The sequence below is a fragment of the Miscanthus floridulus genome, chromosome 2 (assembly GCF_019320115.1).
Source record: "Miscanthus floridulus cultivar M001 chromosome 2, ASM1932011v1, whole genome shotgun sequence".
Lineage (NCBI taxonomy): Eukaryota > Viridiplantae > Streptophyta > Magnoliopsida > Poales > Poaceae > Miscanthus > Miscanthus floridulus.
In genome coordinates this window covers 124,669,348-124,741,436 of record NC_089581.1, presented here as the reverse complement: position 1 = coordinate 124,741,436, position 72,089 = coordinate 124,669,348, and the positions used below count along the sequence as shown (strand labels likewise).

Here is a 72,089-nt window from a genome sequence, read left to right as displayed (position 1 = left end):
AGAAAGTAAAGCGTTGAGTAAGATGATTACACCACCGAGTAGAGGAGTGAACCAATCACAAGATGAATACCAATTCAATCATCGGGAGAATTTCAATCACACAACAGACAAGATTTTTCTTTCAAGGTTCACGTGCTTACCAACATGCTAGTCCTCGTTGTGTTGACCAACACTTGGTGATTCGACGGCTAAGAGGTGTTGCATGAACCTCGTCCAACAAATGGACACCGCAAGAACCTACACTAAGTGAGGTAACTCAATGACATGAGCAATTTAATAGAGCTACCTTATGGCTCTTCGCCGGGGAAGGAGCAAGACCCCTCACAATCATAGGAGTCGGCCACAAACAACCACCAACACATGCTAAAGCTCCTCTGTTGCTCCAAGCCATCTAGGTGGTGGCAACCATCAAGAGAAACAAGAAATCCATAGCCAAAACAATCCCAACGTGCCACTAGATGCAATCACTCAAGCAAATGCACTTAGAATCACTCCCAATCTCACTATGATGATAAATCAATGATGGAGATGAGTGGAAGGTGTTTGCTTAGGATCACAAGGATGTCAAGTATGTCAAAGTGCCAAGAGAGTGAGCCCCAAGCTGGCCAAACACTATTTATAGATGGCCTCATGAAATAGAGTCATTGGCTCTGCACAGACGTGACCGGACACACTAACCGGACATTGCCCTTGTGTTTGGTCAACCGATGGACGCCATGCGTCCCTCCTTTGAACCACAGCTACTCATCTCCAATGGTAAAAAATGATTCACTCGCGTAGTTAAAGAATGACCAGACACGCAGCTCACGCGACCAAACGCACGAACACACAACATCTGATCATTTCTAGTAAGGGTCTAGAGTGTAATTTTGATGATCGGACACGCCCAGTCGAAGGTCACCTGACGCACCGTAGCATCTGGTCCTCATAACCTCATTCACCAAGCCAACGTCAGCATTGACCTGACGCGCCCCTTGCGTGTCCGGTCGTGCCACGCCGCCTGCGTCCGATCACACGCCAAGCGTTGTGCCTCCACTGTTGTGCATGATTGGACACAACCCCGTGTTAGGTCCAGCATCTGATCATGTCCCCTGTGCTCTCGGCGAACACAATGCCTTCTCGCTATAATTGACCAGACGTGCAGGTCCACCCCGACTGCTGCGTCCGGTCGTAGACTATCTCTTCCTTTACTTTTTCTAAGTCCACAACCACTTCGCCCTTACTTCCAACTTGCTAACCACAAAGTGTAGAACTTGTGTGCACGTGTGTTAGCATTTTCCAAAGTATTTTACAAGGGTCAAAGTTAGCACACTAGGTTCCTAAATGCATATGCAAGAATCATGTCACCTAGTGGCACTCGATAACCGCTTAGCCAAAGATTTCCCCTCTTTATAGTATGGCTATCGATCCTAAATCACTCACACCCTCTATGGTGTCTTGGGTGCAAACTAAAAATGGCTCCTATCATTATACCTTTGCCTTGAGCCCATTTTTGTTTTTCTCTTTCTTCCTTTCCAAATGTGAAGCACTTGATCATCTTTTGGTCATCACCATCCACCATGATCGTCCTCTTGCTCCACCACTTGGCTTGGGACCATCCTTTCATGTCTACACACTTAGTACAAGGATTAGTCCCTAGGTTTCATCAATTATCCAAAACCAAACTAGGGCTTTCAATCTCTCCCTTTTTGATAATTGATGACAACCTTTCACAAAGATATTCAATGAAATCTTTTTGGATTCATGTTGCTTGCCTAAGCATGTTACCATGTGTAAAGGTTATGGACAAGTTTCATCAAGCCAAATTGGTAGTATTAGATCCCCTACATATGTGCTAAGAGTTTGGATTTGAAAGCTTGCACATATGCATGGATTGGAAGTTTGGGAGAGTAATAGCTATCAAATGATGCTAAGGTGTAAAGAATAGATCTTTGAAGAATGATACCAATCGGAATTGCCATTTGAACACCATCCTTAGCACCATGGTTTGCTAGATATCACTTGAAAAGTAAAGACAAACTAGATACCTCATGAGATCAACATTAGAAGCATGGTTCTAATACCATTTGTAAAAGTTGAAGGAATATCTAGCTATCCTATGCATGCTAGTTTTCATTTCATCAATCATTTTCTACAATCTAGCATACACCATAGAAGCATGGATAGGGAATTTAAGAACTTGTGACATGCAAGCAAACACATGTAATGCACATACAAATGCAACATACAAGTTTATGAGCTTGCTCTCCCTACTTGTGTGCTTCAAATTTTAATTGATCCCCTTACAAAGTCATTTCATTTTAATTGATCCCCTTACAATGTCATTTCATTTGTTTGCTCCCCCTATCTCTTACTATCTTTGTGAATTTATTTTCATTTCATTTGTTTGCTCCTCTATCTCTTACTATCTTTGTGAATTTCTCTCCTCCTTTGTCAACAATTTGCACAAAAGGTGAGCTCAACTTTTAGATAGGTTGGGGTGAAACCATGGTAAGTTAGGATCATTTTCCCAATTTGGTTCAATCTAGATCACTTGCAAAAGATATTTAACTCAGTTGGATCCAAGGACAAGATTCTTCACACCTCATTACAAGGGTTATCTTGACCATGTTGAGTAAAACACTTATAGCTCATTTTCTAGATCAAACACTAGGTTCACAAGGCCACAAACATGTTATATGCTACCACTATATCATTTCAAATATATAAGCAATAGTGGTACCATACAAGCATCAAATTCATTTGATTTTCATGAATGAGCCTAAGACATGATAGGAATGACTAGATGCACTAAATAAGTCCTTAGCAATGGATGAATGACATATCAATCAACTTTACCTTGCTTTGCTCAAAGGGGAGGCATGTCATATAAGTGGGGGTGCATCAACACATATTTGAGAAGTCAAGTATGTTCAATTCATTCCTTAGCTTGCAAAACCTCTTCTCATCAAGTGGCTTGGTGAATATATCGGCAAGTTAATCATCGGTGCCCACACTCTCAATGCAAATGTTCCCTTTTTATTGGTGATCTCTTATGAAATGATGGCAGACATCTATGTGCTTTGTTCTTGAATGTTGAACTAGGTTGTTGTGAGCTTCACGGCACTCTCATTGTCACATAGCAATGGCACTTGTTTGAATTTGATTCCAAAGTCACTCAAAGTAGCCTTCATCCAAAGTAATTGAGCACAATAACTACCGACCGAAATGTACTCTTCTTTGGTAGTTGAAAGCGCTACACTATTTTGCTTCTTTGATGACCAAGACACAAATGATCTTGCCAATAATTGGCATGTGTCCGATATGCTCTTTCTCTCAACTTTACATCTCGTATAATCAGAGTCCGAATATCCAATCAACTCAAATCTTGCTCCTTTGGGATACCACAATCCAACATTTTGTTGCCTTCAAATGACTTTTTCTTGGCGAGGCTTGAAATCTAGCACACATGCATACACTAAACATCACATCCGGCCTTGATGTGGCCACATAAAGTAGTCTAGAGTAGGCTTCCAATCATAGACCGATACATCTTTTAATCCACTATGTTGCCACTAGCATCATTATCCAAGTTTCTATTTATCCCTATTGGTGTACTAATAGTTTTAGCATCATCCATTCCAAACTTCTTGAGCATGTCTTCAATGTACTTTCCTTGACTCACAAATGTGCCATTCTTTATTTGCTCGATTTGAAGACCAAGGAATTAACTAAGCTCTCCAATAATGAACATCTCAGACTCACTTTCTATTATCTTTCCAAACTCCTCACAAACATCTTGATTGGTTGGTTGAAATATGATATCATCAACATAGATTTATAACACAAACAAGTCATTGCCAATCTTCTTGGTGAAGAGAGTGGTGTAAACCTTTCCCGTAATAAATCCCTTAGAGAGTAGAAAATCCCTCAATCTCTCATACCATGCTCTTGGTGCTTGCTTCAAGCCATACAAAGCCTTCTTCAACTTATAAACATGGTTGGGCTTCTTCTCATCTTCAAAATCGGGAGGTTGCTCAACATACACAAGCTCATTGATGTACCCATTGAGAAATACACTCTTCACATCCATTTGGTATAACTTGATGTTGTGGGCACAAGCATAGGCTAACAAGATCCTAATTGCTTCTAATCTTGTAACCGGGGCATATGTTTCTCTAAAGTTAAGACCTTCAACTTGAGTGTAACCTTGAGCCACTAATCTTGCTTTGTTCCTTACAACTATCCCATCTTGATCTTGCTTGTTCCAAAAGACCTATTTGGTTCCAATCTGTTGGCACAAATTTTGGCCTACCTAAATACATGTGAATATTTATGCCATGAGAGATAAAATAATAAATAATTCAGATGGTTATATGCCATATACAGAAATCATAAAATAAAACATAATTGAAAAGAATGAAATTAATATATCTAAAAGAGACGCATGACAAAGATGAAAGCCTATGCAAATATATACCCGTCGTATATATTTGTATACCATATATTGTTCATTCACAAAAGGAGGAGAGATGTATATTGTTTATCTACATTCCAAGGAAATAAAAACATATATATAGAAGCAAATGCGTTTGGACACGCACACACGTTGGGTTAATTAAATTATGGCCATGAGCGTACGTGTGTATATACGATACGTATCTGTACACAATTGACAAGCTAGCTAGCCAGCACATATACGTAACACACGTACGTGCATGCGGCCCAGCCCACACAAGAAGATGTCGACTGTACGTTCTCCATAATTACTTTGATTAAAGAATAAATAAACGGCCCAAAAAACCAGTTGTCAGGCAAGGGGTTCAAGAGTTCACAGTTGCGCGCCTTACACGTTCAAACAGGGCTGCGTCTGGTCGACACCGCTCGCGCACGACTGCACGATCTCCGCTCCCGTTGATTCAAACTTTGGCGCCGGCACCGGTTAATCAAAGGAAAGAGCGCCAAAACACCACGGAACTGCTCTTGCTTTAGGCCTATAAATACATGGCCAGTAGTAGAGAGAAGCCCGGCTCCATCTGCATATCGCCTCCAGGCTGCCCCCGCTCCATCTGCATATCGCCTCCAGGCTGCCTCGCTGCATCACTCAACACATAGTGCCGTCAGGCTGCGCTAACCGCCCGCCGGAAGTTCACCGTCGTGCTGCTGCCCTCCGGCGTCGTCGAAGCACACATCAGCGGCCCCTTCGCAAGGAGCTGCTACGTCCGTCCGTCGGCCCCTCGCAAGAAGCCGCTGCGTCGTCCGTCCGCCGGCATCCCGAAGAAGGTGAGCGGCGTTTCATGGCGTTCTGCTGATCCTCTTCCACGTCTTCATCTTCACGGCTCCACGGCGGCGTCCGGCAACAACTTCATCAACACCATGATCAAGACCTCGTGCGCAACCTTGCTCTCTTGAGCAAGTTGCCATGAGATGATCCAAGGCCCCAAGCCAGATTTGTTATGCAAACTGGATAGGGAAGAGCCTTGTTCTCGTGAACAAGAGCTATCGTCTCCAAGATCAAGACCTCAGATGCGGCTTGGCTCCATCGGGCAAGTTGCTATGAGATGTCTCAAGACCCCATGCCGGATTTGTCGTGCAAACCGGACAGGGAAGAGCATTGTTCTCTAGAACAAGAGCTAAAACCTCAAACATGCAAAGATCTTCATCTTCTGCAGTCAATCTGTGCATGGGTTCAAATCAACAGGAACCTTTGCTCAGAAAGACACAGAGATAGATGCAAACTCCATGCAAAGCGCTGCCCATATGCAGTATATGTGTATATGCAGTCCTCTAGACAGTTGTCTTCTTTGCATTGCATAAGTAGCTAACCAGCGTCTACATGTACATGTGATGTATATTAGAACAGCCATACTTTGTGAACTAACTAGCTTGCATGTGCCTGGAGTGCGTCATCGATTGACTAGCCAGCATATATATATATGTGCACATATACCTATATATCGATCCAGCCATGCATTGCATATTTAGTCCATACATCTGCACGCCGCTAGCAAGTCTCGGCATCAAACCATAGCACAAGCCACATGAACAGAAAAGTGCCAAGCTGATTCATATACCTGATAAATTTGTAAAGATAAAATAAATTAAAATCAAATGATCGTCATCCTAATAGTCGCCGTACTATCCAAAGTTAATAAATGAATTAATATCCCCTTATGTGCTTAGGTGGTCTTCATCCTTGAACCTAGATCCTGCTGTGTCACAAAAATGAATCAAATAAAATTAGTCCTTCCATGCCAAATCCCATGCGTCCATGCCACGTCCATCACCCAGATGCTAATTAACTGGCTGCGGCGTTCTGGCTAAAATAAATAATATTGGTCATAGTTTCCCGAAACCAGTCATACATGCCAAGCATAGACTCTCTATAAATACCGTGCACCATATGGGCACGTCAAATATTGCATCTCAGTTAGACAACATTCATATATGATTGTGCCTAATTAGCTGATAAATCAAAAACCAAACCAAATCAAATTTAAATAAATGAGATTGCACGTGCTGATCCACGGTCAAACACCATGCTATTAGTACGCACGCTGACCTTGATGAAATAATATATATAATTACATAGACCCTGGCCGAGGCCGGTGACGCAACCTCGGCCATAGTAAAATAAACGTCGTCCTAGCTTAAGCCCAAATGAAATATCGCACCATATATATGATGAGTGCATCGTATATGTCAAAATATGTTAATCCATGGTCTCGCACGAGACTATATCAAATTTAGTCTCTAAGATAAATCACGTCCATGTATACGTGATATAATAATGAACCAAGTAAATTAATGTCCCTCCGTCGACATTAGCATATGTCAAAATGCATGCAAGGCATCTATGTCCAATCAACTAAGCAGAAATCATATGCCGGGTTAGTAATTAAGACCTAGCCTTATGTCATGGTCCAAATAAATAACATGATATACACTCAAAATACGCATGAGTTAAATACATGCGTACTCAACTAAAAGACCCAAACAAGCTATCCGCCACTCATATATTTAAAAAAGTGAAGTAGCTCATCGAGAAATTCATATTCATCCATCGGCAACTACAAGACTGAAGAATTTGTTTTCTTTTGTAGTTTGTAATAGGAAGCCATATGATGTAATCTTTATTCATCATGTAATCATGTTGGAACTCTTAATCAGGGGTTTTCTCTTCGGAGATGTAATTAACATAATTTTTATGAAAATATAAGAATTATGGAAGTATGGACTCGCATTACCTGTTCTTTTATATTTGTCCCGTCTAAATTCACCAAAATTAAATTTGTCTCTACTGACGTGGAGGCGGGTCGTTAGCCGCCCGTTTTCCCGCCATCAGATTCTGGCACGCCCGGTGGGACCTACTTCTCACCTCATCTTTGAGTTCCATCATGTTTGCATCATATGGCTTTGACCTAAAATGTCAAATGAAGTTTTATGCATAGATATTTGCATTCAAGAAGACTCATATATGGTTTTCTTATATATGAAGGTATGGCTGGACGTGTGCAAGAGTTCGTCACCATCCGCATTGGCTCCCTTTGGGTCGATGTGCCCATGGGTCCTGCTGTCTCCAACAACGCAAGTTCGCTCGACACCACAGCTGCCTCTCCAGCTGTGGTTGCTCAAGACCAAGAAGTTGACTCCAAGCCCGAGGAGGGCTTCACTCCTGTAACGTCCAAAGCTGCTAAGCGACGGGCAAGGAGAGTTGCTGCCAAGGCAAGGATGGCCTCTAATGAACGTGCCACCAACTGGCGCAAGGCCGCACCTGTCAACAAGGCTGCACCTACCAATGTTGTGGCTGCTAGCTCATCCAAACCCTCAAGCTCCAAGGTGGCGCGGAGCTTCCGCCCCGCCACACTTGGGGAGTGGCCTGTCTGCACCAAGAGGGCGTCGCCTGCCAAGTCGACTTCACTGATGGCATCCTCCTCATCAACTGCAAAAGCAAAAGGGGGAATGACAACACCAACGCCACCAACTATTAACAAGTTGGGGGCTTGTCCACCCAAGCTTGCTCCAGGCATACTGGGGGCAGCTCCAACAAAGATCGCACCTACCACAAATATTCCACCTCCAAGTAGGGGGATAGTGCTGCGGGATTCTCCTCAAAACCCACAGCCTAGCAACAAGGAAAAGGCTTCTATTAGCAAAGGAAAGGCCGGGGTAATAAAAAATAATTTGTCATCCAATCTTGACAACAACCCCTCTCACTCCATGGACCAAGAAAAGATGTTCATGGTTGGTGGTAATGAAATCCTGGTCACGGTCACATCCTCAACCACAACGGTGGAGCACTTCCTGCGAGATGTCCGTAGTAAGGAGTCTAAGGCCCTCATAGTTGGCTTAGATACCGAGTGGTTTGAGTGGGACCGCAAGAAAATAGCCCTTATTCAGATATGTGTTGGCAAGAAGTGTCTTCTTTTCAAGGTCGGCCACGCCGGCATCATCCCCGATGATCTCAAAAGTTTCCTTGCGGACGAAAACCATGTTTTCGTTGGCGTTGCAATCGCTAATGACCTGGATCGGCTACGGGAAGGTCACCAAGTTGAACTTTCTAACAAGATAGAGCTGCAAGCCATGGTGCCATTTATAATACCAGGCAAGCATTGGGACAATGTGCCAAGCCTTGCGACTCTCGCACAAGTGTTGTTGGGCGTGTCTGTGGAAGGAAAGGGTACTGCACTCCGTTATAAAGAGTGGGACAATGAGCTTCTGACAGACGACCAAATCAAATATGCATCCACCGATGTTGTCGTGCCATACATGATCGGAGAGATGTTGCAGAATGAGTATGGTTGTAATCTTCATTTCGTGCAGTCTCCTAACCCTAGCTCTGACTCTTCGGGTGACATTGAAGACATAGAAGATCAACACGTACAGTTGTGTTTTATCGAGAATCAACAGACAAAAAGAATCCACACTTGCCCAGCTTGCCCAGCTTGCCCAGGTGTTGCAAAGCGAAAGAACTGGATGTGGAATGAAGCCTTTTCTCATGCTATGAGTCAAGCTTTCTCTGAAAAGGAAGGTACCGAAGAAAAGCAAAAACTCCATAAGCAGTTGCTACGCAACCATGGTTTCCATGCTAGTACAAGTGATGACGATAGAAGCAATCCTAAAGATAGGGTGGAAATAATGATGGTAGAGTCTACATCATCATCCGAGAGTGACTCATCGACCAAGAGCCGACTCCGGGCCGAGGCCCCGGAATTCATTCCCACCATGGTCTGCAATCCCAGCTATGATCAGCCAAAGCATGAGCTTCGGTGGCAGGGGATTCACCTCTCCCTTAATGATATAAAGAGAGGATATGTGGATCCTGCTGCAACACTCTCTGATCCCATATCATCAGAGGTGGCGCTATCACGACCTTCTGCACAAGCTTCTGTGTCCCCAAAGCGACACCGCCAAGAGCAACACAACATCCTTAAATCATGGGATGACTTCTCCAATGAACTTGACTCAATGACCGATGCACAAAGGGCTCACGTTTGTGATTCACTCCTAGCCCAACAAAAAAGGGAGTATCACAGGATCCGAAATGCTGCAAGGCAAGCTTTCCAAGCGTCCATAGAAAGAACTATATGCCAAGATTTAAGGAAATTGTTACCTGGAGTATCTGCATCCTCGGATAATATTGAGGGTGAGATCATGCGTCGTGCTGAGACTCTAGCCAAATCACCTGAGTACCAAGAGTTCATAAAGAAGGACTCACGGCGAAAGAAATATGCAAAGCAAGCTGCAAATGTACGTGCAAAGCGTGCTAGCTTAAAAGAAAGAGAGCTAGCAATCCCGACAAACTCTACCTCTAGCAGGGTGCAAGGGGAAACATCTTCAACACCCACTGGCGACACCCAAAATGAGATCAGGATAATCGCTCCGAGATTGAGGAGTGCGACAACAACGCCTTATCAACCCCCTCATAAAAGGGTTGTGAGTAATCGTTTCGAGGTATTTTCGTCTATGCCGGTGGGTGTTGAGGAAGAGGATTGCAACACAAGCGATGCTTCTTCAGCTTCAACCCACTTTAAAAGGAAGAAGCCTCGCAACCAAATTCCATTGGGTCATCGTCCGGTGACTCGAAGCCAAACAAGTTCTGGTAATTTACAAAATCATGCGATCTATGTAGGGTCTTATAATCCCCTATTTAATGATCATTCTAATATTGAAAATGAATTATTGGATACTGCAGGCTCAACTGATCCAAACCCACCAAACGGGGAAGATCCACAAGCCCCAAGTGATATCGGTTCACACTCTTCGCATAATGAGAGTGAGCCTAGCGAGGCTGAACAAGTCCTTGCCACCAATGATGGACAATCCGTGCAAGAGCAAATGAATCAAATGATGGCTGCATTGCAGCAAAAAGAAGAAGAGTTGGCCGCACTCCGCGAGCAGGTGACCAACGCCAGAAATAATACAAATGGGGCCAATGCATCGACCAGTCAGAATGATCCTCCTCCTCATCCTTCGGCAAATCAGGATGGTCCTCATCGCCACCCTCAACCTGAAATTACCCTTGAAAGCATACAAAGGATGATTTCCGAGGGCGTGAAAGCGCAATATATGCAAACTCATTACTCCATGCGCCCTGGGTATGTCAAGCCCTATCCGCCGGAAGTAGATATGATACCATTTCCAAGCAATTATCGCCAGCCGCAATTCAGCAAGTTCAATGGGACTGGGTCACCACATGAACATGTGGCTCATTTCCTCGCTGCGTGCCAAGATACAGCGCATAATGGAGCTCTCCTCCTACGTCAGTTTGTGCAAACATTATCAGGTCCAGCTTTCACATGGTATAGCAAGTTGGCACCAGGCTCAGTCCGCACATGGGAACAAATGCAGGACGCCTTCTTAGAGCGCTTTTATAGCACTCAAAGGATGGTGGGAATAACTGAGCTCACTCAAACTATGCAAAGGCCAAATGAGAAGGCTGCGGACTTCATAAATAGATGGAGGAATTTAAGCCTCCACTGCCCACAGCCAATCACCGAACCCGAAGCGGTTCGTATGTGTATGAACAACTTGAGTCCAGACATGGCCATTCACCTGCAAGGTGTGAGGCCAATAACTTTTGAAGAGTTGTCTTCAAAGGCTACAGACATAGAAAATTATATGCATCACCTGTCTCGTCCGCCAAGGACATTCAATAAAGCACCGTTGGACAAAAGTAACCCACGAGATAAGCCCACCTCCTCCAAGCCAAAACAAGTGCAAGCTATGGAGGCAACAATGGCACCCCGAAAGTTCCAACCTGGGGGTACGTCCACAAGAATGCCAAACAAAGAAGGTGCACCCGCTCCTAGGAGACCAACTCTTAGTGAGCGACAAAATCAGAAATATTCCTTCCCTGTTGAAGAAGTGGATGATCTGTTCATGGGATTGAGGGAATTAGGACTCATTGAGCTCCCTAAACCAAAGAGGCCCGAGGAAGCTTCTAAATTTGATGATCCTAATTTCTGCCACTACCATCGCATCCTAGGCCATACACTGAAAGATTGCTTTGTGGTCAAGAACTTAATACAAAAGCTCATAGATGAAGGCACCTTAGATGCTGATCAATAGAAAGACATGACGAAAGGGAAGAAAACGGCAACGTCAAATGTCGCCACCTTTCAAAATGATTTGGTGAGTCGTGCAGCTCCAAAAATAGGGCCAAGTTATGATCAATATATGATATCAAAACCTGAACATGTTAATGTGTCTTTCTCAGGATATCCAAAATAGCAAGCTGAGTGCCAGCATGAAGGCAAGACTTTCCTTCGATGGATCCACTCCCCAAAAGGAGGACCATCAAGTTCCCAAAGATCCGGAGAGCGTCGACAGCAACTCTCAAGACGATTTGCTCTACGACGAATGATGGAAAAGGGCGAAGGCCCGCGCTTCTACCAAAATATTAAGAAGCGCGAGGCCGACCCCCTCGAAAAGTACGATGCCTTCCCCATCGGAATGTTTGAGGATGATGATGACGAGTCTCTTCACTTCCCTGAAGAAGAGACATTAGAAGTTGATGAAGTTCAGCTTAGATCAGGCCGTCAACTGCCTAGACCATCTCCTCAACAAAGAAATCCCCCAAATGTAACTCCGAGTGATGTAACTGACCATGTTCCCAATGTGTCGGTCAAATATGATGTAATCTCGCACTTGAAGAAAATACCAGCAATGTTGTCTGTGTATGATGCTTTGTGTCTCTCTTCTGATTTACGAAAAGCATTTATTACCGCACTTTCATTTCCTGAAGATTATAGGGTTGAGGTTTCACAAGCAGAAGTAAAATTAGCTCGAGCTCAAAGTATTACCTTCAGTGATGAGGATCTGTTATTAGGGAATACAAAACATAACAGGCCCCTTTTCATGCTTGGTGAAATTGACGATCTTCCTATTAATCGTATAATGATTGATGGTGGTTCAGCCATAAACTTGTTGCCCATGCGCACTCTCAAAAAGATTGGATATTCCAAAGGAGATTTATGTCACTCGAATGTTGTCATCCATGGCTTCAATCAATCAGGCCAAGAAGCATTGGGTACCATATGTCTAGTTTTAAAGTTTGAAAGTTTCACGACATATGTAAAGTTTTATGTGATTGATGCAGCAACCTCATATAATGCTCTCATTGGACGCCCATGGCTACATGAAAATAAAGTTATTCCATCTACTCTCCATCAATGCATCAAGTACAAAGATCCTTCAGGAGATATAATAAGGATTTTTGCGGATAAGAAGCCATTTACCACGGCGGAAACCTTCTATGCTGACGCAAAGTTCTATTTTGAGCATGTTGATAAAGTCTCAAAGCCGAAACCAACATTACCATTAGAGGAAAATATCCCCAAGATAGAAGTTGGCGAGACTACATCAAGCAAAAAGGTATATCGGTATATACCAAATAACCAAAGGAAGAAAGGCGATCCTATATTTCGCATCATAAATAAAAAGCCCTCTCAAAATAGAGGTACTTCATTTCCAACTCCCTTACCTCCTTTGGTGCAATATAACATTAAACAAGCCCAAAGTGAAAGAGACGTTAAAATAAAGGGGTCTACACAAATTACTTTGTTAAATAAAGATGATCAAACATTACCTATCTCTTTATATGACGACAAAATTCTTTACATTATGCAACAGATGGGATATGATATATCTACTGGCCCGTCTTTATGTGATGGCCGGGGGCAGCTCGCACCTTTCGAAAAGTTGTTGTCTCAGGCTCAACTCAATGCTCTACATCAAGATGAAGTGTTGAAAGAAGAGAAATATGGTTTAGGCTATGAAGTTAATATGACTTCCACTGAACCTCTCGATGCTACTGAAGCCTCTCCACAAATGGAAGACGGAAATCAACCAACTACTGATGAGTTGGAAGAAATTAATATTGGCACGGACGATGATCCCCGTCCAATCTTCATTAGCAAACGTGTATCCAAAGAAAGTAAGAAAGAATACCATAAATTTCTTTCTGCAAATAAAGATATATTTGCTTGGTCTTATGAAGAAATGCCAGGTTTAGATCCAATGGTGGCTGAACATAAATTGGCCGTCCGAAAGGATGTCACTCCGGTGAAGCAAGGACAAAGAAGATATCGTCCTGAACTTCTCCCGCAAATAGAAGCTGAGGTCGATAAACTCATTGCTGCCGGGTTTATTCGAGAAGTAAAATACCCGAAATGGGTGTCTAGTATTGTACCCGTTAAAAAGAAAAATGGGAAGATACGTGTGTGTGTTGATTTTAGAGATTTAAACAAAGCATGTCCAAAAGATGAGTTTCCAATTCCGATCTCTGAAATCCTTATTGACGCCACTATGGGGTATGAAATATTCTCCTTCATGGATGGCTTTTCTGGCTACAATCAAATAAAAATGTCGCCAGAAGATGAAGAGTTAACAGCATTTCGTACACCTAAAGGCATATTCTGTTATAAAGTCATGCCCTTTGGATTGAAAAATGCGGGTGCCACGTATCAACGGGCGATGGCCATTATTTTAGATGGCTTATTGTATGAAATCGTTGAGTGCTATATAGACGATATTGTGGTAAAGTCTAAGCGCGAGAAAGATCACTTAAAACACTTGGAAGAAGTGTTTACACGCCTTAGAAAGCACAAATTGAAAATGAATCCTATGAAGTGTGCCTTCGGGGTGTCCTCAGGGAAATTCCTGGGTTTCGTGGTCACTAAACATGGCGTTGAGATTGACCCTACTAAAATAAAGACAATTGTCGACATGCCTCGACCAACAAACTTGCACGAATTAAAGAGCCTCCAAGGCCATTTAGCGTATATTAGGAGATTCATCTCAAATTTATCCGGGAGGTGCAAGCCTTTCTCTCGGCTCATGAAGAAAGGAGTCCCGTTCCAATGGGATCAAGCATGTCAAAATGCTTTTGATGATATAAAGAAATATTTAACGAACCCTCCTGTGTTGTGCGCGCCAATTAAAGGGCGGCCACTAATCCTCTATACAGCAGCTATGCCAACTTCATTAGGCGCTTTATTAGCACAAACCAATGATGAAGGGAAAGAGGTCTCACTATATTACTTAAGCCGCACCCTGCTGGGGGCAGAGTGCAACTATCCGGATATAGAAAAAATATGCCTAGCACTTGTATTTGCAGCTCAAAAACTCCGTCATTACATGTTAGAACACACCGTGCATCTCGTATCGAGAGCTGATCCACTCCGACATATTTTAAGTAAAATGACATTATCAGGTAGATTGGCCAAGTGGGCGATGATCCTTTCACAATTTGATATTGTATTTGTGCCACAAAAAGCCGTTAAAGGTCAAGCTTTGGCTAATTTTCTAGCTGCACATCCTATACCTGACGACTTTCCCATCGACGATGATCTACCAGATGAGGAAGCCTTCACCACTACGGTATCTAATCCTACGTGGCAAATGTATTTTGATGGCGCTTGCCGAAAGTCGGGAGCAGGTGCAGGAGTTGTATTTGTCACACCTGATGAGGCGATATTCCCATATTCTTTCACACTCACTTCGGCGGTCTCAAATAATGCTGCTGAATATGAGGCGCTAATTATTGGGCTTGAGATAGCTCACAATATGGGCTTAAACACACTCTCTATATATGGAGACTCCCAATTAATAGTCAATCAATTGTTGGGAACATATACAGTAAAGAAAGAAGGGCTTGTACCTTATTTTAAGAAAGCAAAAGAACTAATGACTAGGTTTGCTGATTTGAAAATTCAGCATGTCGTAAGAAGCCAAAATGAGAAAGCCGATGCATTGGCAAGCTTAGCTGCCAGCATGTCAATAAATCCATGTCAAACTATGGACGTTCATGTGGAGGAGCGAAGAGTTCTTCCCGTACTTGCTGAGGAAGAGAATATATTATCTACTTCGGCCATGACTATAGATACGTGTGAAATCGAGATGGGTGATTGGAGAACACCTTTTCTGGATTATTTGCTCCATGGATATTTGCCCTTGGATTCTAGTCAAAGGTCTAGGATCCGAAAGAGGTCAATTAACTATACGTGTATAAATGATACACTCTATCGACGCTCTTGCGATGGCATTTTGCTACGTTGCCTTGCCGGTGGTGAAATAATTGAAGCTTTGAAAGAAGTTCACTCTGGAGTATGCGGCGCGCACCAATCTGGACCAAAGCTCCATTACCAATTAAAACATTTGGGTTATTATTGGCCTACAATGTTTGTTGATTCTATGGAATTCGCAAAGAAATGCCATGAATGTCAAATACATGGTAATTTTATACACCAACCCCATGAACCGTTACATCCAACCAACATGTCTTGGCCCTTTGAAATGTGGGGAATGGATGTAGTCGGGCCAATAAATCCCCCATCCTCTAAGGGGCACAGGTTTATCCTTGCCGCGACCGACTACTTCTCTAAGTGGGCGGAAGCCATAGCACTAAAAGAGGTTAAAGCAGAAAATGTGGAAAATTTTATAAGGACGAACCTTATATATCGGTTTGGGGTTCCAGCTCGAATCATATCCGATAATGGAACAAATTTTAAGAATCGGCAAATAGAGAAAATGTGTGCCAAATTCAAAATTAAGCACCATTTCTCTACTGGCTATAACCCATCTGCTAACGGTCAAGCGGAAGCATTCAATAAAGTGCTATGCAAATTGCTTAAAAAGGTTGTCTCGCAAAACAAGAGACATTGGCATGAAAAATTGCTTGAAACTTTGTGGGCGTATAGAACCACGACCCGGACGCCAACGAAAATGACGCCTTACTCGCTTGTATATGGAGGAGAGGCGGTCTTACCGTTGGAGGTGCAAATCGCCTCCTTACGCGTTGCTATCCGAGAAGAACTCAATGAGGATGAACCGGCGAAATTACGCCTAAAAGAACTAGATAATCTCGAAGAAAAACGGCTTCAAGCGTTGCAAAATTTGGAGGCATACCAAGCTAGAATGTCTCGAGCGTTCGATAAATGTGTAAAAAGGAGGTCGTTCAAAGAAGGGGATTTGGTTCTCGCAGTTATTCGGCCTATGAACATCACACATAAGATGCAAAGTAAATTCGAGCCTAAATGGGAAGGCCCATATATTGTAAAAGACGTCTACTCTAGTGGCGCTTACAGAATCATATCTCCGGACGGGGAATATTGCCCACCGCCGGTAAATGGAAAATTCTTAAAGCGTTACTACGCGTAAAAACCTCCATTGCTTCATGAGGCTAAACTGAAGTCAAAAAAAAAAAAAAAAAAAAAAAAAAAAAGATCGACATCCTCCATTGCTTTACGAGGCTAAACTGAAGCTAAAGTAGCAAAGTTAAAAAATATATATATATATATACACGCTCCGTAGCTTTCACGAGCCTAAACTGAAGCTTAAGAAAAAAAAAAAAAAAAAAAAAAAAGAAATCAATCATATGCTCCATTACTGCATGAGCGTAAACTGCAGCGCCAAAGACTATATAAAGTCCCGCATTAGCCTGACCTGCGAGAAGTAAACATACATGGCCATTGCGTCATAATAAACTAGCTAAAGTGCTAGTAATCAATAAAGTTTATTGTATAAACACCACACAAACTTCAGTGCATAGAGGTGCAGGATATTAACGCACTGATCATATACAATAAAAAAGAAAGGAACAGACAAACAGGTTTCTCAAATGCATTGGAAATAAACAAAGATCCCAATGCATATCTGAATTAACAAATAGTTCAAAAGATACCAACTAATGATTTCAGAACCAAATTAAATATGACGACGCAACGTCCAGCAAATGAAAGCGAATAAATGTTCAGAACTAATTTATTCAGAGTCTGATTCGAGACTTAATAAAGCTGATGAAACTGGATCCATCAGTCGGCTGTAGGGAGTAAACGGACCAAATCACCGAGCAGCTTCTCGGCCTCCTGAGCAGGAACCATTGTCTTCGCCTCAAGGTTTTTCCTAGCCCTTGTGCTGGCCTTTGCAGTGGCGTCACATAATGCCTGCTCCTGTTGCTTCACCGCTGAATCCAGAGCAGATCGAGTCTCAAGAAGTTGTCTCTCTTTTTCATTTAATTCTTGCAAGGCACGGTTGAGTTCATCTTTCTTCTTTTCAACCGATACTATTTCCTGGACTGCGACCTGAAGGGCATGTTCCCTAGCTGAAAGCTCCTTTTTGGCTTCATCAACAGCTTGGTCTACTTGCCCTGAGCTGCTTGCTGCAAATTCGGAATGAGCTTTCTGCAGTTGTTCAGAAAGATCAATCAGCTTGTCCAACATGGCCTTGATCTCAGAAATGCTAGTAAAGTTCACAGGAAGTTTAGCTGAGGTGTTTTGCAGGGCGGCACGACGCTCAGACTCTCTCAATGAAGTGACACTCAATCCATCAAGGACCTTTTTCACCACCTTGCGGGCAGCTGTCAGGAACACTTCCTCAATCTCTGAAACGTCCATGCTTTGCGTCCCCTGAAATTGCGCTTGGCTTGCGGAAGGACGATCAGGCGGCTGCTCCAATCCTAAACAAAAACCGAATGACATATGAATATAAAAAAAAATGAACAAAATATAATAGTTATTAAAAAACATTCATGAATATAGAAACATCAAGTGAATCAATGCTAGAAAAGACTCCCCGAATCAAGTTGCAGAGACTTTTATAAAAAAAAGAAGAAAAGAAAAGTCCCCACCGGGTTTCGTGGTAACGATAGATGGAAGAGGCTGAAAATTACCTCCCCTTCTCATTATGCCAAAACCTGCAGCAGTTGCATTGTCATCGTTTTCATCTTCTAGATAATCATCATCACTGGGAGACTGATTATGACCAGCAATGTTGGGGGCATGATCAAGAGGGACCTCTCCAATGTCTGGATTAAAATCCTCATTCATATTAACAAAGGCTTCTGGAGCAATAATATCAAGGGATGGCTGCCCTTGGTTCTCTCCGATGATGGCAGCTCCAATGACTGGGTTGGAATCTCCATCCTCATTATCGAAATCAAGCTTCCGTTTGGCTCGAGGCTCGGCACTGGCATCAGGAACGATAGGGTTGGGAGATGGTTGCCCTTGGTTACCGCCCGGCGGCAAGACAGCTTGATTTTCTATCGCCGCCTGATTGTTCACTTGGTTCTCTTGAGCTGGTGGACCTTCAACTAAAATAGGCATACAGGAAGAGCCAGCAGCAGGATCGACATAGGAACTGCGTCTTGGCTGCAGAGATGAATGTACAGATTATTAAAAATAAATGATGACTCGTGAAGAAAGAATGAAATGAGATATTAAATTTGCTGATATTTTATTTAAAAAAAAAAAAAAGGGGGAACGCATATACCTGAAATGGTCGGATGGAAGGAAGAGTCCCCGAACGCAGAAAGTCGCATAGTGCTTTTTTCCACGGACCAGTGAATTCCTCTACTTTTGATTTGATGAACTCAGCATGCTGAGCACGGCGTTGCTCAGGTACCTCATGCACCACAAACAAATCATGGTGCGAAAGCCGACGACTGACAATAACATTGTCAACTGCTCTCTTCTTCCTGTCTTGATATGGTACCTTACCCACAGCAATACCATGGCTCAGGGCATCCAAAATGGAGTTAAAGGGCTCTGAAAATTTCTTGTACCACTTGAGCCAATGCACTGTGCACTGGCCAGTAATGGAGTCATCCGGAAGAAGAGGCAAGTTATCTTGCACAGGACGAAGAATGTGCCTCCAATAAGCATGGGCGATTCCAAAATCTTCTACGGTATATAAACTTGCTAGTGGAAGGAATGGGATCACTTGGTCAAGTCTGAATTGACGAGCCACGCGATCCGGGTGGTATGGCTCTGCAATGCATAGTCCAGCCCGCCTCCAAGGAAGCATACCACGACGGAGAGATAGATAAAATGTGTTGCGGATCCATGCTGGTGGGGGTGCCCTTGCTCGATCTGAGAATTTTGGCTTGTAGGGAGACCAAAGAATGTTGGCATCTTTACATAAAAAATCAAATGCCCCTACAGAATTAAAATGTGTGGGAATTCTGAACATGATGTTCGCCATCATCGGCTTCTTTAAGGCATGGTTATAGGCTGGAACGTGTGCACCCCGCATTCTATCACCAAAGATATTTTTGAAATAGGCCCCCATCCAGCCTATGATATAATGAACAGACCAACTCCTATTCAGATAAGAGGGACCAACTGGGTTTGTGCTGATCAGTCTCAGTGAATAGTACAATGAGCATAGTGCTGGCTGTGCTAGAGCATAGCGACGACCCATAGCCATCCAAGAGGCCATCACAAACACCCCTGGCCGAATCAGAGATCCTCCTCCAACGACAACAAAACTACAAAGCCAAAGTGCCAAGAAAGCTGCTTTGCAGGTAAGCGAAGCATCAGCATCGTCAGAATTAGGGGGTCCTCTTGGTGTATTATGAAAATGATCACACCATTCTTGAAATGAAACTTCTCCTCCAACTTGCAATTTATCCCATACCCTGAGAAGCTGAGACAGACATTTGGGATAACATAGGAGAGAAGGGTCTTGCTCATGCCGAGAAGGAACAAATTCTTCATAAAACTCTCCATCTAGAGGTAAACCCGCAAGCCGAAGCATATCTAAGAGAGTTATTGTACGCTCACCATCAGCGAATATAAAGGTGTTTGTTTCTGGATTCCACCTCTCTAAAAAAGACCTGAATAATGAAAGCGAGATGGAATAACGGCCCAAGGAACAATATATGGCCCCATAGATATAATCAGTACCTTCCCCATCTCCTTTGAGATTTGTACAGTGATGGTTTAGGACTGCAGTACCCCATTCCACATACCCTGAAGGAGTTAAAACATACTCCATGCTATGGTATTCCCATCCAAAACCCTGAGATATCATGCGATTACCCAAGGTGTATGCTTGCACAGATTGAGGCGAGGGTGCATGGGGATAAAAACAATGGCCACGGAAAGTTGACACCCTTCTCCACCCACGAGCACTACCGTCCCTCTCGCCTTTCTTTAATTCAGTTTCTATAATCACGGGGTTGGCCTCATCACCAGATGCTGGGATATATGTGTGAAATTGAGCCACGCAAGAAAGCGGCAGCCTCTCAAATGAACCAGGAGATGGCTCATTCGTCTCCATCTACAACAAAATGCCGATGACACAAGGCATCATACACAGAAACCATCACCATTTCTTTTACCTTTTACGGGGGTAAAACCAAAAAAAAATGATTGCCGACAGAATTGCGAAAATGTTCCTACCACATATAAAGGTAGATAAATTGGCAACACTAGGGCTCCAAAATACAAGCCGTACGTAAGAAAATAAATGGATATATATATGCAATGAACAGGTTCCGAGGAATTTGTCCACGTCTGTCAGATTGTTAGAAAAAAAGGGACTAGCCTATGACTGATAAATCAAATAAATTCAACTCAAGCCATCTAGGAATACAAACACAAGCGTGTGCTCAAAGCATGATTAAATAAATCAAGTACGACGACGGCCGGATGGAGATTAGAAGAATTATACCTTTCGTCGCCGCCGGAGGTAACGGCAAGGAGAAGTCGGTACACCAGACTTGGAATATCTTACTTGAACGAGCCTCGATGAACTGAAGCAAATCCGAGGAAACTTCAATAATGTTAGGTAGGAACGATGGAAAGATGAGAGAGGAGCTCAATGAAAGGATATATCACCGTGGACTAGGAGAGATTGAAAGAGCAGATATTCGGAGAGTCCTGCGCCGCCAAGCTTCTCGAGTTAAAAGCAAACGTGACTAACCAAGTCCTATTATTTAGCCACGAGCCTTCCCACCTCCCGGCATACTCGGGAGTTCAGGTTTCAGGAGCATTTTTTTCAATATAAAAAAAGGGGGGACAAAATGAAAATGATGAATGAATATATATCCTTCATATATCCGGCACGTACGTAGGATACGGAAGTCCGTTCAAGTGCTATACGACAAATATATTTCCCATATAAAACAAAACAGAGGAATACATAATGAAATATAAAATAGCTCAATTTTCGAGCTCCGGATCCGTAAGCATATATTTTCGCATCCGGACCTCGAGGGGGCATCTGTTGGCACAAATTTTGGCCTACCTAAATACATGTGAATATTTATGCCATGAGAGATAAAATAATAAATAATTCAGATGGTTATATGCCATATACAGAAATCATAAAATAAAACATAATTGAAAAGAATGAAATTAATATATCTAAAAGAGACACATGACAAAGATGAAAGCCTATGCAAATATATACCCGTCGTATATATTTGTATACCATATATTGTTCATTCACAAAAGGAGGAGAGATGTATATTGTTTATCTACATTCCAAGGAAATAAAAACATATATATAGAAGCAAATGCGTTTGGACACGCACACACGTTGGGTTAATTAAATTATGGCCATGAGCGTACGTGTGTATATACGATACGTATCTGTACACAATTGACAAGCTAGCTAGCCAGCACATATACGTAACACACGTACGTGCATGCGGCCCAGCCCACACAAGAAGATGTCGACTGTACGTTCTCCATAATTACTTTGATTAAAGAATAAATAAACGGCCCAAAAAACCAGTTGTCAGGCAAGGGGTTCAAGAGTTCACAGTTGCGCGCCTTACACGTTCAAACAGGGCTGCGTCTGGTCGACACCGCTCGCGCACGACTGCACGATCTCCGCTCCCGTTGATTCAAACTTTGGCGCCGGCACCGGTTAATCAAAGGAAAGAGCGCCAAAACACCACGGAACTGCTCTTGCTTTAGGCCTATAAATACATGGCCAGTAGTAGAGAGAAGCCCGGCTCCATCTGCATATCGCCTCCAGGCTGCCCCCGCTCCATCTGCATATCGCCTCCAGGCTGCCTCGCTGCATCACTCAACACATAGTGCCGTCAGGCTGCGCTAACCGCCCGCCGGAAGTTCACCGTCGTGCTGCTGCCCTCCGGCGTCGTCGAAGCACACATCAGCGGCCCCTTCGCAAGGAGCTGCTACGTCCGTCCGTCGGCCCCTCGCAAGAAGCCGCTGCGTCGTCCGTCCGCCGGCATCCCGAAGAAGGTGAGCGGCGTTTCATGGCGTTCTGCTGATCCTCTTCCACGTCTTCATCTTCACGGCTCCACGGCGGCGTCCGGCAACAACTTCATCAACACCATGATCAAGACCTCGTGCGCAACCTTGCTCTCTTGAGCAAGTTGCCATGAGATGATCCAAGGCCCCAAGCCAGATTTGTTATGCAAACTGGATAGGGAAGAGCCTTGTTCTCGTGAACAAGAGCTATCGTCTCCAAGATCAAGACCTCAGATGCGGCTTGGCTCCATCGGGCAAGTTGCTATGAGATGTCTCAAGACCCCATGCCGGATTTGTCGTGCAAACCGGACAGGGAAGAGCATTGTTCTCTAGAACAAGAGCTAAAACCTCAAACATGCAAAGATCTTCATCTTCTGCAGTCAATCTGTGCATGGGTTCAAATCAACAGGAACCTTTGCTCGGAAAGACACAGAGATAGATGCAAACTCCATGCAAAGCGCTGCCCATATGCAGTATATGTGTATATGCAGTCCTCTAGACAGTTGTCTTCTTTGCATTGCATAAGTAGCTAACCAGCGTCTACATGTACATGTGATGTATATTAGAACAGCCATACTTTGTGAACTAACTAGCTTGCATGTGCCTGGAGTGCGTCATCGATTGACTAGCCAGCATATATATATATGTGCACATATACCTATATATCGATCCAGCCATGCATTGCATATTTAGTCCATACATCTGCACGCCGCTAGCAAGTCTCGGCATCAAACCATAGCACAAGCCACATGAACAGAAAAGTGCCAAGCTGATTCATATACCTGATAAATTTGTAAAGATAAAATAAATTAAAATCAAATGATCGTCATCCTAATAGTCGCCGTACTATCCAAAGTTAATAAATGAATTAATATCCCCTTATGTGCTTAGGTGGTCTTCATCCTTGAACCTAGATTCTGCTGTGTCACAAAAATGAATCAAATAAAATTAGTCCTTCCATGCCAAATCCCATGCGTCCATGCCACGTCCATCACCCAGATGCTAATTAACTGGCTGCGGCGTTCTGGCTAAAATAAATAATATTTGTCATAGTTTCCCGAAACCAGTCATACATGCCAAGCATAGACTCTCTATAAATACCGTGCACCATATGGGCACGTCAAATATTGCATCTCAGTTAGACAACATTCATATATGATTGTGCCTAATTAGCTGATAAATCAAAAACCAAACCAAATCAAATTTAAATAAATGAGATTGCACGTGCTGATCCACGGTCAAACACCATGCTATTAGTACGCACGCTGACCTTGATGAAATAATATATATAATTACATAGACCCTGGCCGAGGCCGGTGACGCAACCTCGGCCATAGTAAAATAAACGTCGTCCTAGCTTAAGCCCAAATGAAATATCGCACCATATATATGATGAGTGCATCGTATATGTCAAAATATGTTAATCCATGGTCTCGCACGAGACTATATCAAATTTAGTCTCTAAGATAAATCACGTCCATGTATACGTGATATAATAATGAACCAAGTAAATTAATGTCCCTCCGTCGACATTAGCATATGTCAAAATGCATGCAAGGCATCTATGTCCAATCAACTAAGCAGAAATCATATGCCGGGTTAGTAATTAAGACCTAGCCTTATGTCATGGTCCAAATAAATAACATGATATACACTCAAAATACGCATGAGTTAAATACATGCGTACTCAACTAAAAGACCCAAACAAGCTATCCGCCACTCATATATTTAAAAAAGTGAAGTAGCTCATCGAGAAATTCATATTCATCCATCGGCAACTACAAGACTGAAGAATTTGTTTTCTTTTGTAGTTTGTAATAGGAAGCCATATGATGTAATCTTTATTCATCATGTAATCATGTTGGAACTCTTAATCAGGGGTTTTCTCTTCGGAGATGTAATTAACATAATTTTTATGAAAATATAAGAATTATGGAAGTATGGACTCGCATTACCTGTTCTTTTATATTTGTCCCGTCTAAATTCACCAAAATTAAATTTGTCTCTGCTGACGTGGAGGCGGGTCGTTAGCCGCCCGTTTTCCCGCCATCACAATCACATTATGATCCTTGGGCCTCCCAACTAATTCTCATACTTGATTTCTTGTGAAGTAGTTTAGCTCTTCATGCATAGCATTCACCCAATCAAAATCCAACAAAGCTTTATCTATCTTCTTAGGTTCAATGGATGACACAAATGAGAAGTGTTCACAAAATGATGCCAATCTTGATCTTGTTTGCACATCTCTTGAGATATCACCAATTATTGAGTCCAATGGATGATCCCTTGCAACATTGGTTGGTTGGAGCACTAGAATTTGATTGCTTGCACTTGATTGCTCATTTGGTTGAGATGATGAACTAGCCACTTGTTGTTGATCTTGCACTTTGTCATCACTTGCACTAGCTTGATTTTGATCATGAGAACCACTAGCTTGCACATTAGGGTTAGAGAGCACTTGATTCTTGTCATCTTCAACATCAATCTCCTCTCTAGGCCTTATATCACCAATATCCATGTTCTTCATTGCCTTGACCAATTGAATGCCTCTCACATCATCTAGATTCTCATCTTCCTCTTGGGAACCATTGGTTTCATCAAATTCTACATCATGAATCTCCTCAAGAGTACTACTAGCCAGATTCCAAACTCTATATGCCTTGCTAATAGTTGAGTAATCAAGTAAGAAACCTTCATCACATTTCTTCTCAAACTTGCTCAATCTAGTGTCTTTCTTCAATATATAGCATTTGCAACCAATAACCCAAAAGTATGCAATATTGGGTTTTCTATCATTCAAGAGCTCATAAGGTGTCTTCTCCTTCAATGGGTGACAATAGAGTCGGTTGCTATAGTAGCAAGCCATGTTGATTGCTTTGGCCCAAAATAAATGGCGCATATTGTACTCACTCAACATTGATCTTGCCATGTCAATCAAAGTTCTATTCTTCCTCTCAACTAGGACATTTGATTGTGGAGTGTACTTGGCCAAGAATTGATGCCTAATTCCAAACTCATCACACAAATCATCAACTCTTGTATTCTTGAAGTCACAACTATTATCACTTCACACTTTCTTGATGGTTGTTTCAAACTCATTGTGAATTTTCTTGATAAATGTCTTCAAGGTTGCAAACACATCACTCTTATCAACAAGAAAGAATATCCATATATATCTAGTTAAATCATCCACAATCACAAATCCATATTTGTTTCCACCAATGCTAGTGTATGTGGTTGGTCCAAACAAGTCTATGTGCAATAACTCAAATGCCTTGGATGTTGAAAGGTCCTAATATGGCTAGAGGGGGGGGGGTTGAATAGCCTATTTAAAATTCTACAAATCAACTAGAGCAATTTGATTAGTAAGACAAATAGCGAAATGCAAACTTGCTCTAGCTCTACGAGGGTTGCAAGCCACCTATCCAACAATTCTAGTTGCAATGATTACTAGATACACAACTTGCTATGATATTACTCACTAAGAGCTCTCAAACTTGCTACACTAAAGAGCTCCACTAGATGAACTTAAATAACAAATCAAGCTCTCAAATCTAATTACACTAAAGAGCTTGCCACAACTAGTTTGCAAGAATATAAAAGAGTGAGTAGAGTGATTATACCACTGTGTAGAGGGATGAACCAATCACAAGATGAAGATGAAATCAATCACCAGGAGAATATCAAGGGGCAAGAGACAACCGATTTTCTCCCAAGGTTCACGTGCTTGCCAACATGCTATGTCCCCGTTGTGTCGACCAACACTTGGTGGTTCGGCGGCTAAGAGGTGTTGCACAAACCTCATCCACACAATTGGACACCGCAAGAACCTACCCACAAGTGAGGTAACTCAATGACATGAGCAAACCACTAGAGTTACCTTTTGGTGCTCCACCGGGGAAGGTACAAATCCCTTCACAATCACCAGAGATGGCCACGAACAATCACCAACTCGTGCCAATCCTCCACTGCTACACCAAGCCGTCTAGGTGGTGGCAACCACCAAGAGCAACAAGTGAAATCCACAGCACAACACGAATACCAAGTGCCTCTAGATGCAATCACTCAAGCAATGCACTTGGATTCTCTCCCAATCTCACAAAGATGATGAATCAATGATGGAGATGAGTGGGAGGGCTTTGGCTAAGCTCACAAGGTTGCTATGTCAATGCAAAATGGCTAAGAGAGTGAGCTTGAGCCGGCCATGGGGCTTAAATAGAAGCCCCCATAAAATAGAGCCGTTGGGCTCCTCACTGCACTAAACACGGGCCAACCGGATGCTCCGGTCAGATTGACCGGACGCTGGACCTCAGCGTCCGATCATGCGATGTGCGCCATATGTCATTGGCTTCAAATGCCGTTCACCCGATTTCAACGGTCAATTGATGACCGGACGCGTCAGTTAGAAAGTGACCGGACGTTGGACCTCAGCGTCCGATCATTTCTAGTAAGGTTCCAAACATGAATTTTCACGACCGGACGCATCTGGTCATGCTTAACCGGACTCACCCAGCATCCGGTCACTCAATGTCTCCACTATGCACCACACGTCAGCGTACGTCAGCATTGACCAGACGCACCCTACCAGCGTCCGGTCACTTTTAGCGCCAGCGTTAGGTCAAAGACCAAAACACGCGCTCACTACTGCTACTGACCGGATGCGTCGGTCCAACAGAGACTAGAGTCCGGTCACTTACAGTGACCTCTGTCTTTTCTATCTAGGGCGCCGGTGGCACCATCGAACTGTCCGCACTCTACGGGCGGACACTCCGCCGGTGAAGTTTCCTACCCTTGCTCAAATGTGCTAACCACCAAGTGTATCACCTTATGCACATGTGTTAGCATATTTTCACACACATTTTCAAGGGTGTTAGCACTCCACTAGATCCTAAATGCATATGCAATGAGTTAGAGCATCTAGTGGCACTTTGATAACCGCATTTCGATACGAGTTCCACCCCTCTTAATAGTACGGCTATCGATCCTAAATGTGATCACACTTGCTAAGTGTCTCGATCACTAAAATAAAATGGCTCCTACAATTTTACCTTTGCCTTGAGCCTTTTATTTTTCTCTTTCTTCTTTTCCAAGTTTAAGCATTTGATCATCACCATGCCATCACCATCGTCATGATCTTCGCCATTGCTTCATCACTTGGAGTAGTGCTACCTATCTCATAATCACTTTGATAAACTAGGTTAGCACTTAGGGTTTCATCAATTAACCAAAACCAAACTAGAGCTTTCAGATGTGCTCATCATGCTCTTCTTAGGATGTGTGTTACCAACTTGCTTTCCGGCTTGACATACACTACATAATTTATCCTTCTCAAATGTGACATCTTTCATGCCTCTTATTAAGTCATGCTTAATCAACTTGTTCAATTGTTTCATTCCAATATGACCAAGCCTTCTATGCCATAACCAATCCATGCTAGACTTAGTGAGCAAATATGTTGATGATTGTGCTTCTCTAGCATTGAAATCAACCAAGTATAGATTCTCATATCTAAATCCTTTGAATATCAAGTTAGAGCCATCTACACTTATGATCTCTACATCATCCACACTAAATATGCACTTGAAACCAAAATCACACAATTAAGCTACCGACAATAGGTTGAAGTTCAAGCTCTCTACTAGTAGCACATTGGAAATGTTCAAGTCATTGGATATTGCAATCTTACCAAGCCCTTTGACCTTGCCTTTGCCATTATCACCAAATATGATACTCTCAATCCCATTGCTCTCATTTGTGTTGATTGAATTGAACATTCTTGAATTACCGATCATGTGTTGTGTGCACCCACTATCAAGCACCCAATGCCTTCTTTTGGCTTTGTAATTGACCTACAAAAGAAGATCCATTCTTTTTAGATACCTAAATTTGCTTGGTTCCTTGAAGGTTAGTTACTAAGGTCTTTGGTACCAAAATGGCTTTCTTCATTGAGCCCACAATTGGTGTACCAATGAACTTAGCCTTCACACCATTGGCACCCTTAATAAGCATATAACAAGAATCAAATATAATTGAGGATACATTAGGTTGCTTATTCTTGTTAGTCTTGCAATATTGCTCTATATGCCCAACTTGCTTGCATCTATTGCAAAATTGACCATTACCCTTCACAAAGCTAGCTTTGGAAGTGACAAAGGTTGCCTTGCCTTTTTTGGGGTATAGCCTAATCCCTCTTTGTTGAGAGAAAACCTTTGGTTATCCAAGCACTTTAGCAAGTAGGCATCTCCACCATAGGCATTGCCTAAGGCACGAGTGAGCTCATTCACCTCATTCTTGAGGGTCTCATTTTCCACCATTAGTGAGGCATCACAAGTGAAACCATCACTCAAGGTGAAGTAGAAGTGGTAGTGCTACAAGAGGGGTTAGTGGGAGCAACAACAATGGGCTTATAAAAAGATTCATCAAGAATATCACATGTTAGTCCCACATCACATGATAAATCACTTGCTCCTTCTTGACTTGCTCGAGGAGAGAGGAGTGAGCTTTTTTAAGCTTGGAGTGAGCCTTGCCAAGCTCCTCATAGTCTTCCTTTAGACTCTCATGAGAGACATTGAGCTGATCAAAGGATTGTTCAAGAGATTTGATTTTCTTATGCAATTCTTTGTACTCCTTTCTCTTCATCTCAAAGCAAGTGTGTACTTGCTCACACATGTCAAGAGCTCCTCCTTGGTGTACTCTTCCTCCTCATCATCACTCCTACAATCATCACTTTCACAATTATCATCACTCACATCATATTTTACCTTGGTGGGCTTTGCCATGAGGCATGTCAATGGAGTATCGAAGATGGAAGGCTTATTGTTGATGGCGATGCTTGCTAGTGCTTTCTTGAGAGATTTCTTGTCATCATCACTTGAGTCATCACTATCTGAAGAGCCATCACTATCCCATGTTACCACATAGCCTCCACCCTTCTTCTTTTGAAAGGTCACCTTCTTCTCCTTATTTTCCTTCCTTTCCTTCTTCTTCTTCTTGTTAACCTCATCATTGTCACTATTATAGGGACAATCCGCTACAATGTGATCCTTACTCTTGCACTTGTAGCATCTCCTCACATACTCCTTGTTGTGATCTCTTCTCTTTCTTGCACCATAGCTCTTCTTCTTCATGAATTTGCCCATCTTGCATACAAATAGAGCTATGGCCTTATCATCAATATCACTAGCATCTTCATCATCACTTGATTCTTATTTCTTAGACCTACCCTTGTTCTTGGATGATGAACTAGCCTTGAATGCTACACTCTTCTTCTTCTTGTCTTCATCTTCCTTCTTGTCATCCTTGTCAACCCCCTCCCTTTCCACACGGTATGTCTCTTGTGTCATGACATCACCTAGTATTTGGTTATGGGAGAGTTGCTTCAATCCTCCTCTAATGATGATCAATCTCAATGTCTCAAATCTTAGAGGTAAGCACATCAAGAACTGATGAGAGACATCATCATCATTGATCTTCTCTCCCAATGCCTTCAAGTCATTGACAATCATTTGCAATCGATGGAACATCTCTAGAATGCTCTCATCATCCTTTATCTTGAAGATTGTCAACTTGTCCTTAAGGATGTATAACTTGGCACTCTTCACCATTGGTGTGCCCTCATAGGTCTCCTCCAATCTTTTCACACCTCACTAGGTCTCTTACAATCCTTGATTTGCTCAAACACATTAGAATCAATGGTATTGTAGATGGTGTTGAGAGCCATTGTATTGCATTGCTTGTTGGCTTTATCATTATTGGTGAGATTGTCTGGATCAAGAATCACAAAGTCACTCTCGGTCACATCCCACACTTGGTCATTGATAGAACCAATATACATCTTCATCTTTCTCTTCCAATAATCATAGCATGTGTCATCAAAGAACGGTGGTTTGCCCCTCACATGGTTGAACACAATTTGAGCCATCTTTTGACACTGAGATTGTTAAGCTTTCAATCAAACGGTGACCACGGCTCTGATACCACTTGAAAGGTCCTAATATGGCTAGAGGGGGGTGAATAGCCTATTTAAAAATCTATAAAGCACTAGAGCAATTGATTAGTACAACAAATGGCGTAATGCAATTTTACTCTAGCTCTACAAGAGTTGCAAGCCACCTATCCCAACAATTTAAGTTGCTATGATCACTAAATACACACAATGTCTAAGTCACTATTCACTAAGAACTCTCAACAAGGCTACACTAAAGAGCTCCACTAGATGAAACTAAGCTACAAAGCATGCTCTCAAATCTAGTTATACTAAAGAGCTTGCTACAACTAGTTTACAAGAAAGTAAAGGGGTGAGTAAGATGATTATACCGCCAATTAGAGGAGTGAACCAATCACAAGATGAATACCAATTCAATCACTAAGAGAATTCCAATCACACAAGAGACACAAGATTTTTCACCCGAGGTTCACGTGCTTGCTGGCACACTAGTCCCCATTGTGTCGACCAACACTTGGTGGTTTGGTGGCTAAGAGGTGTTGCACGAACCTCGTCTAACAAATGGACATAGCAAAAACCTACCCACAAGTGAGGTAACTCAATGATGCGAGTAATTTACTAGAGCTACCTTGTGGCTCTTTGTCAGGAAAGGTGCAAGACCCCTTACAATCATTGGAGCCAGCCACAAACAATCACCAACACGTGCCGAAGCTCCTCCGCTGCTCCAAAACATCTAGGTAGCAGCAGACCACCAAGAGAAACAAGAAATATGCAGCCACAATGATCCCTAGGTGTCACTAGATGCAATCACTCAAGTAAATGCACTTGGAATCACTCCCAATGTACTATGATGATGAATCAATGATGGAGATGAGTGGGAGGTATTTTCTTAGGCTCACAAGGATGTCAAGTATGTCAAAGTGCCAAGACTGTGAGCCCCAAGCGGGCCAAACACTATTTATAGATGGCCTCACGAAATAGAGATGTTGGCTCTACGGAGACATGACCGGATGCACTGACTGGACACTGCCCCTACGTCCAGTTGCCCGAGTCTGGTCAACCGATGGACGCCGCAGCCGCTCATCTCCAACGGTCGAAAACGATTCACTCGCATAGTTAAAGAACGACCGGATGCACAGCTCATGTGACTTGACGCATGAACACACAGCATTCAATAGTTTCTAGTAAGGGTCTAGAGCGTAATTTTGATGACCAAACGTGCACGGTCGAAGGTGACTAAAAGGATCAAGATGCCCAAGAGGGGGGGTGAATTGGGCTAATTCTAAATTTTTTTGCAATAATTAAATCCTACGATTAGCCCAATTAACCCCTTGTGCCTAGAAAGTGTTTCTAAATGTTCTACCGCACAAAAGACTTCCAACCTAAGTTCCAATCCTACTCTAGCATGGCAATTTTATGAATATAAAGACAAGTATTGAATTGCTCAAAGTAAATGCTCAAAGTAAATAGAGAGGGAGGAATGCGACGATGTTTTGCCGAGGTATCGGAGAGTCACCACTCCCCACTAGTCCTCATTGGAGCACCCGCGCAAGGGTGTAGCTCCCCCTTGATCCGTGCAAGGATCAAGTGCTCTCTACGGGTTGATTCTTCAACACTCCGTCATGGTGAAGCACCCACAACCACTCACAACTTAAGTTGGGTCATCCACAAGCTCTCTGGATGATCACCAAGCTCCCAATCACCACCAAGCCGTCTAGGTGATGGCAATCACCAAGGGTAACAAGCACGAACTCTCACTTGACCACAACAAGCCTAATGAGAAGGGTGGATGCACACTTTGCTACTCTTGATCTCACTAATGAGGGCTCTCTTTGGGATTCTCAAATCTCAATCACCTTACTAGGACCTTGCTCTTGTTGGCACTCTCTAAGGTGTTTCTTAGCTGTTGGAATGAGCAAAAGTACCCCCACACACAAGTGGAGGTTGTATTTATAACACCGGCAGAAAAATGAACTGTTATGTGCCTCTGCGGGGTGACCAGACGCTCCAATCATGTTGACCGGACGCTCTGATCAGTACACCCCAAACTCTAGTGCTTACAGTGTGACCAGACATTGGCCAGCGTCCGGTCAGCACTGACCGGACGCGTCCGATCACGATTTTCCCTCTCTAGAACCTTACTGGAGTCGACCAGACACAGGCTCTCAGCATCCAGTCACTTCACCTCTCAACGTCCGGTAACACCAGACAATTTCACATTGGTCAAATGAACTGGCCAGACTCTAAGCCAGCGTCCGGTCAACCCGGAACCAGCGTCCGGTCAATATTTGACCCTCCATTCACTTCCAACTCTCGATCATATGTGAATGAAGTTTGCTCCATTAGATCTAAGGGCTGTTTTGGAGCTACCTAGTGCTAGTTTTAACAAGTGTGCACCACACCTAACTCACTAGACTCACCAAGGTCAAGCTACCCGTCTATACCCCCCTTAATAGTACGACCAAAGGAAAAACAAAGTCCTAAACTACTCTAAGTGTCTCTCCAACTCCAATTGACACTTAGAACTAGTCCATCCTTAACCTTGTCATCCATCCTTTGAAAACTGAAATGATTTCCATCGTAGGGGCATGACCATCATGATTGCCCAATCGATCTCCATTACCGTGACCTAACTTAATTACCTTTGCAAAACACACGTTAGTCATAGTAATCACGTATTGTCATTAATCACCAAAACCTAACTAGGGGCCTAGATGCTTTCAATCTCCCCCTTTTTGGTGATTGATGACAATACTACCTCGAGTATGTGAAAGAGATGAAGTTTTTTAACATGCTTGGTTCATATAAGCTTTTAGCAATAGGAACAAAAGAGTTAGTTAACCTTATATGATCCAAGCCAACATAATGTACTCCAAGGATATGAAATAAGCATGAGTACAAGAAATAGAGCTCATTTGCATTGGAGTAAAATGCGGAAGCAAAGGCAAATGAGCATAGCACAAGTGATATGACATATAAAAGATTCAAAGTAGAGAGCACACATGTCATATATCACGATCACGTAGATATCACTATCACATAAATATAGTTCAATGAATGAAAGTAAACACACGATGAATGCATCACATAAAAACTCCAAATGTAGATAGATAAGCTAATATAATAACTAAGCTCCCCCTAAGACTATCATACTCAAACCCTCTCCCCCTTTGATGTCAAACACCAAAACCTAAGGGTCGGTCAGCGGGACTGCAGCAGACGAGTCAAGCGCTGAGGTACGAGGAGCGAGCAGGAACCGGGTGCCATCATCATCTGATCCAGAGCTCTAAGCTGTCTGACCCTCTGTAGCTAGAAGCGATGCTGTAGCAGTCTGGGTTGGATCAGGGACTAGAGCTGCTATAGGCTGAGCTGGTACGACTAAAGCAGTGGGCTCTGATGATGCCACTGACGAAGGGAGCGTCTCTGTAGTCTCAGTAACAGGTGCAACAATAGAAGGACCGAGGACATGTAGATATGGAGGAGTAGGCTACCCTGTCAACTCACTGAAGGAAGCTCTAAGGCTCCTGGACACTATGGTCTCTAGCAGTAGCAGCAATGGCATCTCAACTGGTGTGAAGCCCATACGAAACAGTGTGAACTGCGGGGCTAGCACTGACGTAGCAAACCACTGGGACACTAGCTCTGTAGGAGAAGCAAACTATGCTGGTGGCTGTCCCTAACTCTAAAGCCCACTAGGCTATAATGCTGGAGTCATTAAAGTGGTGGCATGCTGACCAAGCTGGGGCGAAGGCTGTGGCGGTGGAGCCCCAATAGCTGTCACTACATGCTGCATAAATCCAAGAAGCTACTGCTGCATGAGGAGCTGTTGCTGATGCATGGCCTGCTGCTACTATAGATCCTACGTCTGCTGCTGAATAGCCAACTGCTGCTGCTGGATCTACTACTGCTGACACTGGAACTCATCCTGCCAAGTTTGGAACTGTGCAAATATAGCAGCTGTCTCCTGAGCCTAGTGAATCTGATCCTGCCTCATCCTCTCAAGTATAGCAAGGAGAGCGAGGTCTGTCTATGGGGTAGGTTGCGCTGAACTAGAGCTGTCAGCCTCATGGTCATGTTGCTGAGGAGTCATCATCAGAACTGTCACTGGGGTCACTCACGACCATCCCCTCCTGCTGAGCAAGCTGCTCCTCCTCTATAGCTGCAATGCCCGTGATGATATCATCCTGCTGGGTTGTAGTCTCTGGCACCTCAGGACGATGGCACGATTGACTAGGTGCTGTAGGTGTACTATGTCGAATCATCTGTGTCATGTTATAAGTAGGAAACTCTGTCGTAGCACCACTGTACTCAGCAAGCATCTCTGGTGGCCTCACTATGACTGCTCTATGGATAAGGAATGTGATCCAGTGAGCATAGGGTAGCTGCCTATGACCTCTGAAGCCTTCAGCTATAGTGTCCTCCATCTCTAACAGAAGAAGATCCCAAATATCAAAGACTGTCTGCTGCATCAAAGAGTTGATAAGCCACAACTCTATGCGTGTCAAGCCCTCGTGATACCCCATCTTTGGTAGCAATGTCCTCCTCATGATAGCCTCAAGCACATGAGCAGTAGGAGTAAGATCGTTGGGTTCCTACATGACCCTTCGCCGAAGGGCTCGGTGAAGCAGTGGCGAACCAAGTCAGTAGGGGGCACCATACCACCATGTGGGCGTCTGGGAGGAGCTATCTATCCATAGCAAACCTCATGCAATCTGACAGGCTACTCCTGAAGCCTGAGTATCTCCCTGACCCTAGTGCTCGTCAGTCGGTAATCTCTGCCTCTGAATGCAAAGTGAATAAAGTTATGGTGCGGGTCAATAAAGAGAGAAGCATAGAACTGATGAACCCAAGATGGAACATATAATCTGGTCCATCCAATCAAATCTATCAGCCCCGATAGATATGCAAGGTAGGGGCGAATGTGCTCTCCGGCTGCTATAACAATAGAATCAATATGGCACACCCTCTGAGATCTGAAAACTGCCCCACTGTTGAGATAGGCATTGTAGAAATCTTCCTGCAGAGGCGTGCAGAAACCCTCAGATGCTCTCTCATCTCTCCTGGGTGGAAACCACACCTCAAAGTCCATGAACCTTAGCTGCAGCACCTGCTTGGCTGTGGCAGCCCTCAGGTCAAGATGGGTCACTAGAGGAGGACCCTATGGTCTGGGCGATGGATGAGAACCCCTCCACTGTGTATCTGCCCTCGGCGTGACTGGAGCATAGGTACGACCAGAGCGGCGTAACTGTGGCTGAGGTGCCGGCTCTGTCTCCTTAGCCTGCTCACCCCCTGTGAACTGACCGGACGTTGTACACCCTGAACTCCAGTGCTTACAGTGTGACCGAACACAGGCTCTCAGCGTCCGATCACTTCACCTCTCAATGTCCGGTCACATTAGATGATTTCACATTGGTCAAATGAATTGACCGGACTCTGAGCCAGCGTTCGGTCAACCCAGAACCAGCGTCCAGTCAGTATTTGACCCTCCATTCACTTCCAACTCTCGATCATATGTGAATGAAGTTTGCTCCATTGGATCTAAGGGCTGTTTTGGAGCTACCTAGTGCTAGTTTTAACAAGTGTGCACCACACCTAACTCACTAGACTCACCAAGGTCAAGCTACCCATCCATACCCCCCTTAATAGTACGACCAAAGGAAAAACAAAGTTCTAAACTACTCTAAGTGTCTCTCCAACTCCAATTGACACTTAGAACTAGTCCATCCTTAACCTTGTCGTTCATCCTTTAAAAACTGAAACGATTTCCATTGTAGGGGCATGACCATCATGATTGCCCAATCGATCTCCATTACCGTGACCTAACTTAATTGCCTTTGCAAAACACACGTTAGTCATAATAATCACATATTGTCATTAATCACCAAAACCCAACTAGGGGCCTAGATGCTTTCAGTGACCTGACACGCCACAACGTCCAGTCCTCACAACCTCATTCACTGAGCCGACATCAGCGTACGTTAGCGTTGACCTGACGCGCCCCCTGTGTGTCCGGTCGCGCCGCGCCGCCTACGTCTGATCGTGTGCCAAGCGCTGTGTCTCCACTACTGTGCATGACCGGATGCGACCCCACATTAGGTCTAGCATCCGATTGCGTCCCCTGCGCTCTCGGCCAACACAGCGCCTCCTCATTATAATTGACCGGACGAGCAGGTCCACCCCAACTGCTGCGTCCGGTCGTAGACTATCTTTTCCTTTTCTTTTTCTAAGTTCAAAACCACTTCACCCTTGCTTCCAACTTGCTAACCACAAAGTACAGAACTTGTGTGCACGTGGTTAGCATTTTCCATAGTATTTTACAAGGGTCAAAGTTAGAAGACTAGGTTCCTAAATGCATATGCAAGAATCATGTCACCTAGTGGCACTCGATAACTGCTTAGCTAAAAATTTCTCCTCTTTATAGTACGGCTATCGATCCTAAATCACTCACATCCTCTATGGTGTCTTGTGTGCAAACTAAAAATGGCTGCTATCATTATACCTTTGTCTTGAGCCCATTTTTATTTTTCTTTCTTTCTTTCCAAATGTGAAGCACTTGATCATCTTTTTGTCATCGCCATCCACCATGATCATCCTCTTGCTCCACCACTTGGCATGTGGGCATCTTTTCATGTATACACACTTAGTATAAGGATTAGTCCCTATGTTTCATCAATTATCTAAAACCAAACTAGAGCTTTCATCTGGCTTGGTTCATGATATGAGGGTGTTCAATGATGCACTTGAGAAGTTTAGAAACAACTTTCCACATCCACATGAAGGTATGCATGTGCTCTTCAATGTCTTCTTTGTCTTGGTTGCAGTATTTGTCATTTTACTTACACAAGTTTTGTGTTGTGTAGGGAAGTTCTATCTGGTTGACTCAGGGTACCCAAATCCACCGGGTTTTCTTGCACCGTACAAGGGTACAAAATACCATGTCCTCGAATGGAGAGAAGGCCCTGGGCCAAGTGGTAAAAAAGAGCTGTTTAATTACACACATTCTTTACTTAGAAATGTCATAGAGAGGTCTTTTGGAGTTCTAAAAATAAAGTGGAGAATTTTGTTGAATTTACCTAGCTTTCCCATGGCAAAGCAAAGCAAAATAATCATGACATGCATGGCACTACACAATTTCATTAGACAGAGTGGTATGGATGACATCTTTGACTTGTGTGATCAAGATGAAAACTATAACCCAAATGAGGAAGGAACTTCTCCTCAAGCAACTAGAGGCAATACACGTTGGCCCCGTTCGCTTCGTTGAAAAAATAAGCCAAAATACTGTTTCGGCTGATTTATTGTGAGAGAAAAATATTGTTCCAGCTGAAAAAAACAAGCTGAAAAGACGGATTATAAGAGAAGCGAATGTGGCCGTTATGTAGATGAAGATGAAAACATAAATCAATTTCGTGATTGGATAGCCAATGGTTTGTTTAGAAGGTCATAGATGTGCCATGGTTTGTAATAATGAAGATTTTTGTAAACTATTTGAACATTATTAATGAGTGAGAATGAACATTGGGGCTAGCAGCTAGCAGAGCAGGGATGGGAGCATGGGAAGCCAGGGGCACACGGGTGGGAGCCAGCAGCGTAGCAAGCGAGCGCGCCAAATGCCAGGGGCAGCAGCTTAGCATTAATTAGGGGTGTTTTGGTCATTCTAACCATGCTGTCAGGTTTGGTCCTATTTAATCTAACCTACAAACATGAGCTAACTAAATTTTAGGAGGTAGTTTAACTGACTAATTTTATGAGCCATAATCCAAACAGGCCTAAGAGCTGAGCTGATGCACGTCTTCTAGCTCTCCCTCCGTTCCCAATCCAAAAAGCTTACGCGCTACTCCACTGGACCATTACTAATGCAGTTAGATCAGCGAGTGACAAGCCATGTAGCCGTTGCAATGCCACAAATACGGAGCCATGGACGATGGCGCAGCCACCACATTTGTCCAAGGCGGCGACGGCGATGGCTGCGGCGTGCATGTCCTGCTGCTCCTACTGTTCCCTGGGATGCAGGGCCACGCGAACCCGATGCTCCAGCTCGGCTGGCGGCTGGCCTTCCATGGCCTACGCCCGACCCTAGTGGTCTCCCACCATGTCCTCTCCACCACCTCCACATCCAGGTCGTGCCTGTTCCCCGTGGCCACCATCTCGGACGGCTTCGACACCGGTGGGATCTTGTCGTGCCTGGACATCGTGGAGTACGTGCGGCGGATGGAGGCCGTGGGGTCGGACACGCTAGCGGCGCTCCTAGACGCCGAGGCCCGCGCGGGGCGTGTTAGATAGGCAATGTGTGCATGCATCTGTAACAAACCAATGAGTCATCGGTCAAGCTATAAGTTAGGGGTAGTTGCTATTAGATATATATGCACCACAAGATTGTTTGGCTCTCCTAACTTATAGCTATTCAGGTACATCTGTAATCTATATGTAGCCACGGGTGAGGCTGTTTCACCCATTCAATCAACACGCAAGCACCTATAGTCCTGAGTTTGGGACTCGGTGTTCATCCCCATCTGCGCCTCTGAATTTCTACATGGTAATCAGAGCCATCATCTACTAAACTCTAGCGCCATGTCCTCTTCCAGCTCCAACAACAACAACTCAAATCCCTTCCACAGCCATGCCATCATGGAGAAGCTTGGAAAGGGGAACCACACGCTGTGGAAAGCCCAGGTCCGATCCGCTATACGCGGTGCTCGACTCCATGGCTACATCAACGGTGATCGCAAGGCGCCAGCAAAGGATCTGGTCATCATAGTCGACGGGAAGGAGCAGAAGACTCCGAACCTAGCATTCGAGGAATGGGAAGCCAGGGATCAAACCGTGTTGAGCTTCCTTCTCTCGTCACTCTCCAAGGAGGTGGCAAATCAAGTCTCCACATGTGAGACTGCAGAAGCGGTGTGGAACGCCATCGAGCAGATGTACGCGTCGCAAACGCGTGCCCACATCGTCAATCTACGCATCGCCCTCGCCAACACCAAGAAAGGTACTTCTACTACTGCTGAATGTTTTGCGAAGATGAAGGCCCTCGGTGATGAAATGATAGCAGCCAGATGCCGGCTCAAGGATGAAGAACTGGTCGAGTATATTCTCACCAGTCTTGGAGAAGACTATGCATCGTTTGTTACTGCCCTAACAATCAGGGTGGAACCGGTCTCGGTTGAGGAGCTCTATGCATAGCTCCTTAACTATGAGACCCATATGGATCTTACCTATGGCGAAGGCGGATCTAGTTCGGTGAACTCCGCGAGTCGTGGCCGTGGAGGATTTCCCAGAGGTGGAGGAGGCCGCACCCAAGGCGGCCGTGGTCAGCGCAACCATGGCCGTGGCGGATCTCCATCACGCGGCCGCGGCAACTTCAACAGAGGCGGTGGACGTGGAGGCTTCAACAACTCTCACCGTGCATCACCTGCCGAAGATGATGATCACCCTTTGTGCCAGGTATGCTACAAAAGGGGCACTCTGCTGAAAAATGCTGGCACAGGTTTGATGAAGACTATGTGTCGGATCCGAAGTTGGTTGCAGCTGCCATGAACATGTACTCAGTTGACACAAACTGGTACACAGACACAGGGGCCACCGATCACATTACTAGTGATCTTGAGAAGCTATCCTTCAGGAACAAGTATCATGGTGATGATCAAATCCACACCGCCAGTGGATCAAGTATGGATATTAGTCACATTGGTCATACTACTCTTCATACCCCTTATCGTAATATTCATCTTAAAAATGTTCTTCATGTTCCACAAGCCACCAAAAATCTTGTTTCTATACACAAACTAGCCTCTGATAATTTTGCATTTCTAGAATTTCACCCTGATTTTTTTGCTATTAAGGATCAGGCCACGAAGCAAACCATCCTTAAGGGAAAGTGTCACAAGGGCTTGTACCCCATTCTGGCCCTTCTAATAAAGCAAGCTCATGGAGTTGTCCGAGTTTCTGTGACCAGATGGCATGATCGTCTAGGTCACCCTGCTACAAGCGTCGTGAAGCAAGTCATTAGTACCAATAATATTCATGTTTTAGAAGATTCATCTAGTGAGTTAGTGTGTGATGCCTATCAACAGGCAAAGAGTCATCAGTTACCTTATGTTAAGTCATCTAGTACATCATTAGCACCTTTAGAACTTGTGTTTTCTGATGTCTAGGGTCCTACTATTGAATCAGTTGGTAGGAAGAAATACTATGTCAGTTTTATTAATGATTATAGCAAGTTTACCTGGATTTATCTTCTCAAATACAAGTCTGAAGTCTTTCAAAAATTTCACGAATTTCAAGCTCTAGTAGAAAGACTGTTTGATCGCAAAATTCTCGCCATGCAAACTGATTGGGGTGGCGAGTACCAAACACTAAACTCTTTTTTTGATAAGATTGGTATTACTCACCTTGTGTCATGCCCTCATACACATCAACAAAACGGTGCCACAGAACGCAAGCACCGTCACATAGTGGAAGTCGGCCTTGCTCTATTAGCACATGCCTCAATTCCATTGAAATTATGGGATGAGGCCTTTTTATCTGCTACTTATCTTATAAACTGCACCCCTAGCCGTGTCATCCACAACTCCACTCCTCTAAAACACCTATTTCAACATGATCTAGACTATGCCTTTCTCCGAGTGTTTGGGTGCGCGTGCTGGCCTAATCTTAGGCCCTACAATGCCCACAAACTTGAATATAGATCTAAACGTTGTGCTTTTCTTGGCTATAGTCAACTCCACAAAGGGTACAAGTGCCTAGACATCTCCACTGGATGCATCTATATTTCACGTGATGTTATTTTTGATGAAAATGTTTTCCCTTTTCTGAGCTCCATCCCAATGCCGGTGCTTGGCTTCGCTCAGAAATAGATCTCCTTCATCCCACTTTGTTGAATCCAGGGGGTACAACTGTAGTTGATCCGGTGACTAATGCTGTATCTAATGCCACTAATAATTTTTCTCCAAGTGCTGTTGCAAGTGCAGAAAATACCGCTGCTGATCTGCTGCGCACAGCAAGTGTGCCACAATCATCCATCGACACTGGAACCGAGGATGATGCGATGCAGCACCCTGGGCAGACGGCAGGTACGCCTGGGCGGGATTCTGCGCCGAGATCCGCATCTGGTCAATGGCTGGCCCATGAGCGCTCGCCATCTGCCTCCTGTCACGCGGGGACCAACTCCGTCGTCGCTCCACGCCAAGGGGGGACAGGATCTTCTGATGCTACTGCTCGTCACTAGGGGGAGACTGTTGCACCTGATGGATTTCCTACGCTGTCCACCGGTGCTGGGGGATCTTTTGTGCTGGCTGCTACTACTAATGCTGATGCATCTGCTATACCCCTCTCCTCCACAGGCACTGATGTATAGGCAAAACCACGTCGTCAAACACATCTTCAAAGTGGCATACGCAAGGAGAAAGTATACACTGATGGTACTGTCAGATACTCTTTTCTCACAACTTCAGGTGAGCCCTGGAATATAGAAGAAGCTTTGTCCAATACAGATTGGAAAATGGCAATGGATTCAGAATATAGTGCCTTCATGAACAACAAGACATGGCACTTGGTTCCACCATAAAAAGGTAGGAATGTAATAGGATGCAAGTGGGTCTATAAGATCAAAAGAAAGAAGGATGGAAGCTTGGATAGATACAAAGCAAGGCTTGTAGCAAAAGGATTCAAGCAAAGGTATGGAATTGATTATGAAGATACCTTTAGTCCTGTCATCAAGCACTCTACTATTCGCATTATTTTGTCACTTGCTATCTTTAGAGGTTGGAGCTTACGACAGCTTGATGTGCAAAACGCATTCTTGCATGGATATTTGTACGAGGATGTATATATGCAGCAGCCTCCAGGTTATGAGGATCCTGCAAAGCCTAATTATGTGTGCAAACTTGATAGAGCTCTCTATGGGTTAAAACAGGCTCCCAGAGCCTGGCATGCTCGACTTAGTAACAAGTTAATAAGTCTCGGGTTTAAAGTATCAAAGGCTGACACATCCTTGTTTTTCCTCAATAAGGATAATTTGACCATGTTTGTGCTTGTATATGTAGATGATATTATTGTGGTAAGTTCTACAGAGAAGGCCACAGATACACTTCTCAAGGAGCTACAAAATGAGTTTGCCTTGAAAGATTTAGGTGATCTTCATTATTTTCTGGGTATTGAAGTTTCCAAAGTATCAAATGGGATATTATTGACACAAGACAAGTATGCATCTGATCTACTCAAGCGAGTTGGAATGTCTGATTGCAAGGCCATGGCTGCTCCACTCAGTACTAGTGAGAAGCTGTCATTGCATGAGGGATCTTTGTTGGGACCTAAAGATGAGACACATTACAGAAGTGTAGTCGGTGCATTACAGTACTTGACACTTACCAGGCCAGATATTTCATACTCGGTGAACAAGGTTTGTCAATTTCTTCACGCACCAACCACTGTACGTTGGGCTGTAGTCAAGAGGATACTGAGATACATCAAGCAATGCACTTCACTTGGCATTAAACTTCTCAAGTCATCCTCTACTTTGATCAGCGCATTTTCTGATGCCGACTGGGCAGGCAGCGGTGATGACAGGAGATCAACCGGGGGTTTTGCAATCTTCTTTGGCTCCAATCTTGTCTCATGGAGTGCTCGCAAACAGAGTACAGTGTCACGGTCGAGTACCGAATCAGAGTATAAAGCAATAGCTGATGCAACTGCTGAAGTTATGTGGATACAAACTCTACTTCGAGAATTGAGTGTGAGAACCCCAGCTGCTGCCAAACTGTGGTGTGATAATATTGGTGCTAAATACTTGTCTCAAAACCCAGTATTCCATGCTAGAACCAAGCACATAGAAGTGGATTATCACTTTGTCAGAGAAAGAGTTGCACGAAGACTGTTAGAAATTGATTTTGTATCATCTGGAGATCAGATTGCTGACGGGTTCACCAAACCCTTGTCAGTAAGGCTACTTGAGAATTTCAAGCACAATCTTAACATGACCAAGTTATGATTGAGGGGGGGTGTTTGATAGGCAATGTGCGCATGCATTTGTAACAAACCGATGAGTCATCGGTCAAGCTATAAGTTAGGGGTAGTTGCTATTAGATATATATGCACCACAAGATTGTTTGGCTCTCCTAACTTATAGCTATTCTTGTTTGGCTCTCCTAACTTATAGCTATTCAGGTACATCTGTAATCTATATGTAGCCACGGGTGAGGCTGTTTCACCCATTCAATCAACACGCAAACACCTGCCGTCCTGAGTTTGGGACTCGGTGTTCATCCTCATCTGCGCCTCTGAATTTCTACGGGGCGGCCCGTCCGGGTGCTGGTGTACGACTCGCACCTGCCGTGGGCGCGCCGCGTGTCGCGGGCCGCCGGCGTGGCTGCGGCCGCGTTCATGACGCAGATGTGCGCGGTGGACCTCGTCTACGGCTAGGCGTGGGCCGGGCGCGTGGCCCTGCCGCTGGCGGAAGGCGGGGAGCTTCGCCGGAGTGGGAGGCTCGCCGTGGAGCTGGGCCCCGACGACGTGCCGCCGTTCGTGGCGGCGCCCCAGTGGTACCCGGCGTTCACGGAATCCGCGCTGAGCCAGTTCGACGGGCTGGAGCTCGCCGCCGACGTGCTCGTCAACTCGTTCCGTTTCCTGGAGCCGAGGGTGAGTGAACACACACCATGTCCGTTGATCTTTCTCAACTCAAAGCTGGAGAAACAGAGGACATGCGATCGACAAGCAAATCTTTCGGCTGGTTGAGCAGGAGGCGGATTACCTGGAGTCGACGTGTCGCGCGAAGACCATCGGGCCGACACTGCCGTCGTTCTACCTCGACGTCGGCCGGCTGCCATGCAACAAGACGTACGGCGTCGACCTCTTCTCGGGCACTGATCAGGCGCCGTGCATGGCGTGGCTGGACAAGCAGGAGCCCTGCTCCGTCGTCCTCGCTTCGTACGGGACCGTCGCCAACCTCGACGCGGCGCAGCTAGAGGAGCTAGGCAACGGACTGTGCGACTCCGGCAAGCCTTTCGTCTGGGTGCTGAGGCCCAACGAGGCAGAGAAGCTGTCTCAGCAGCTCGGTGGCAGGTGCAAGCAGAGGGGCCTCGTTGTCCCCTTCTGTCCTCAGCTTGAGGTACTGGCACACAAGGCCACAGGTACGTACGAGATGATCCAAACTCAGCTTGTGATGTACTCCTATATTGTCAAGACGACGATGAGAAATTTGTTTTAGAACAGAGGAGTTTAAGCATTTTTTTGCGCAAATGTATGTAGGTTGCTTCTTGACGCACTGTGGGTGGAACTCGATGATCGAATCCATCGCTAGTGGTGTTCCAATGGTGGCGATGCCGCAGTGGGCGGACCAGCCGACGACGGCCAAGTATGCGGAGAGCGCGTGGGGGATTGGAGTGCGCATGCGGAAAGGATTGGTGAGGAGGGAGGAGATGGAGAGGTGCATCCGAGAGGTGATGGAAGGGGAGAGGAAAACAGAGTTCAGGCAGAATGTGACGAAACGGATGAAGAAGGCCAAGGAAGCGATGCAGGAAGGAGGGAGCTCTGACAAGAACATTGCTGAATTCGCAGCCAAGTATATTTATCAAAGTAGTTTCCCATTATGTTCTCGCGGCTGGTGGTTTTGCGGCTCTATAAATTACTCTGTTTAAGATAGCTTTTGTAATCTCACTGAAAACTGAGGAGATTTTTTTTATGTAACTGGTTAAAATGGTTTCCAAAGTGTATTATGCATTACATAGGGAAGACTTGATCTGTTCAGAACAGATGGATTTGTGGCTGAAAGTGTGTTGACACTCGTTAAGTACCACTTTATTATCTTATACTCTCTCTAATATTGCTTCAGATGAGTGTTACTAAACACTGTTATACATGTAATGAATTCCATTTACGGTTTGTATTGTATGCCATATTTAACTTTCACAAGTTTTTGTACCAAAACAAGGAATATGATTGCAAGGTGAAAATAAAGGATTTCACTAACTGGCAGACACAGATGACAGGATAAGTGTAAATAAGCCCAATAACATGTCTTAGATGGGCCAAAGCCACGATGAAACCGAAGATTAATGAAAGGAGGGATCAAACCTTCTTTTTTTTTTTTTTTTTGCATGGGTTGGGCCGACTGCAGGGTACGATTTGTGACCTACCCGGCAAGCGCGAGGCGGCAATAGCAGGCAACACCCAGCCGCAGTGCAAAACTAGAGCCCAAAGCAAGAAAGAGCAGATTACAGAGTACCACATAGGTAGCGTATTCTAGTACATGTACATGAATATACATCATGAGTTCATCAATAACCACAAATGACATATTCACACTAACACAAGCAAAAACATAAATTGTTTGGGCAATAGAACCTTGGTGTGGAAGAGGCAGGCTTCCTGGTGTCTCCAGCTACTTTGCCTTTGTACCATTTCCCTACATGGTGGATAGGGAAGGGAGCTTCAGGAGGAGATTGAGGTGCCTTTGTGTTTCGGTTTCAATTTATGGATTGGAATTTGATTTGTATCAGTAAAAGAATTATCCTGCTCTAATCTTGGACTGTTGATTACTGATATTTTATAACAACGTGTGTGGGACAAGATAAAAGTTAGTTAATTGGAGGGAACTTAAAAGTTTACACCACTGATTTTGGGTTAACGAGATCAAATTATGACTGTATATAATTTAGCCAAGTATCGACAAAAATGTTTGAGTGAGCCATCATGTTTGCTGAGTAATGGAGACCAGGTCCAACCTACCATAGAACTATGGGAAAGGCTAGCGCCTGGACGTTCGGATGGGGGCTAGCGTCCAGATGCCCGCGCGCGCACACCTGCTTCACGTGGGGCCCCACGCCGCTCTGTGTCCCATGCCCGCTCCGTCTCGATTTGCGCCCGCGCGGTTTTCCGCGTCTGCCGCTCGTGCCCCCTCCACATCCACACGCATGTAGGCGGGCCCAGTAGCTGCAGCAGGTGGTTGCTGCAGATGGGGTCCACAGCAACATGTGCAACATAAAATCTACTTTTGCAACATGTAGAGGAAACATTTGCAACATACGTCCGAAATAGTTAAAACACTTGCAACATATGTCTGAAACACGAGGGAAACACGTGTTAAAAACATATGCAACATCCGGATAAAACACTTGCAATATAAGTGTGAAACATATGAAACACCCAGATAGAACACTTGCAACATAATTGTAAACACATATGCAACACCCAGATAAAAACACTACAACATCTGTCTGAAACATTTGGAACATTTGGAACACTGCAACATATTTGTATTGCCATTGCAACATTTGCAACATCCTGATCTACTTTTGCAACATCCACATGAACACTTAAAATATGCATATGAAACACCTGAAACATTAAAAACATACGCTTGCAACATTCGAGGAAAGAAGGGAACGCGAGGTGCAGCCAGAGAAGCCCGCTACTGGCCACTCCGGATCTCGTGATGTCGCGAGCTGAGGTCGAGCACCGCGTGGCGCCAGCGTTGAGAGGGGCATGCCCTCTTGGTGGGGAACGGTGACATCGGCAGCACCTCGACGCGGTTAGGGACGGGGCACGGCGCGACGAGGCAGAGTGGGCGCGGCGGGAGATGGAGCATGGCGCAGTGGCAGACGTGGCGCAGCTCGACACGGGATGGGGATGCCGTCGCGAGGCAGCTTGGGCGGGCGGACGGCGCGGTGAGCCGTGGCGAGCGAAGCGAGGAGTTAGGGATTTTTGTCGGCTGTTGCAGATTATATGGAGTAGATAGAGGAGAGAGCTTAGATGGACCTGTTGGGCCGGTTGCTGTGCTGGAGCGAGTGCGGAGCAGAGCATATGATTTTTTTAAGATTCCGGCGGTATGTTTTGCAGCATTACGGTATAACCATATTTGGGCTTTTGGGCTGGGCTGGGTTTATTCTCCTAGGGCCTGGTTAGTGCCCCCGCTGTTCTCCAGATGCGAACCACCAGATGTAACTGATGAACCACCTCCTCCTTTAAAACGTGTTTGTTGTATATATGAAATAACTAAGGCCTCGCTAGACTGAAAGTCAAGTCGTCTGTAATATGTTTAATGCCCATGCTTTTTTGAATGACCCTGGCTTGTGGCTGGCTGGCTGGCTGGCCAGCCCACTCACAGTGTTGTCAGACAAAACAGTATTTTTCTCTCACAACAATCAGCCGAAAACAGTATTTTGACTTATTTTTCAGTCCTGTCGAATGGGCTCAAGTTGCAAACTTGCAATACTCAAAGCAGAGAGGCCGTTTTCGTTGCTGTCGCTACCATCGCAAGTTGCTAGGCACTTGCTTTGTCATTTCCACGTCCATAGTCATGCTATGAAACCGTGTGATCGGTAGGTCCAGCGTGACAACAAATGCAGTCATCATTATGGCAACTAGGCGCTGATCATGTGTGCTTATAAATTCACCCAGAACAGAGTAATGGGCAGGGTCCACTGCATTAGTTTGTGCAGAAATCAGGACGCTGGAGAACTTGGATCTGTAGAGAGGTCTCCAGGGAATACTGAAATTTCAGCGAAATTCTGTGGCAACTTCATTCACATGAAACATTTCAGTTCATGTTTGGATCGGAACGTTGAGGCTCGGTTGGGTCGTGGATTACAGGCTCCTTCAAACCACCAATAGAAGCAAGCGCAAGGTTGTCAAGACTCAAGACCGCATATTCTAGATTGGAGGTCTTCACATATGATCGCAGTCACATGATCTTAAATATAAAATCGTAGAAATATAGGTTTTATTGACTAGAATCCCATAATCAAGTTATTTAATTCTGATCGTAAAGTTGTAAAATCAATAAATCATATCACAACGAATCGAGATTTAAACAACTATCAGCAAGTGTCATTCCCTATTTCCCATGAATTTCACCTAGATGCACATGGACATGTGGTAATTGTTTTTATTTTAGGTTGCGTTGGTAAAAAATAAAGTGGAACTACTATATGAATGCTTGAATGTTTATTTCCTCCCTAGTCCCTACACTCGAATTTCACTTACACTTAATCTTCACCCTGCCTCTCCAACTCTGGCGAGATTAGGCTTCTCTGACAAGACTAGGTTTAGTATTCAGGAATTTCATGAGGGTCAATGTTGGGGTTTAGCCCTGTAAAGGAAGAGCTGGCAGAGAAGGTTCACCTAGCAACAGAGGCAGTTGGTGGGCAGGGTGGCAAGTGCCTTGCTGGTCAGGTTGGTACTGGATGGCCGATGGGGAAGGTTAGGACATAGCCCTAGAGATGAGCGCCATGTTATTTTGGAGGAAAGAGACATGAAGAGAACAATAGGCTGGCATTTCAATTTTGAATCACTAATGAAGAGCTAAGGCATCAACCAAACAAGCTTATATAGGCCTCAAAAGACTATAGACACATCCCACACATAAGACAACGCCAAGGAGCAACATGCAATGACTACATAGAACAAGAGAATTGACATCTCACAGTGTTAGCTAGACCAAGGATTCCATGAATTCCATTGGAAACATAAACTATAAGATGCTGCTAGGTACACCAAACATCTCAACGGACAAACAGAACGATAGGAGATGGGATAGATGTGATTTGCATGAGAACTCATTGTATCTTCGGTTCTTCACTAACAAGCCAATCCCAGTTATATCAAGTGTGCCAAGCGGTTTTCAGAACAAGTTGTGCGCAGCTTCGATCTCAGAAGCAGGCTTCCAATAGGCAGCAACAGCAAAGGGCGGCTAAGCTGTGCAAACAGAGAGAAAGAATTCCGTCAGGAAATGGTATTCATGCACATTAAAAAAACAGTAATTATTTTATTTTGCTGTTACAAAAAAAAAAGAAATCTAGAATAGAGCCGATCAGTATTCATTAGCATAATCCAGCGGCGTTGGCAAGTGGAGTAGTAACAGCGCAGCACTGATCATGAGTCCTCCCACGTTGTATCACCCAAAGATGTCTCGGTTGGCAGAACAGGTCAGAAAAGAAAAAGAAATCGAAGACAGTGAGGTCCTGTTCGCTTTGAGCTTATTCAGAACTACTTTTCAACTATGAAACGGTGTTTTCCTCTCACAACATTTCCGCATAAGCATCAGCATAAGCCAAATTTTAGCATCAGCGAACAGGGAAGCATAATCCCTTGATTCCATTGGCTTTTCCGAGAGCCGTTAGCCTCGAGCGACAAAGGCAAGGCACGAAAGCAATAGACAACACGGAACACAAGCCTGGACGCAATCACCATCAGTAACTAAACAGCAATGTGCCGGTAGCTTTCCCAGAATAAAAAAAATTGCAGCAAATGTTTTGAAATTGCAGCTGTAAATAAAAAATAGATTCGTCAAACTTATACGGCCCTTTTGCACGTAATCAATACTGCTACCTATCAAGTAAGACCATAGGAGTAATGACCTAATCTCTCCATTCAAAATTATAAAATATTTTGATTTTTATAGATATATTGTTTTACTATGCCTCTAGACATAATGTATATCTAAATGCATAGCAAAAGCTATGATTTAAAAAACAAAAACGTCTTATAATTTGGAACGACAGAAGTATTTTTTTTTTAAAAAACTAAAAATTATCCGGCGCATGTTCGAATCCTGATTAATATGACGCACGGATCCTGTAATTGCATTTTTTGCGGACGGTGGGAGTCCTACTACTGTACGAGTATACTGGTGACAAGATGCGTCAGACGAGATGCAATGTCAACTTCATCCAACGAGACGAGACGTTGGGAGCACTCTGGATGCTCAGACGGGAGACGGCTGATCAAATACAAACGTCGTGGGCGTGGTGGGGACCACGCTTAGGGCGGAGCATACACGGCCGGACTGGACCCGCCGCGACAGCGAGTCCGCGACCCACCCAACCGCTCGCCAATTGGCGCTGGCAGCAGCAGGCCAACCGCGCCCACGTCTGCGCCACACCCACTAGGCCACTAGCACCCCCGCACAGGTCTCCGGCGAGCCAAAATGAAAACGAATCGGCGACTCCAAGATCTGGAATCGGGGGTGAGAGGGGGCGGGGCGAGGAGAGTACGTACCATCCCTCCATGAAGGAGGGCCCGCTGCTCTGCTGCGGGCGGGGCGGCGGCTGCGCGTACGGCGGCGGGTAGCCCTGCTGCGGGTAGCCCTGCTGCGGAGGGTACCCCTGCGGTGGGTAGCCCTGCGCCGGCGGAGGGTATCCCGCGGGCGGGTAGCCCGGCGGCGGGTACGCGTCCTTCCCGGGATAACCTGCAGTGGGCACGACGGATCCACGTCAGAGGGACGAGGCGCCATCGATCGCGGAAACAGGGAGGGTGCACGAGAACTGAACAGACGTGCCTTGCGGCGGCGGCACGCCCACGGGCGGCTGCTGCTGGCCGTAGTAGCTCATCGCGGCGGCGGCAGAGGATCCGGGTGCTTAGACGGGGACGGGGACGGTGGGCGGGCGCGGCGCGGCGGTAAGTTATATAGACAGACAGGGGTCTAGACAGGCGGGCGGAGCTGAGGGGAGATATTTATTTGGCAAGAGGGGGGAGGGTGCACGCCAAAGCTGGGAGCGGGCAGTTGGAGCCAGGCGCTACCTGCAGCAGCTAGCCGGTGCCGGTAGGACCTGGAGCGCGTCGCAACCGCGTGGGCTTGGCTTGCATGGCCTTGGGTCCGCCATGGGCCCCGGCCCTGCTGCTGCGATGTAGCCGTTTGGCCTACGACGACCAAGTGTCAGCCAAATGAACACACAGACACGGAGCCAGTTTCAGCGTGTCATGTTAGGGTGCTTATTATACGCATGGAGAATCATGAAACATCCAAATACCTCCGACGTAAACTAAACAAATTTACTTTGCCAATTAAATATAATCAATTAAACTAATCACTGTTCTCGGAAGCTTGCATATTTAAGTCCCGTTTGGTATAGCTCTGCCATTGTGGAGTATTTTTTTCAGCTCCACGAACAACTTCATTTGTAGTGGTGAAGTTGTTTTGAAAAAAAAAAATTGATAAAACAACTTCTCATGGTTAATAGCAGTGGGAGCTAGGAGAAGCTAATATTTTCGGCTTCATCAACCAACACCCACCCATGTGAGAATGGGTTTTAAGCGGCTTTACTTGAGGAGCTATTTTATTTCAACCCATTTGGTAAAAAAAAAAACAGTTTCAAACAAATCCTAAAGCTGCTCTGTAACAAACAGATTCAAACCAAGCGTCCAACGCCTCATCGAGCAGTGCTACGAGCCTGTGCTTAGACCCATGGTGGCAAGAGAAATAATGAAATTGCCTCTAAGCGCCTCATGGCATTACGGGCGTGTTTAGTTGGTAGCCTGGTAAGCAGGTTCCTTTCCAGGCATCAATCCTGGACGCTAGGCAACCGAAATTGATAGCCTAGATTCGCTGCCCGGCAGACAACCTTGCCTAGCGGTAGATCCAAACAGACCCTACATGCTTGAGCAACCAACTAGTCGTATTCATTGGATAGCCACAACAGAATTTAGAAAAGAGATTCAAATCTTACTTTTGCAGGTGAGTGTCAACTTCGGTGCGCGGCAGTTTCCAAAACTTAGCTTATTTTGGTTGCAAAATCATAGATGAATCACATTTTCCCGACCATTTATCCTATTCTTAGCATACCTGCCAATGAAAAAAAGGTTTTATATATGTGCTTATCCAGTTTCAACCATGGACGCTATGGATATCAACTTTTTGTGTCTTAGTCTATTATTATGCATATGTTTTGTTGGCCAAAACACCATAGGTTAACCACTTTGGGCAAACTGAGGATGAAAGCACTAGCGATCCCTAACCAGTCTAGTAGGAATAGTATGCAGAGGTTAATACTAGATTACAATTACCTCAAATCCTCGATACCCTCCTCGCAAAAAAAAAAAATCCTTGATACCCTAAGGACAACCCTAGTGTGAGGATCGAACTGAACTAATACAATTGGATACCATGGCTAGAGGTTTGACCATTTTATGCTAAATCGATGAGTGGGACCTACATCACAATAGATAAGCTAAAAACAGCTCTTTTCTCTCCTCTAGCACGTGTCAGGAGCTTACATGCATACTAGCTTCTACTTATTCTCTTCGGTTCGAACCATCTGCAGCCAGTGGCAGATCTAGGATTTTAAAGTTGGGTATTCCCAACTATAACTGAATATCACCGGCTGCATGTCACACCACGCCATCGCGTTTGTGTTCGTACACATGTCATGTCATTATGGTTGTTAGCCTTATGTTCAAGTGGGAATTAAGATTTGGATGACACTTGATGATTAGGTGTAGGTAAGGGGCGGTAGATACACACGATGCCCATGCATGCACCCATGTGTGGTTGAGAGATGGAGAAAGATCCTAGTTGATAGATTGGCGAATGACAATTTATATGAGCTCGAGTGTTGGTGTAGTATGCTAAGATTAGGCCAATAAGCTACACTTTTTATATGTGAATACAAGAAAATGATGAAAAATGAAATGCAACTAACATATTATTTGTATACTTGATATATACATAATGGTTTGGTAAATTTGTTGGGTATTCAAGGAATACTCGGGCATCTATATTGGATCCGCCCATATTTGCAGTAGTCAATTTGAAGGTCTGATCAACGACTTGCTCTATCATCCTCTAGATCACGAACCAAACAAGCCCTATATGCCTCCCATTGTACACATGCTAACTGAAACTAAAATTACGGTCACTACCATGTGGGAGTGGCGAAGATAATAAAACGCACCACCATTTTATACTGAAGGTAAGCATTTTGCTGTACTGCTGTGTGCCCTATAAATCTGAGGGAAATCCAAAAAGTTACAATATACAGGAGAGTATATTGTTTTTCCACCTATATTTTCAGGCACTGAACGATGTTCAGTAATCCCATCTTTCTAGCACAAGGGCATGAAACTTTAGAAGCGCGGGCTTTATCTATTCACAATCTATTCTCCCATAATCAGCCCAGCAGCCGCTATACACTAAGCTTGGGCCGGTAATCTATGCCGGCAAATTTCTTTGTAATGGAATCCACACACGCCATTCTTATTCTTTCTGGTGTCGCCGGGTTGTCGAGTGGGAACCAGCCCAAGTGCCCCTCCTCAGCCCTTGCCGCAAAGATCGCGTCCTTTATCGCAAATAAGACAGTGGAGCCTAGGAAAAATGGTGGCTCTCCCACGGCTTTGGAAGAATGAATAGCCTTCGGATTTGGAACCCCCTGCAACGAAAGAAGTGAAGATGAGTCATTTTGGAATAACTGAACACATGAGAGAAAATAATTTTGTTCACCAAGACAAAAAACTTTAGTATAATTCAAGCACAGTAAAAATACGACCAGGTCAATCTTTAGATGGTTCTCTTTGTATTTATGCCATTATGGAGATTTCATGTCATCTATTTCTGCTCAGACTTAATAAGAACAAATATGTTCACGTCCATGACATTTAGGCTCTCCTTTTTGCACATAAACACAATCCTTAAATTAAGTGGTAGAACCTCGCTAAAATAACCTTCTGATGTTATAGTAGCTACTAACTAATTGATATTGTCCCACTGGCTATGTAAATTTGTCACAGTACAGCAACCCCCCCCCCCCCCCCCCCCCCCCACCCCCACCCACACACCCACACCCACACCAACAGTAACAGCTAAAATAAAAAACTTCATCAGTCTGATTCTTCTCCGCAAAAGGAAAACAACCACTGCAAAAAAATGTGAATATGAACTTAATATATTTACCTTTAATAGAGAAACCTTGAAATTTAGAGGTATATCATTTACAGAGGGTATTTTGTAAGAACCAGGACCACAGGTGAAGAGGTGTCCAGGTCGAATCCACTTATGGTTATCATCCCCCCGTTTTAGCTCTTCCATGGCTGCCCAGCCCAATCCTTGGATAAAAGCTCCTTCAATCTGAAATACAGTATGTTAAACTACAGAAGGCAATGAAATGAGAAATATGTAGAAGGAACCTCTCTTTCATGTTGCAGCAAAACATTTCCTCTGCAGAGGACATACCTGGCCAATGTCAATTGCTGGATTAATTGAAAAGCCGAGATCCATAACAATATCAGCTGTCCTTGTGTAAAAATCCCCAGTTAGGGTGTCGATCTCAACTTCTGCAAATGCAGCTCCATATGTGAAATAATTGAATGGAGTTCCCTTGCCAATCGTCCAGTCAAAACCAATATTAGGTGTAGAATAAAACCCATGAGCAGACAGATCCACACGTTCCATGTAGCATGCTTGAGCCAACTGGCAAAAATGTATAATATACACATTATAATTAGTTAAACCATAAATTTATGTAGTCAAAATTTTCAAAAAGATAATTTTAATTCAATAATTACTACAGTTGCAGGTATTTAGCAGTGACAAGAAAATTATTTAAAACTTGAAATAGTCAATTTGTTAGTCCCAACAGTCAAAACACTAAGTTGGGAGCATCTAAACAAATGATGGTTACTTGAAATAAAGCTAACACATAACTACAAATTATCAAACGTGCAAACAAACTTATGATTTTCACAGTTCATTGAAGGTTCGTGTTCACACCAGAGTCAATAATGTGGTCCAACCACTAAAGAAAGAGGATAAGACATTGACATTACCTCTGCAAACGAGTTGTGGGTTCCTTTGCTAGCAATGGGTTCCATTCGAACCTTGATTTGCTGACAAGCATCCAAAACTGCAGCTCCATACAGATCTGAACTAGCAGAGGCTGCTGTTGGTGATGCATTTGGGACCTAACAGATGGAATGATCATGTGTGACCACATCACCTTATTGTAGTGGCACAGCTTATAAATAGAAGTAATAAAAGCAAGTACATCTAGTGTAAGATCATGCAGAGCAAAGGGGTACATCCATGTGTCGAACCTCACCTTATCAGTACTTGTCTCTGATATAAATACAGAGCTAAGAGGGATATTGAATGATGAAGCAGCAACTTGGGCTACCTTTGTGTGCAAACCCTGTCCCATCTCAACCCCACCATGTGTTACCAAGACAGTGCCATCAGTGTAAACTTGCACAAGAGCGCCAGCCTACATTGTTCATCCATCGAAACTTATCTTAGATTGAATAAGGATGATGAAACTAAAGAACTTAAGTCAATGCCATGTCTAAGTTTACTGCTGCTTTGATAATTTTAGATGGAACCTCTATGATTCAAGCATGGGTTCCATAAAATTGGGGATGGTACTGGAGTATAAATATGGCAATAAATAAAAAGCACAATCATGGTTCAAAATCCACACAAACCAAGGTCAGTGTCACTGCACCAATAGAGTCCAAAAAGATATTTCAGTCAGACACCTGAGTCAGATTTGAAGTGAAATTCTGTTAGTCAAAAAAAAAAAAAACTGCCGAGTGGGACACTAACAAAGGTACAACAGAAAGTAAAACCTTTTCTACTGCAATCGTGATGGGTCACAGGACCAGTGAGAGGATACACTGATACTGCTGACAAGATAGTATAACCATCAAATAGCATGCTATGTGTTCTGGCAGTACATTCACCAAAAAATGATGTGATCAATCAGAAACTAAATTCAAATAAGAAACGTGCAACAATGAAAACAACAGAAGAAAAGCAACCAAATTTTATGGCAATTGCAACTTAACTATGTGAGTGTATAATTTGCCATAAGTTAAACAACTGTGTGGGTCTGTGGTCTCAACTAAATCACACCTTTAAAGAATTTTCATGCATAAAAAAAAAGGGCAGACCCAGTGCCGGAGCCTCCCACATGAGTGGGGTCTGGGGAAGGGAAAAACCGAGGCAAGCCTTCTCCCTGCAAAATCTGCGGAGAGGCTGTTTCGAACCCGCGACCTGGTGACTCAGTGAGACAGCTCTCACCACTGCACCAGGCCTGCCCTTCATTTTCATGCATCAAATATCAAAACTAAATCAGTAATCCCACTGTTATGACCGGCATCCCCTACAGCCGTCGCAGCCCAGCTAGGGGCTAGGAGGGGAGCCGGCCATCAAAGGGCTATGGCCCATATAATTGTCGCAATTATAGTATTTCTAGAGGGTTATTTTATAATTATCGCTATTAGAGAGACATATAAATATTTGTAAGACTCTATTTGGGAAATTAAGCAGAAACATATTATTGTTTCCGGCTTCCTCAGGGAGCCGGGAGGAACCCTAGCCGCCTCTACTGTTCACGCGTGAACATTGCTGCTGTTACTGTAGCTACGCGAGGGTTAGGGCTACAGCCGCAGCCGCCCATCCTCCACCACGGCGTCCAGCCGCCGGCAGCGAGGTTCCCAGCCTGCTCCACCTCCCTCTCATCCCTACAGACTCCGTGATCTACGCGGTAGGATCCATAATCCTATCACCCACAAACTCCAATTCGTAATGATAGATTGACAGAACTTTCATGGTGGATCACCTGATTCATGAATTTTGCAGTGAAGGATATGCCAAATTTTGTGGGAATCATGGCAATTCCTCGCTTCCTCCAGCGGTTATTACTGTTAAAACTATTCACAGCTTTGCGAGCTTCCACAAAATTACAAGATGCTTTTAGTTGATCCCAAACTGAACCTATTGTACAATTCTGGAGCAACTGGCCATAATGCAGCACAACTCCATCATTGTGAAAATTAAGTTCCTGTCAATACTCAAATAGGTTAATCCCACAATAGTGTGACAAGGCCAGTACCATTCACAACACATGTGTATGCTTACTTTTATCTCCTCAGGACTTCGTTGGAGTTCTGTAGCTATATGGTGAATCCAATTCTCTGCAATCAACAAGCCTTGTGGACCACCAAAACCTCGGAAAGCAGTGTTACTTGGGAAGTTTGTAAAGCATACTTGCCCATTGATTCTGATGTTTGCTATGTCATAGACATTTTCTGAATGAAACATAGCACGCTCCAGTACTGCTAGGGACAGATCAAGTGAATGACCACCGTTGTTATAAATTTCCAGGTCTAGGGCCAGTATCTTCCCTTCATTGGTAAATCCCACCTAAAAGATCAATGGGGAAGTTAGTTAATCCTAAATACTACAAAAGAGAAGAAAAAAGTTTGGTATATGAGCGTTCACTGGTTATTACATGACAGTTGTGGAAAGTATTCAATATACAGCAATTAGCATTCCCAATTAACTGCAACGCTTTCTATAAAAGCAGGGTAACCCTTTTTTTAAAAAAAAAAGAAAAAAAAAAACACATGGCCTCTTGATTTTTTTGGATAAAAACTGAAAGACATACTGTTAAAGTCTTAATACCTTATATTTCCCAAGGAAACTGTGCCTCTGTCCAGTTGATATCATGTCAACGTCTCTGTCCAAAACAAGCTTTACTGGCCTTCTCAGACAGAAAGAGGGTACAGATGCTGCTGCAGCAAATATTGCTGATCTGGTTTCTTTTCCACCAAATCCGCCACCAATACGCTTAGTCTTGCAAACAACTTTTGATTGTGGAAGACCAAGAACGCTAGCAACATATTTCTGATGCTTCTGCGGATCCTATAAATAAACAACAATATGTTAATGACAGAGACTGAACAGCTAGTATACAACAACAACAACAACAACAACAAAGCCTGTCAGTCCCAAGCAAGTTGGGGTAGGCTAGAGTTGAAACCCACCAAGAGCCCCTAGTCACGGTTCAGGCACATCAATAGCTGCTTTCCAAGCACTCCTATTCAAACATAGATCTCTAGGTATATCCCAAGCTTTCAAATCTCTTTTTATTGCACTCACTAATAATATGGGAACAGAGACCAAGAGCAACATAAAAAAGAACTGCATTCCTAGCAGCTATTCATTCCTTAAACAAGTAGCCCCACAAATATAAGGTTGGCAAGTATAGTGCAACCCAAAGAATAAAATGAAATCTAAATTTTACAGCATTTTATCTTGAATTAAGTATGAAATGGTTCTGCTGGGGCTCCAGCATACTCATGTGATGCTTTTCTTTGGTATATGTTGTTTTGGACTGTTTCATGTAAATCTGTCGTGCTCGTGCACTCACTAACCCTGAAATTTTAACAGATGACCAAGGAAAAGGGACATTGTAAAAATATATATCTTCCTGGAGATTTAATGAAAACAACTGTGTAAGTAGAGAATTTGAAAAATTAACAATCTCAGGATCATGACAGGCAAGGCAGCTTCCACATGGTCACTAGAGCACTCTAGGACAAGGCATGTGGCAGTTTTGAGGCACACCATGGCACTAGTAGAACCAAAGGCGCCAGGTGGGTTGCACTGTGGTAGAAAGTAGGGGCAAACCAAAAAGGAACCTCAACAAAAAACAGGGAAATCTACCCCCTCAATGTGAATGACTTCTGTTCAATCGGAGCTATGGATGCAAGAACGTACTGAAACTTACAAAGATGACTTTATGGGTGCAAGATACATGATGGATCATTTTATTATAAATAAAAAACAACAATTAGTGGGACCGAGTAGACATTATGGGACAGTACAAACGTAAATATCTCTGAAATGAATACTACAGTGAAAACAGACAGCAGCAGGAGCCGGTCATCAGACAACCAAATCAGAAGGCCTCCTGACCAGCATCTATCAGTGTTAACCAGGTACCGTCCTAAAGTTTGCCGAGTTGGTCAGGAACGTAACACTAGCAGATTTGAAGCAATACCAAATTAAGTGGGTTTATGTTAAAGTTACTTCTGCAGATCTCCAGGTATGGGATTTATCTTAATGTTCCCTTCTACCTAAGTTATTTGCTAAAAAAACACTATTCAAGCATGCAACAACACTGAGGGCGTGCTTGGTTCTCAGCCACATTCCACCAGGCTGCACCTGTGGTGGTGCCAAACTGGTGGCATAGAAATGAGCCACACCTGTGGTGAAAATTTCTACTGCAAAAGCTGTGGCGGCCGAAGCTCTGGAATCAACCAAACAGCAGCAATAAGGGGTGTGGCAGCCTTAGGTTTGGCGGTGGCCAGCAACCAAGCACGCTCTGAGACTTGTGCCTTCCATTGTGAATTTAAAGCTGTAAAAAGAGAGCATACTTGAGTAGATGAGACCATATGAATTTCATTTCCAGAATCCACTGGCCAGACAAGAGTGCATTGAGGTTCCATGTAAAAATGCTCTTGACCTCCAACATGAACTTGTCCTGATACAATTCTGTCACATGCACCAGACAGGAAACATTGTTCTACATCGCCTTTTACAAGGCATTTCTTGGTATTTGGATGAAAGCTTCCATTCTTGACAGCTTCCTCTATAGATAAAATCGCTGGGAGCTCACAATACTCGATATGTACTTTGTTGGCAGCAGTTTTTGCATTATCATGGGTATCAGCAACAACAATTCCAATGATCTGCCAATAAGAAAGAGACGTAACTGATGAATTAACCTAGTTGTGAGATTTCACATAAACTAATATAGAAATCAGCGATAGTATGTACAGAATACAAGAAGATACCTGACCAACACAAGTAACAATGTCGGATGCAAAAAACTCCTCATCATGGATAGCTGGTCCAGTATGGTTAACACCAGGTATGTCTTTTGAAAGGAACAGCCCAGTAAAGCCAGGGGAAGATTTGGCAAGTGAATCATCAATAGACAATATGCGAGCATGAGCCTTCTTACTCAGCACCAAAGCAGCATGCAAAGTATTGGGAGGTGTCGGTGTGTCATCAGTGTATTCAGCCTCACCAGTGACCTAGCAAAATGAAAGAAATAGCATATGAAGTAAATGAAAGGAAAATGCACACATGACATGCTGAACATTTTCAAAGAGGAAATATCAATGTTGCATGAAGGATGTATGAAATAAGGGCATGTTTGGTTCTCTCTAATAACTTTTATTTTTTTAATATTTTTTTCCTTTTCCCCTTCTTGTTGGTCACAGGACATTCAAGTATTCAACTGAGCACGTAGATCTTTAAAGAATCATTAACTCAAATATAAGGGTAGCAGTTGGGGCAAGAAAATCCCATGTTCCCATCCAGCTCTAGCAAATGGGTATTAGAAGAACAGATGGAATAGAGTGTCTTCAGGCTGACAAGGTTAGTGGGCTGTGGGCCAAAAATGTTTTAGGTTCTTTCTCCTCAACTTCCTAAGCTAGGATTTTCCTTGCAAGCAAGAAAAAGGCAGAACAGGGAAACCAAGCTTGGTCTTAGTGAAGCACAAGATGAGTAAAATGAAGAAAGGTAAGGTGAGGTCTATCATGGCTTAAAGTTCTGACTGTACATCACATTCATTGCATGAATTGGAATACATACATTTCTCATGTACAATTGATTAAGGTTCAATAGATTCAAAAAAACACGGACAAGCAATTGTTAAGGCTCAATAATCCAAAGTAAGCTTGCTGACTCAGTTGCACCAGTTTGAGGGCTGTTGGAGGCTAGCGCCTTGGAAGGCTCTAGGATCTGGTCAGGTTGTCTTTGTAGAAACAGGAGCGTATTTAAAATGCTTGCAAGGTGTGAGCCATGAGTGAGTGGTTTTTGTACAGGGTCAACCCCCTTTCCTTTTCTTCTTAATATAAAGATATGCAGCTCTCCTGCGTGTTCGAGAAAAAACTTGTTGACTCAACTGTTGGCAAGCTTTCATGACAGATCTAATGAGCCACTGTCCCTAGATGCTATAGGATTGGCAGAGTAGGAGTAATCCTTGGGGGAGGAGTTCACTGCAAATGGTTGTTTGTAATGTCAATGTGACCAAAACAGAATGGCATAAATCAAAATGTGTGCAATGCTGGTTGATTAATAGTACCTGAAGCATAGCTGACATATGAACCATTGGCTGACCTACAGAAGTTCCTTGCCTTACTAATTCATAACTTTGAGTTCCAACAGTAACAGGCCTACTGTAAGGCTGTACAGCTGACAGATGATCTGCATGCAATCCATCTTCTAACAACCCTTTTATTTTCATTTCATGAGTAACAGAAAGGAAAAATTTGAAAAAGAAACTCAAAGTAAGCGATCTGCGAAATTCAATCATTCCACCAGGTGCATTCTCTGAAAGAGAGATGTCTTCTTTCAACAAATTGAAAGTATCATCCAGCAACCCAGAGTCCCACTTCTTTCCAGTAAGAAAGTTTTCGGTCCTTGAAGCACTAAGTGGAACTGCTGCTACCCCACCAAAGACAATTGAAACATCAGATATTATCCAATTTCCTTCAGCTTCATGTAAATACACACGCATTCCAGCATTAACCAAAGCAATATCATCCTCCCTTCTATGTGCCTGTTTAAATTCTTTGACATATTCAAAAGGCCTTGTCCATGGTAGTATAATAGAAAGCAATATTTCTTCAGGTTTCATATCAACTTTACGGTAACCAAGAAAGAAATCCTTTGCAAGGGTAGTTCTGACATTGCTGTTCACATCTATTATCTGGAATTTTGCACCTACAGCTATCCAAAGTGGATTTAGGTCTGATATTGGACTAGCAGTACAAATGTTACCACCAACAGATGCAACATTCCTGATTTGTGTACCAGCAAACCATTTTAACTGACGTACTATTGCCTGGCATGACGAAGTTTCAGGCAAATCACACTCTGCTATAACCTTTTTAAGGAAATTTTGAAGTTGTGCAAGTCTTACAGCAGAACCAATGTGTATGCCATCTTCTTTAACTTTGAGGGTATTAAGCTCTGGAATGTGAGTAACTGAGATCATGACCTTATATTGGGCATTCTTAAACTTTGTTTCAACTCCCACTTCTGAGTTACCAATGATAAGCTTTGCGTCCAGGTAGCAAGATTTCAAATGTAATAATTGCTTTAGTTTAAGAGGCCTATACCATTTGATCTCATTGAACCCATTTAATTTAAGTGGCATAACTTTTCTCAACTGAAGTTCTGGGGGGAAGATGAGTTCCCTCTCGTTGTATGCACTCCCATCAATTTCATTGTATGAATAAGGTGAATATCTTTCCACAGACGACGATAATGAGGACTCATTAACATTGATATCTGTCTCATTCCTGCAGGAACATGGCTTCCCAGTAGAAGGGCAGATAGCTTGGTCATTTGCATTTTCTGAAGATGAATTGGTGTATGCCAAATTATCCGTTTTGGCAAACACACGGAAGGCATCTATAATTGGTCGGTAGCCAGTACAACGACACAAATTTCCTGCAAGGCAGTCTTCAATCTGGTCTTCAGTAGGAGGCTGTTTGCTCGATCTCAGCAGAGCATACATAGACATCACAAAACCAGGGGTGCAAAATCCACATTGTGAACCATGTGCCTTAGCTAAACATTCCTGCAAGGGAAGCAGAGCATTATGATAGAAGAGGAAGGTGCACAGGTAGGGAAGAAATCTTTATTACTTATTAAACAATGACAGAATTGATCCATCTCATCTATCCTTAAAGTTGTCAAAATTAAACATGACATAGATAAGATAACTTTTACAAGTTTTTTTTCCCTCTAAGACACAGGAGAACTGTGTTGGACATAGCAACTCAAGTTGTATTGCAGTCCCCAAAGGAGAACAAGTCGGGGTAGGCTAGAGATGAAGCCCAACAAGAGCAGCCACAAACAAGACAAATCCCGTCCTAAGACGTTTTTCTTTCAGCGTGTATATACTTTAGATATGTTTTTTTTCTTCTTTTAAAACCGGGTTTGTCTTTAGATAGGGAAGCACCATGCTGGTATGTTTTCCTTTCTGCATAGGAAAAGTTATCACTGGACCTATCTCACTATTTGGTATTCCTATTATGCTTTGATACCTTCTGTATACGTCATGGAAACGGCAAAAATTAAATGATGTCTTCTACCTCAGCCATTTATTATAGACATATGAGAGCAGATGCCACATGAATATCTGCAAGTTATAAAAGAACAGCGCATCACCTGAACTGGGTGCAAACCACGCTGGCGATCTCCAATTCCCTCAACTGTGATTACATGCATTCCTTCCACAGAATAAAGTGGAGCCAAACATGCATTGATTGCAAAATGCCTGAATGAATAAGGTAATTTTATTTTACACGAAGCCTGCTTTGTAGCCAGTATAATACATATAAAATACAAAATTAAAACACACATAGCAACAAAAGTATATAGATTCTACATCCCATGCAAGGGAGTGATTGCAACTCTAACAAGGCAAAGCCAGTTTTTAGAAACAAAACTAAAGAAGGTAAATATTGAAATATATTTCTGTTGTCACCTGTCACTTTAAGTTGGTTTAGGCAGAAAGGGAGATAGCATTCAGAACATGATTCGTACAGGAATGTAGTTCTCACAGTGATTTCTTTGTAATACGGTCAAAGCAAGAGACCATGACAGTGCAGGCTCCACAACCACCTTCACCACATCCAAGCTTTGTTCCTCGAAGGCCAATATCTACAATGCATAGTTCAATAAACACTAAGAAAAGAACTGCACAACATGAATTAAAATACTTTGTCTATGTGTGATATTGTCTAAGTTAAAGCAGGTGTAACCTTCTGAAATGTTGCTACGGCACTATTTTTCAAACCAGATTGCACAAATAGATGCAAACTGAAAAAAAAAGGCAACAGAATAGACAATCTGAAAATTAACTAACATGTAATGATCCTTAGATCATTTGTAGGCGGAACATTAGAGAGAGGGATAGCCTGGTTCAAAAGATAGTGACAACAGTGGATTTTTTGGAGCTTTTTGCCAGCCTCTCTTGGTTCAAGTTTATCAGTATGAGGAGCATTTAATTGTGATTCCCCAGCTACAGTTAACCTCTGATGATGAATGCATGGCAATATATTCAGGATAATGCATAATGTTTCTACTATATTATTCCAGAGATTCAAAGATCATGACAATAGAGATGCTAGGCCTCCAGTTGTGGGGTTTCAATGGTTTTGTAAATGTACATTCCATCCTAAGCCACAAACAACACAAATTTTAGAATTTTGAATCTTAATATTCAATTCTCTGGAGTTGACAATAAAATTCATGTGCAATGAATAATTGATCTAATCTTTTCCCTTAAATTTGATTCCAACTAATCAGCTGGTACGACTTTACTGCCGTTACCAACAAGAATAAAGTACATAACAAAAATATGGCTTGTTGCTCCAATTCCCATTTCTAAAATTCCAGTTAGGAGAATACTTGCAAAACTGATTGTCTAATGAGATGATATCATTATACTGAGTATCATGTAGGTAAGATGAATGAACTTACAGCAACATAATTAAGAGATAGAATGAGAATTTGTGAGTCTACATGTCTTCAGTAAGCAACTTAGCATGTCAAACTAATCAAAAGAATGTAACCACTTTCGAGTTTTAAAAGGCAAATTTTGCGACTTTCTGTAGTTTTTACATGAACTACCTCTGATAAAAACAAGGAAGTCTTTTTTCAGAGAGAAAACTGGAAACACACAATTTCAGAGCACTGCTGAAACTAACAAAACATAGATACAGATCACTAGGGAAGACAGTTGTATCCTAAATACAATAAACTTTAAAGCTTTATGAAATAATTTAGAACTTTTAAGGAGTGCCCTGTTAGATCCGAACCCGACAAGATATGCATGCTCTTATGCGTTATTCTTGAGCTTCACAAAGAAAAGAAAAGGAAAGATGCCTCACATTTGATCCACGGTCAGCAGATACCCTCTATAACCACTAAATACCTTCCCTAAAGGGAATGGAAATATCCAACCTTAAAAGAAGATTGCCATATTGTGCCGTATCGGATGTGGATCAGCCTGCCACTATAAGTTCGCATGTATAACTAGTATTCCCTATCCGATATGGCACAGCATGGCGATCTCTGTACCCACGCTTCCCGTGGATCATATAAACAACATGTGTTGGAACTTGGGAGAGAGCAGGAAGAGTGTACTCTTGATGCTGATCAACCTATGCTCAGAATGACCAGTGAGGTCATGAGAGTAGGAATTGTGCTATGTATGTTCCCTGGGGCCCTAGTGTTGTTGTGTGAGAACTGGGTTATAGGCTTCGAGTTCAGTATGCATTGAGGCAATAACAAAATGAACTAAACAAAGGATTCATGTTCTCCTTCCCTTGTTGAATCTGCCTTATGTCACCACGGCCAACGACAAACATGAACGCACAGTAAGAGTAAAGTAGTTGAAGTCGGTGTCACAGTGATTCCGTTTGCAAAACCTGACAAGCTCCACCTCGGCACCTCCACTAATCCAACAATTTAAATCATTCACTGAGAAGTTGCACGTAATTTCTTCTGTTCTAAAAGAAGAAAGAGAAGCAGGCGACAGATTGCAGTGGATCCGGATCCCAATCTGGGAGCAGCGCATCGAAGTAGAAGCAGTTGCGGTAAAAACACTCGTACCGACCAACCACCAACCGTACAATTCCAGTATCAAGCGAATCTCCTAATCTTAACGTGCTGGCTTCAACAGAAACAGAAAAAAGAAAAACAGAAGTATCAAGCGAATCTCCTAATCGTAACGTGCTTCAACAGAAATAGCACAAACAGAGAGAGAGAGAGAGCGACCTCTAAGGTACTGCAGCAGGGTGAGGTGAGCGAGGCCGTCGGGGAGCACGCGACGGACGCCGTTGACGTAGATGACGGCCTCGTCGGACCACTCCTCTTCCGCAGCCGCTGGGTCCTCCTCCGCCGCCCTCGTGAGCGACCCCATCAGATTCCGGGTGGGGAAGAAGCACGGCTAGGCCCGCGAGAGAACCTGAGGTCGAGAGGTTGGATGCGCGCTTGGGACTCTGCCTCTCCAAGTGCGGTGGAAGTGGAACTGCACGGCACGGGTCTGATCAGTGATGTGGCTGGATGGATCATGCAGAGAGGAAGAGGATGAGGCGGCATCATCCCGCATGTGCGGGAGAGTTGGCGATGCACACGGTACATGGACGGAGACAAGCGACGGGAGCGATGAGACGAGCGAGCGCCGGTGGCGGACTGGCGGTAGCTTGGAGGCACAGCCGCACCGGGGTTATTCTACGCAGCACGGCGGTCACGCGGTACGGCTTTTCCGTAGACAATTTCTGAGCAGACTCTGTATATGTGGACGTGGTTTGGTAGATTTTGCTGAGACGGAACTTGTCCCTTTGGTAAAGTGGACATGGAGGGATCGTCAAGAATCAAGATGGGGACACATCGGTCCTGGTAGAAGATCTTTAGCACCAGATATGATCCCATATGTATAATATCGTAGTAGTTGAAATTCAAGGAGGGCGTGTTTGGTTTCTATCTCTGATAGCCTGTATCGCATCTAGACATTTGCACCCCGTTCGCTGGTCTGAAACTTGGCTGAAACTAGCTGACTTTGTGAGAGAGAAACACTGCAGCGGCTGGTTGATGAACAATGCTTTGTGAGGGATTCCAGCCGGCTGGTTTGAAACTCTCAGACCAGCGAACGTCGCCTTAGGCTACCTCTTGCCAGGCCATTGTCTTGATATGTGGCGCCACGATGAAGAGAGCAATTGTTTGGTTGTTAGGGCCACGTGCAAGATACAAAACGCAGATACAAGCTCACTTGTTTGGTTAGTTGCAACAAAAAAAAGTCAGTTACCACTTGCATATGATGGTGATATATATTACCTCTAACACATCCTAAGTTCAATCCATGAGCACAGACAAAACAGAAGCAACGTAGAAATAGGAAGGATTCACAAATCACACATGAGAGGGGAAATGGAAACATTGCACATCATAGGCGATGGTCAATATAATTGTTCATAATTCAGATCTAATTTCATTTGCATAACCCACGAGTACTGCGGTGTATCACGCAAACTCTTGTAGAGAGCAGGGGGCGCATCAATAAAACCACCACTATGTGCCACATATACCAAACCACCGTCACAATTTTAGTTGGAGCCTAGTGTTACCATCCTTCATTGGTTGCAACAAACTACACAAAAATAGTCCGTCGTTGCACAAAAGAATGAGAAGCAGCAGGGTTGTAGCTTGACTCCACAAAAGAAAGATCAGTTAGAGGTCAGGATGGCACAGCTACGTGTAATAGTGCTTGCCAAGCCAAGTCCTGAGCCAAAAGACATAGTGAGAGTCACTCATCTCCACAAATGCATCGGTCAGATGGGAGTATGCCACAATGAAAGCCTATTTAGGGAAACCAGACACTACATCATAGAATTCATGATGCATAATCTCCATCTTAGTCTCACGAATAGCAAATGCCACATCTTTCACACTATTAGTCATATATACTCACATTAGTGAAGACAACATGGCGTCTTGAGTAAAGACAAACCTCTTCCTCGTGTTGCTAGGACTAGATCCACTACGGCCCTCTTTGTCTTCCTTGGTACAATCTCCTCACAATTTAGCAGCAACATCTGTGGCCTTAGCAACTTTTGTCATCTGTGGCAGAACCGTCCGAAATAACACGTTTTCGGAGGCGCTCGTCTTCCACTAGACACTAAGCACCTCGAAAGTGAGCTACATCGGACAATTCCGTCGAGCACACCCCAAGAGAGAACTCAAAACAATCCACGTTTTACATCTAGAATCCAATAATGAGCACGAGCATACAATACTTAGTCCATTTCATACAACATGAGTTCTTGAAAATTATTTATTACAATACTAGAATTCAGAGTGCGATAATTAAACATCAGATTGAAAACATTTAGCGGAAACGATACAAGGATCCGTTTGTGTTCACCAGAAGAATCCTCCACACAAGAGTTACTCCTCAAGCTGCACCTGCAACAGGGGTAAAATAAACCCTGAGTACACAATGTACTCGCAAGACTTACCCGACTAGTGGGAATAATTTCCTGACTCTCAAGGATATGATAGGCACTGTGGGTTTGTTGTTTTCTTTTTGTTTGCGAAAAACATTACTAGAAGTACGTCTTTAAGATCAAGTTTAATTAGCAGTTATGATTACTCCATTAGCTAACTATTCTAAGTAAGCAGATGTTCTACTTTCAAGCAAGGGTTAAGCAATCATAACCATTTCACCATCTTTTATCTTACAGTTCTTACTACGGTGCTAAACCATAGCCAAGTCGTACCGTCTCACATAAACGGCGATTCATGAACCAATGTATCACAGCTGAGTACCCCGAAATACACGCCCGGTTTGTACCCTAGGCACAAACAAGACCAACCCCCTGTCACGGGGTCTAGGTCCTCGTCCAAACTTGGACTCCAAGCCCCCACACTTGAGACCCGGTCTCAATATGGTGCTTAGACCTCCACCTTTCTCCGCCTCCAATCAGTCGGTCCAGAAAGAGGCAGAACCCACGACAAGAGCGTAACGAGCCTTCCCGCTCCCATAAGCAAGTATGGGCTTAGAATAATAAGTCTGTGACCTGACTACCATCCACAGCAAGGGACGGTCCTTAATCGACATGAATAGGGAAAACAGTGTAACCAAGCTAAGCCCCATTGGCCACGGGACACAACCTATTACACCCACCAATACCCATACCATATCCCTGCCATGTCTCCATTTTTTCTTTCATCATTTTATTATGAGAGTAATAATAATCCCCTATTGTGAGCAACGGTAGGTTACTCATGTTACCGATGACCTAAGCATAGCATCTACTCGAACCTGCACTAGTAAGATTCTTAGGATAGGTGTATCTATGGATGTGGTTTCTATAGAATTTTTGTAACATAAATGCGCAACACATATACATACGGTGAATTATAAAATAGAGGTTATACACCGGGGCTTGCCTTGGACAGGCGCGATGTCAGTTGAGTCAGTCAGTGGCGGCTACGGGACCTTCTCCTACACGAGAATCTCCTCCTCGTACTCCTCAACGATCTCCTAGAACTCGTGATCGCCGGCGGTCACAATCTCTGCCAACTTGTTCTCTATATGCATGCGATGATCATACAACACTTAGCATTTAGGCAACATCAACTCTTAAACTAAGAATACACATACTAAGCTACTAAGCTAGCTCTAATGACTAAGGTACTAAGCTAACTATCATCTTTACCAAGCAAAGTGTTGGGTTCAACTAACAAGCACCTAGCTTTACAAATGAAGGATATATCTTTGTTTCTACTAATGATTTAATGTATATTAAAACAAAGAGCATTTAACTACCCTAATGCTTAGTCTACTCTAAAGCTACAAAAATTACAGTGAGCACATAATAATACAATGAAGCTACCATAAAAATTTCAGGATTAAAGCTATCACCAATTTACCATGAAAATTCCTACAATGATTCATTTTAATAATATGAAGCACTTTCAAATGATTTAATAGCTCCTGATATTAACATGTATATATATGAACTAAACACACTAACAGATAGATCATAATTTTAGAAACTTAACAAAATTTGTTTCACAATTTTTAGACACATACATGATTTTATATTAATTACCAAAGATCAGTTCATAAATTAAATTAGAAAACCATTCACATATTCCTAGAAAAATAAAAAAGCAATATCCCACGCGGCCCACACGCACGGCCCACGTGAGGCCAACCCACGGTGGAGAAGCCCACGCGCGCTGGCTCTTTCGTAGAAACCCCCCGTGCTATCTTCTATTAACACAACGACTATGCGCACTATTTCTACAGACAACGTTTATGCAAGAAGGCCCTCGTATTAACCCATCTTCGCATCGGGGAGGTCCCCGACGCCTCCGCGCTTGTCGGCGCGGCATTGACCGGCACTGGGCCGCTATGCCAGCTAATTGGGGACTCCCTCAACCCATCTAGAGGACCGATGCTCACCTATAGGCCAACGCGCAACAATGGGCAGCGATTCAAAGACCGAAGATGAAGTAGGGTGACTTCTCCACATCGGCGGCAACCTGAAGTGGCGATGACAACATTCCGGTGAGCCACGGTGCTAAGGGAGTAGTAGAGGTAGCGGGTGAGCATCAACGACTCACCAAGGACCTGGGTGAGGCAATGGTTTAGCCGGAGATGCCCCGAGCAAGGCTGGCCGCATACGCGTGACGAGCTCGGCGACGAGCCATGGTGGACACGACCACGTCAGCAGCATTGGAACAACAGTAGGGGTACAACTCAGGTACGCATGGCGAGGAGGGGTTCGAGATGAGTCCAGCAGTGCAACCAATTTGGCCAAGGTGGTCAGATAGAAGCTGCCCTCAGTGATGGGTGGACTCGGCCTTATCGGCACAGTGGCAAGGAAAAGCTCAAAAATTGAAGCTTGACCGGGCACCATTCAAGGTGGGGTGGGGGCAGGTAGCTAGGCAGCTAGGTGACGGAGCTAGTGATGCGACAAATTGGGCGATGGTGACTTCTCCCTACTTGTTTTAATGATGCGGCTCAGTCTACCATGGCAGCAGCGAAGAGAGAGGGGAGGGGTAGGTCAGAGCTCAGCTTGTCCTCGCCTTGGCGGGATGTGAGTGGCGTGATCAGGACGCACACGTGCAGGCACTACGGACAAGGCGTGCGCGCATCCATGACTAACATGGCACGAGCGACTGTCGCGCCTTTATGGGTGAGGCGACAACAGGTACGGCCATGTGCCGATGCCGCGGATACGCCAAGCGCGCTCGCAGCAGCGGCAGGCCACCGATAGGGCGGACATCGTTGTAGAGCCATAGGGGGGTACGGATACGACGATGAGACGATGGCAGTGCAGCGCGGTCGTGGTGGCACCAATGGCGGCAGCACGAGGCTAGGCAGCAGGGTGCGGGGCAAGCAGCTCGCTGCGGCCAGCTTTGGCCATGCCCAGGTGGGCTCGACTGACCCAGCGTGGCGGCACCGGGTGACCGCACAGGACGTGGCCATATGCGCAGTGTGGGGTGGCTGCGTGGTGACCTTGCGCACGGCACCAACCATCTAGAGGTTGTGTCGTGCATGAATTTTAAAGCACCTGTAAAAACTAATCGAATGATCTTGGAACCAAGCCACCTTCACCATGCTGAAGAGAGCATATTAGGCTACCCCTAAGAACTAAAACATAGTACTAATCTTTAACTAGATTTCTTGGAATAAATTTGCAAACCTGGTGGTGTCAAACTATTTTTAAACTCAAGAATTTTCTAAGTCTTTAAGCTAGTTTGGATTTCAAGTCCCATTTCTAAACTATTGGAAATACTAGCTAGCAATGTTATTTTTCTACAGCAAGTATTTCATTACCATCTACAAAGTTCATACTCCAAACTTTATTTAAGTGCCATATATATGTTCTATAGTATTTTTGTTCAATAAAAATTAGTTTTAAACCCTACTTGATATACGGGAGTTGCATAATAGCTTCTCGTTTAACATTTTTATTGATCATTTTAAGTTACAAGAAATTTATCTACACATTCCATGACATGCATTATCACATAAACATAATATTTGGTTTGTTTAGGGTGTAACACCGAGGATGTTACACTAGGCTTTGGTGATGCTATCAACACAGTCAGATAGGCTTCCCAAGGCCTCATTTGACCCCGTAGCATACTTGCATGTGGCTTGACAAGTATCTATATTGTCATTATTTCCTGGTAGTTCTCTATGGACTTGTATAAGAACTCAACATCTTTAGGTGGAAGCATAGAAACCAATTAAAAACATATTTTAGTCACTGAAAACAATCTAAAATTTGGCGTACCCATGTGTATGCAAATATGTTCTCACCTATAGAAGTTGAGATACAAATTTGCTTTTAAAAATTCATACAAAAATGACAAATTCAGATGGATGTGCACTTAAAAACAAGATCCCTGAATTTTCCTTTTTCTAGTGCACATGCATTTAATATTTGTCATTTTCAATGAATTTTTCTAATTTGTGTTTGCATTTCAACTTTTGCATGTGATTACACACTATATGCACTATAGATATCCCAAATTTTAAAATTTTTATACCAAAATTTAAAAA

The 72,089-nt window shown here is 43.8% G+C and overlaps 3 protein-coding genes, 1 non-coding gene and 1 pseudogene across 8 annotated transcripts; 3 read left to right on the top strand and 2 right to left on the bottom strand.

Moving 5' to 3' along the window:
- Nucleotides 1-11,844: 11,844 nt before the first annotated feature.
- LOC136537004 (uncharacterized) lies at nucleotides 11,845-15,458 on the top strand. The gene is made up of 4 exons (XM_066529115.1): nucleotides 11,845-12,855; nucleotides 13,114-13,891; nucleotides 14,696-14,862; nucleotides 15,447-15,458. Exons 1-4 carry the CDS (start codon nucleotides 11,845-11,847, stop codon nucleotides 15,456-15,458), a joined length of 1,968 nt encoding a protein of 655 aa, XP_066385212.1.
- A 22,891-nt stretch (nucleotides 15,459-38,349) lies between these two features.
- LOC136539570 (UDP-glycosyltransferase 79-like) lies at nucleotides 38,350-45,297 on the top strand (annotated as a pseudogene).
- Nucleotides 39,490-39,628, top strand: LOC136541070 (small nucleolar RNA Z247). Its single transcript, XR_010780174.1, has one exon. It is a non-coding gene; the product is annotated as a small nucleolar RNA Z247 (small nucleolar RNA).
- A 3,424-nt stretch (nucleotides 45,298-48,721) lies between the features above and the next one.
- LOC136539569 (cysteine-rich and transmembrane domain-containing protein WIH2-like) lies at nucleotides 48,722-50,894 on the bottom strand. Its single transcript, XM_066531536.1, has 3 exons — nucleotides 50,702-50,894; nucleotides 50,422-50,611; nucleotides 48,722-49,119 (listed from the first exon to the last, which is right to left on the bottom strand). Exons 1-3 carry the CDS (start codon nucleotides 50,751-50,753, stop codon nucleotides 49,074-49,076), a joined length of 288 nt encoding a protein of 95 aa, XP_066387633.1. The 5' UTR covers nucleotides 50,754-50,894; the 3' UTR covers nucleotides 48,722-49,073.
- Nucleotides 50,895-52,816: 1,922 nt separating this feature from the next.
- LOC136529117 (xanthine dehydrogenase-like) lies at nucleotides 52,817-66,304 on the bottom strand. Of its 5 annotated transcripts, XM_066522189.1 has the most exons (15): nucleotides 66,147-66,304; nucleotides 65,783-66,035; nucleotides 63,562-63,661; nucleotides 63,167-63,275; nucleotides 61,071-62,573; nucleotides 59,773-60,015; nucleotides 59,353-59,667; nucleotides 57,596-57,835; nucleotides 57,050-57,334; nucleotides 56,751-56,972; nucleotides 55,233-55,394; nucleotides 54,961-55,095; nucleotides 54,368-54,604; nucleotides 54,089-54,262; nucleotides 52,817-53,567 (listed from the first exon to the last, which is right to left on the bottom strand). In XM_066522189.1, exons 2-15 carry the CDS (start codon nucleotides 65,925-65,927, stop codon nucleotides 53,325-53,327), a joined length of 4,113 nt encoding a protein of 1,370 aa, XP_066378286.1. In that variant the 5' UTR covers nucleotides 65,928-66,035; nucleotides 66,147-66,304; the 3' UTR covers nucleotides 52,817-53,324. The 5 variants fall into 5 exon arrangements, with proteins under 5 accessions (XP_066378286.1, XP_066378291.1, XP_066378294.1 ...); XM_066522194.1 differs by lacking the exon at nucleotides 54,961-55,095 and having other exon boundaries at nucleotides 65,783-66,293; XM_066522197.1 differs by lacking the exons at nucleotides 65,783-66,035; nucleotides 66,147-66,304 and having other exon boundaries at nucleotides 63,545-63,563.
- Nucleotides 66,305-72,089: the final 5,785 nt, after the last annotated feature.

Coding starts and splice junctions, on each gene's coding strand:
- LOC136537004 (XM_066529115.1), top strand. CDS start 11,845: ATGGAAAAGGGCGAAGGCCCGCGCTTCTACCAAAATATTAAGAAGCGC. Junction 12,856..13,113: donor AGACTACATCAAGCAAAAAG/GTATATCGGTAT, acceptor ATTATGCAACAG/ATGGGATATGATATATCTAC. Junction 13,892..14,695: donor AGCATTTCGTACACCTAAAG/GCATATTCTGTT, acceptor TGACATTATCAG/GTAGATTGGCCAAGTGGGCG.
- LOC136539569 (XM_066531536.1), bottom strand. CDS start 50,753: ATGAGCTACTACGGCCAGCAGCAGCCGCCCGTGGGCGTGCCGCCGCCG. Junction 50,612..50,701: donor GGGCGTGCCGCCGCCGCAAG/GCACGTCTGTTC, acceptor TGCCCACTGCAG/GTTATCCCGGGAAGGACGCG. Junction 49,120..50,421: donor CCCTCCTTCATGGAGGGATG/GTACGTACTCTC, acceptor CTGTTTGCACAG/CTTAGCCGCCCTTTGCTGTT.
- LOC136529117 (XM_066522189.1), bottom strand. CDS start 65,927: ATGGGGTCGCTCACGAGGGCGGCGGAGGAGGACCCAGCGGCTGCGGAA. Junction 57,836..59,352: donor ATATGGTCTCATCTACTCAA/GTATGCTCTCTT, acceptor GTTTATTTATAG/GATCCGCAGAAGCATCAGAA. Junction 57,335..57,595: donor GTTTCCTTGGGAAATATAAG/GTATTAAGACTT, acceptor TTGATCTTTTAG/GTGGGATTTACCAATGAAGG.